Below are 72,089 nucleotides of genomic sequence, written 5' to 3'. Positions count from 1 at the left end.
GAAAGGTGACATGAATGAAGGAAGTGGTTCTAACATGGTAGTGAATTGTGGAAAGTGATATTTTTATTCTGTCCACCATGCACATTTTCCTATGCATCCACAATACTGACAAAGTAGGCACATGCCATTGTGTTGGATACAGTTTATAAAACATAGGTATGGATGTGTTCCTATGTATGTGCTAGGTCAGTGTTTAATTATACTACCTGTGGATCTTTCAAAATGTGTCACTCAGTAATGAATACACCTGTGCAAAACGTCAATTTCCGGACATTTTTTTTACAAAGAGATATGGAAAACATTCACTGTTAGGGGTCCCTGAGGACTGGGTTTGGTAAACATTGTGCTAAGTGAACAAATATGTGTATTTCCATAAACCGAAACATGCTGCGCATCCACTTCATTAGCAGTCAGTAAATGGCCCTTCTCTAAAAAATGCATACTAAAGAAAAAAGCTAGTTTTATGTTTCAAGTAAATACAAATCACTGTGTTTGAATAGTTTACAATTTTATAAAGCAATTATTTATTTAAGTCCCACACCAAGCAAAGTTATCATATGAACCTAAAAACACATCTACATTTTGTTCATATGCATAGTGTACAAACCAGAACACAAAAATCACCTGGCGAATATAAGAGTTTATTGTTATGTTTGCCAAGACTTTTGTCATTCATTACCTGCAAATTAGTTAAAGTTTGTGAAGAGAAGCTTCTATGGAATGTATGCTGATACATACTTTCTTTCTAGCTATTTAGCTTTTGAGCATGTCCACCAAATATGAACAAATTAATCACTTTTATGACATTTTCTAAAACATAGAAATAGACATCATGTATTTTGTAGCCTTTTTTTAAATCTCTTTATATAAATCAACAGGTATGTCGACAAAAGCATTGACAACAATTTCTAATAAACTTAAAAAGATAAGCAGAATCATATACATATTAGAGATAAGCGGTTCAACATCATGACTTTCACGAGCCAATTTCATATCTCAAAATAAGACAAAACATCATTCCTGGGACATTTTGTTTTCAAAGTTAAATATATGTATATGTGTATATAGTCAAGTCCATAAATATTGGCACATCGACACAATTCTCATATTTTGGACTCTATACACCACCACAATGGATTTGAAATGAAACTAACAAGATGTACTTTAACTGCAGACTTTCAGCTTTAATTTGAGGGTATTTACATCCAAATCAGGTCTAAGGTGTAGGAATTACATTGGTTCCTATATGTGCCTCCCACTTTTTAATGGACCAAAAGTAATGGGACAATCGACTCAAAAGCTATTTCATGGACACGTGTGGGCTATTCCCTTGTTATTTCATTAGACCTTTTACCTGCTTAATTGATGGAGTTGATTCTAGGTGTGACATTTGCATTTGGAATCTGTTGCTGTGGACTGTCGATATGAGATCCAAAGAGCTGCCACTATCAGTGAAGCAAGCCATCATTAGGTTCAAAAATCAAAACAAGAGAGATAGCAAAAACATTAGGTGTGATCAAATCAACTGTTTGGAACATCTTAAAAAGAAAGAATGCACCGGAGAGCTCAGCAGCACCAAAAGAACCGGAAGACCACAGAAAATAACTGTGGTGGATGACAGAAGAATTTTTTCCCTGGTGAAGAAAAACCCCTTCACAACAGTTGGCCAAATCAAGAACACTCTCCAGAAGGTAGGTGTATATGTGTCAAGGTCAACAATCAAGAGAAGACTTCACAAGAGTGAATATAGAGGGTTCACCACAAGATGTAAACCATTTGTGAGCCACAAAAACAGGAAGACCAGATTAGAGTTTGGCAAACAACATCTAAAAAAGCCATTACAGTTCTGGAACAACATCCTATGGACAGATGAGACAAAGATCAACTTGTACCAGAGTGATGGGAAGAGAAGAGTAAGGAGAATGAAAGGAACTGTTCATGATCCAAAACATACCACCTCATCAGTGAAGCATGGTGGTGGTAGTGTCATGGCGTGGGCATGTATGGCTGCCAATGGAACTGGTTCCCTTGTATTTATTGATGATGTGACTGCTGACAAAAGCAGCAGGATGAATTCTGAAGTGTTTCGGGCAATATTACCTGCTCATATTCAGTCAAATTCTTCATAACTCATTACACAGCGTTTCACAGTGCAGATGGACAAGCATACTGCAAAAGCAACCAAAGAGTTTTCTAAGACTAACAAGTGCAATGTTATGCAATGGTCAAGTCAATCACCTGACCTGAATCCGATTGAGCATGCATTTCACTTGATAAAGACAAAACTGAAGGGAAAATGCCCCAAGAACAAGCAGGAACTGAAGACATTTGCAGTAGAAGCCTGGCAGAGCATCACCAGGGATGAAACTCAGCGTCTGGTGATGTCAATCGTTCCAGACTTCAGGCTGTTATTGACTGCAAAGGATTTGCAACAAAGTATTAAAAAATTTAAGTTTGATGTAGGATTGTTTAGTTTGTCCCATTACTTTTGGTCCCTTAAAAAGTGGGAGGCACATATAGAAACAGTTGTAATTCCCACACTGTTCACCTGATTTGGATGTAAATTCCCTTAAATTAAAGCTGAAAGTCTGCAGTTAAAGCACATCTTGTTTGCTTCATTTCAAATCCATTGTGGTGGTGTATAGAGCCCAAAATATGAGAATTGTGTCGATGTCCCAATATTTATAGACTTGACTGTATATATATATATATCTATATATTAATATATATATATATATATATATATATATATATATATATATACATACATATATGTGTGTTTGTGTGTGTAGGAAGGAGGTTGGCTGCGGTGCTCTGCTCTGAAAATAGAGCTCAGGTTGAAAAAGGGACATAGGAAGCAATAAAGTCATTTGATTATTGTAAAGCTGTTCTTTAGAGATTAGTCAGCTAGAATAGTTTGCTAATGAATTGCTTTTAACTTAACTGATCTTTCAGAGAGTTTAGAGTAGATAGACTAGTGGGTACTGGTTGTTGTTAATGCATATATAATAGTACTAGTGCTGGACTGAGTTAGATATCATTCTGAACTAAGTAGTATATTTAGTAGAAGTTTTCTGAAAACCGAGCCCATCCGAACTTAGGGGATCCGAGTAGGCTTGCGAGCCAGCTCGGTACTTTCGTGCTTCCTCGGTTACGAGTCGAGGCAAAACATCATCGTTAAGTTGTTGGATCTCGCAGGTTTTGGATTCCATAAGTACCTCCCTCCCCAGGAGATCCAGCGCCAATGCTCACACACAAACAGGGGTAGCAGTGTTCTTGCCACTCTCTATTCTCCAGTGACATTGCTTAGTGCCACTGCTCACACAGAAACAGAAGGGATGGCAATGTTCTTGTCACTCTCCAGTCTCTAGTGCCATTGCTCATACATAAACAGAAGGGGTAGCAGTGTTCTTATCACTTGACAAAAATTATCTGGAAATGACTGGAAATTAATGTTATTGAGGTTAATAATAATGTAGGAACAAAAAAATAGCCAAATTATGTGATTTTAGAAAAAAAAATAGGGATTTCAGAAAAAATATAGGGCTCCAAAACCAAAACACATGAGTGCGGTTTTGCCAAAACCAAAAACTAAAACCAAAACACAAAAGGTAATCCAGATCCAAAACCAAAACACGGGGGTCAGAGAACATCGCTAATATTTAGTGGAGAAAAAAGTGAGCTTTTGCTGTCAGACTATTAGCAGCAGAATCCAAAAACCAAAAAGATCTATTTCTTTTAAAATTTTAAGGTTTTCTAGTGAAAGTAATTTTGTATGGGGCAGTGACATCTGAAAGAATTTTGAAAAAAACAGGATATTTGCATATGAGGTTCAGTAGTAAGTAGCTGCACACCCCAGAAAAACGCTATTCTAAACTTTTCTATTTTCCAATACTTGTCAATTTGCAAAAGATCACTCAGTGACATCTTGTCATGAACATAGATAACTTACAGTTATTTATAAGGGTTAACTCATGACATAATTGTTGGGGATAAGGCCTAAATCATAACTGCAGTGTAAATATGGGATATTAATTGAATCCATTGATAAGTTGAGCTACTAAAGTGTAAAATGCGAAGACAGAAAGTCTGTTGTATGTATATTTGATGGCTCTGCACATTCCAGTGTGAGAAGATAGGAGTGTCACCTGGGGCAGCTTCAAAGAGCCTCTGCTGTGAGATATATCCTGGCCTGGGATGGAGTTTTGACACCTGAATAGACTTTTAGGAACTGCTCAGCATGGTGTCTGGCTCAAAGAGCCCATGTGCTGACTTAGCTATATGTGATATAGACAAAAATAATTCAGTTTTAAAATATGCCACTTAAAATCAATAAATTCCACAATACCATGATGAAGGGCAGCTCATATGTCAAATTAAGAAATCTGCCCCACAGAGAAGTTAAGGAAATGAGTCCAAGATCTACGAATACACTGTATTTAGGCGTGTTTGGTATCAAAAGATGGACAAATTCATAGGGGATTTTTAAATAATAAAATTGGGTCTGTGTGATGCTCCACAGAAAACTTAGCTCACATAGTAGAATTGGGTAGTAAATCAGACAACATGCAAATGGTGATTGGAAAAAGTATCACAGACCACAACCCCCAGGAGGTGTAAAGGTGTTTTTAAAAAGCTGAGACCAGTTACAACAAACTGTCAGTCTTTTTGGGAAAATCAATCCACATTGATAAGCTGTCCATCTTCCTAGCCAATTTCCCATGGCACAGGTTATACAACTCATGTAAGTTATACTCTGAATGTAACCCTTTTTATTTTAAACTGTTTTGCTTCTGTATGTTATATCGATTGTTTATTAATTATTTTTTTTATATCTGAATGCCCTGTACTTTTGTATATTAAATCTATAAATTTAGTAAGTTGCGTTCTTAATACTCTAACAAATCCATTAGCCTGTTCAGAAGAATAACGCTCGACCAAGTTAACCCTTTGTCCACACACCTGTGTTATACTCAACTGACAGCCTTCACTGTTAATGAATCGCTGCTCTATCAGCTTGGACTCTTTCTTAGCTTATACAATAAGCACATATCAGATAAGCATATACGTATTACATGTCAGGATGAAAACAGAAAACTAAAATAAAAAACTGAATAACTGTAAATAAAAAATAAAAACACAAATCCACTATAATTTAATCTTGCTGATTGACCAGGTCATATCTCAAAGCATCTATGTTTCCATCAATCCATTTAACCTGAGACACTCATAGATACACAGATAAAGAAGTTGTTCAAAACAGAATACAAAAATCCCCATCTTACACACGGTTCACCTCGCAGGGTTCACTATGATTGACACTAAAATTGTCTGAACCAGCAATTGGCTACATTGTTCACTCAATGGTAAATCTATAGCTATTTACATTAAACTGCAACATTATTGCTGAATAAAATCAAACAATCATCTGATCATAAATCCATTGAAGCACTGTTTCTACACAAATCAACATAAAATGAAAGAAATAATTTGAAAATATCTTTAAAATGTTTCTGCATCCAGAAATCCTAACTTAAAGTATCTGTATTTCTCCAGGCTGATAGACACCACTGTGAAAGGATCAATGCTCTAGTGCTGTCAGCTCAAACACTCTCATAGTCTTCACATTCACACGTCGGATAATCATTATACTAATGAGAGCAACAATGGAGGATTAAATAAGGAACAGATAATTGATATATGTCGGATGACCTTAAATCAAATCAGACTCACATTAGACTTAGTTTGAAAACCGGGTCACATCTCAGATGCAAACGTTTATGCCTGAGGCACTCAAAGTTCCATAAATAAGGATATTGTCCCAATCCTGATCAACGCTCAGTCCCCTCTGCCCCTGAATTCATAGGGTGTAGTAAGGGTCCTTTGCGCTATAAAATGAATTGGACATTACTGCGTTCACTAGGTATGGTCCAGTTCTGGGCATGCATAGTGAGATTCTACGCTAAATATGGCACTTATCCGCAATTACTTTCCTAAACGATTCAGCCCTAAGGAGTTTAAACGCGTTGGTGTGGAGCAAGGAAGGGATTTGTGACTGTGAAAACTGTGAGAGACTTTTATGAAGTCTGGGACGGTTAAAGTGAGCAATATTCTGGGTGTCCGCTCATTATACTATTAACGCGTATTTGACTGTGTAAGTACTGGTACCAGTCACTATCTCACTGTGAACTCAGCGGACATTGTTTTTATCATTTTTTTTATATATGTATATATATATATATGTAAACACAATTTTAATCAAGTATTTATATTCTATTAAAAATGGTATCACACTATATGCCTTCTTTATCATTTTTTCACATAAATATCAAATGGAGAGGTTTTTAAGTCTGCAGAATGGAGAATCGAGATTTCCCATTCTTGAGTCTGGAGCGATTGAATGAGGTGTTTGCCGTATGCCGTATTATGACTGATCTCAGGAGCTGAATATTGCTGATCTCCTACAACTTTCCTGTGAGTAGAAACATATTGTCAGGCACTGTTCCTGCACTTCCCCTTGGTGCTGGGGACGACGGATATCTACATTCTTTCAATGCTTGCGTAACATTGCTGGGCAACGGGACAATCATGCTAGTTCTGGGCGGCCACGCTGCACGTGCATGCTCAGTACTGCTCGTGTCCCATTGCTAGGCAACGTGGCGCTTTCTCCTTGCTTCTGCCGGTGAATCTACTTCCCTCCAATCAGGGGTCACTTCCCTTTATTTAAGGCACCTCCTGTCTTTGTTCTGGTGCCAGAGTATTGGTTCACACCAGCTCCAGCGTTCCTGTTACCTATTTACTGCACCTGTGTTTTGGCTCCTGACCTTTGACTTGATTCTTGGACTTTTCTCTCTCTTGTTTATCCCTGGTACCACATTGGCCCTTCTGGTTTTGACCTTTGCCTTCCCTCTGACCATCCTCTGGATCATCCTTGTGTACTTCGCTATTGGTTGGATTTGACCTGGACCGTTCGACCATTCCTGTTCACCACGCTACTGCACTGGTGACTAATTCGGAGAACTGCGACCTGTGCATCTCACACAGTCAAGTCCATACCTCCTTGCGGGGGTTCCCAGTGAACACCAGGGGGGTGTTAGACTCTGCGCCTTCCTGTTTAGTAGTGCCAATACCAGTCGGTGGTGAATCCAGCATCAATAACGTGACACACATCTGGACGGGAAGAAGGTGTAATAACCTCGAATAGAGTTAAATGAGATTTATTGGACAGTCTATGTTTATTTAATAACATATTAATTCAATATTTTGAACAATATTGTATTATGAACACATTGGGCCTGATTCATTAAGGAAAGTAAAGCAAAAAAGGGGTGACTTTGCATCTTGGTAAAAACATGTTGCATTGGAATGACAGGTAAATTTAAAATTTGATGGCAGATTAATAGTTGGGGTAGGCAATGTCCTAGATCAACTTTAAATTTCAATGTAAACATAAAACTATCAAGTATTTGTATGATATATGAAAAAATAGTCAGTATTTAACTTATGTGCAAAATTATATACTGATTTGTACCCTGTGAAGATACGTGGTTCCCAAATCACTCAGACACAGTATTAGAGGAGAAATAGAAGGATGATTTATTCTGCAGAACAGGATTAAATACAGCACGGCCCCTTAACGATAGCAGGTCCAACAAGTGAGGAAATCAGTTCAAATAAATCCAGTGGGATAGGTACATCACAGTCCCTTTAACAATAGCAGGTCCAACGAGTAAGGAAATCAATTAAAATAAATCCAGTTAGATAGGTTCCACAGCAACTCTCTGGCAGAGCATGACCTCTTGGCCAAAGTCAGTCACATTCGCCCTCAGCTCCCAGGGTAGCCTCTTTTATCACTTCATAATCCCCCCTAGGGAACTCCAGCCCAGGGGAGTTGCAAAAGATCTTGATTGGTGGGCTTCTCACACTATCCAGGGCCCTCCTCTACCTTCCCCAGGTGTCTTCCCTCAGGTGACCCCAACTGTTTCCAGCTCCTGGCTGTCTGTAAAGCTCACTAGTGGACAATAGGGAGCAAACAGAAGGAACAATGGTAGCTTAATTCACTTAACTCCTGAGTGTTCCTTGTGGATGAGGAATTTAATGCCTGATGTGCTTCTCCATGGAGATGTTACATTTTGATACAATATCCTTTATATTGAGACATTGTTCTGATTACAAACCAAATCTACGCCACACCTCATAACAATGGACATTTGAGACAAATGGTAATTACCTTAGCTAACACAAGCAAAATTACATCTGCTGTCCAGTTATTTTCACACAATATGGCAATATTATTTATATTTCTAATACATACAATAGTGCAGGTGATAGCAAGGCCAAAATGTACCTGATAACATGAAATAATAATAATACACATAATACAACGATGCTCTGGTGTATATACTTAGACTTGGCCAAGGATTAAAAAGTACATTAAACTGTAAGAAACGGGTGATGAATTAAAAGTCCTCAGTCCAGTAGCACCCCGTTTCGTGATACACCCCTTACATTGTAACATGGTTGTCCAGGAGAAAACATACTAATTTTTTATGCCTCACTTTCCTTAATGAATCAGGCCACTATTTTTATGCATTTATTAGGTATTTTTAATATTCATCAGTTCCTTAGTATAGATCGTAGGCAACTGATTCATCCTCTATTCTAAGTTTTTTTTTATTTTGTATTGCAGTTGGGTGTTACTGTTGAGGGTTAGTACGGGCTGCACCTGATCAGTGCACCGGTTGTGTCGGTAAACCAGTCGTTTTACTATTCATCACCACAAGTGTGAAATCCCTTCTTTCCCTCTGTTTTAAATACATTTCACTTTTTTCCCAATACTTTTATTCACATTATTTAAACTCAATATTTTGTTTGGGAAGGAACTAATATTTGCTAAAGATTACAAACAATTTTTGCTATTGTTAAAGTACCAGTAATGGATTAAGAGTGCTTCAGTAACAGACCTTCTTTTTCTCTTTTCTTCTAGTAAAAGTGACAACTGTTCTTGGATAGCAACCCCACTGAAAATATTTTTGGAATATGAAGTAAAATTAGAAACATAAGCATAAAAAACAATAGTGATAATCCACTGCTATAGATTATAACATATACAATATATCTATCTGGTGGGGATAATAATGTAATGATCTTTTTGAAAAATATGTAAGGTAAGTTTCTACAATAGCACTGTGTTTCTGTCTTTTATTTTGAAAGAGAGCGATTTGACAATCACATCCCTGGGTGGTTTTTAATCTTTTGCCTTGCTTGATTGCAGTTTGGTGATTGTGATAGTTTGGAATCTGTTAAAGAAGCACTTGTGGAATGGTTATCAGTTGTCTAAAGGCATTCTTTCTGATATATTACTGGGCTATTCGTTGAGTTATTAAAACTCCATATCAAGGTAATCAATATCACGGTCAACCTCAGTTTGGAATTATTGGGCTGATACCACCTTCTGTTTTAATTGTGTGGTGCGACTGGTGAAGATGGTTAAATCATTTTTTAGATCAACAGCATTTCGTTGTAGTGCAGACTGAAAGCAGTTTTTTGAGTCCAGAATCAATTCTTGTAAGTGAAGCATGGAGTTATTTCAGGGATAATCTCCAAATCTGAAGCAGATTGTTATGAGCAGGGAATGTTAGTAGTGGAAGCATATTTGTGATGTTGAGTGAAATAATATGAAACCTGAGCTGGTTCTTTTTGATTTTTCCTTGTAGATTTAGCATATTGTTTTAGAGCAGTAATCCCACATAGAATATTATTTTCTTCATTAAATAGCAAGCATGCATCATTTTTCTTAGTTGCCCTCCTACAAAACATTATCTCCTTTTCAAAATCTCTATGGAGGGCAGATAAGTATGGCTGCCAGTAACACAAACAGACACAGCTCTAAGCATGTCAAATCCTTTGCTTAGGGTAAGTACGGATGTTTTCAGCCATATCATTTTCACCTGCTACAGGGCAGGTGTACATGCCGGGTGACAGTGATGCCAACATGGCATTGTGTTTGTTTACTGCCTTTCACACACGCGTCTCAGTAGCTAGCACAGAAGAACTGAACGCAATAAAGATTTATTTAGTTATTTTAAAATAATAGATGAAATTAATATAAATATATGGATTACATTAAAAAAATAATATTTTAATTTGTTCTTGCTATTTTTTAGTTGTTTTGTTATTATATTGTTTCCAGTTGTTATTTTAGTTTATGAATATATATATAATACTATATGAATTCATTGTAATTATGCATGTAGTAAACATAGTACAATGGCACCTATAAAATATGTTAGCCTGTATGTGTGTCTAAAGTTACAGAAAGTATGCACTATTTATAAGGAGTGTTTTTCCACACCTATTCAAATCAAAACATAGCTTAAGAAATGCTTTGATTTAAATACCAGCGCACTATTTTTAAACCAAGATATTACGTCCATTTGTGCTCGGATTTAAATCAGGCCCAGAGTCTCATTAATCCTTTTTGAAGATCGCAATAGAGAGGGTAGAGTTGTCCTTGTGCATCAGGTGTTAAAATAACTTATTCATAAACAATGCTCACAGGTGGAAAAGCATCAGCCTAACTTAAAGAGATTAGATTGTATGTATGCATTCAGTGATGAATAAACTCAGAAGTGAAGATTGGTCCCAAAAATAGATGCACTTGTAGCTACTATGCCATTCAGAATTGCTATCCTTATTGAAGATGAGATCCCTGATGGATTCCATGGGTAGAAAGAAGAAGAGTTATCTAAAGAAGCTTCATAATTTGTTTCGAACCACTTTGGTATTAGACATGGCTATGGACATCTTTGGAAACTGTTGCCTTTTCAGCATAGACAATGAAACCAGATGTGGTGGCTAGGAGAGCTCATAGGCAGCAGATGCTCATTTAAAAAATAGTGAAGCAAATCTCCCATTCGAAGGGTCCCTGTTCTTTGGAGACAAATTTGGACCAGTCCATATTACCACTAACAGGGTAGAATTGGACAGTACACAGAAATATGGACAGAAATTAATAGAAAATAGACTTTCATCAGTATTCCAGGAGGATATTCTTTGTCCACTGCAAGACACAGTTTGCACAGTACTGGGTTTGAAGAGGCTCAACAAGTTTATCCATACCAGCATTTCAGTTCACATACTTGCCCTCTGTGTTTTAGTGACATCCCCGAAAACTTTTACCAAGGTGCTAGTTATGTTGGTGTCAGCATTAAAAAAGCAAAGCGTCATGATATGCACTATATGGATAACATCCTTGTAGATAGGGGTTCAGAGTACATTATCAACTTCAGAACAGTCCAAGTGATGGTGTTTCTGTAAGAATATGGCTGAATTGTGAACTGGACAAAAGGTCATCTCATCCTATCACAACAAATAAAGATTCTGGGGATGCAGATAACTATACAGAGAAAATAATCTTTCAGAGGAGATGTGTGCCAAGATCTAGTCCCTGGCACACAGACTGCAGACTCATCATTAAAAATTATTAGGGAAGGGACTTGAGAATGTTTTCAGCCACCATAGGCATCATTCACTGGGCAAGGTGGCATATGAGGAATCTCAAATTATAACATCTAACGTAATGGGAACACAAGAAAGGCTGGTTGAGTCCAAAATTAAGGACAAGAGGAGTATCACTTTTAGAACCCAAATGATTAATACTTATGACAGCCTCCAGTGTTGCAGGCTTGGGACTTCATCTTCAGAAGAGTTGCATGTAGCAGGCAAGCAGAACATAATTAACAAAAGTCATTTACGTCAGTCAAGAACAGATTAATCCAGGAGAATGATCTCTACACTGGGAAGTATTTCAGGTACTGATAGGAACATGTGGTCTTCCTCAAGTGAACATAATGGCAACAAGCTAAAATACCAAGGTAACCAGATTCTTCTCAGGACAGAGGGAAGAGATGTTCTGACAGTTCATTGGACATTTCGGACAGGTTATGTCTTCTCTCCATTTCCACTCACTGCTCAAATTCTAAAAAAGATCAGAAAAGAAAAGGCAGAACTAATAGCTATCCTTCCATTTTCGCCACAGTGTCCATGGATTCCTGTAGCCTAGAAGATGCTCCAGGAGCAGCCATGGCCTATACCATTTCGGCCACACACTTGCACCAAGGTCCAATTCTTCATCCAACATCTTGGGCAAGAAAGGCTCAGATTTAAGCAACAGAACTTAACAAAGCAGCGGAATTAATATCTATCCACCAGGATATCTTATTTTCCATTGTCTCACAGTTTGGGAGACATGTCCTCCACATAGCCACTAAATAAATTCATGGTTTTGCAACATATGTGGCTGATTTGATAGTTATGGTGTTCCCCACTGTATTGCTTGGGTACATCTTATTGTGATGGCTGCCAAGGGCAACTGAAGAGGAAACATGTGAATTATACTTACAGTTAGTTACTTTTCTCCTAAATACTCCATGCAGCCCAGTTTCTCACCCAAGCTTGTTATGTTTTTCAGAGTAAGCTTGGGAAGTCAAACAAAGACATAAGGGAAGAGAAGGAGAACTGTCTTATATAGTGTTTCGGGCGTTTTTATTCTACCTGTGTCACGAGCCGCGGCGGTACTCACAGCCGCCGCGGCTCGCTTCCTGCCTGCCCCATCGCCCCGGCCGTCACCATGACGACCAGGACGTCACTTCCCTCCAACTCCCGACCGTTGCCAAGGCAACGGCCGGACACTACTCCAGCGCGGCGTCCCGGCAGCCGGGGGGCGCGCACGCGCATACTGTGATTATTAGATTCAGCTTGTAGGACTGAATTAGCAGACATTAGCCTGCAGGCGTGTATGACAGGGCTAAGCCCTGATTGGTCTCTAGTGTAGCAGTCAATTAGCCTGCAGGTGTGCACTGTCCAGGGGCAAGCTCTGATTGGTCCATCTAGGTATTTAAGGCAATGAGGTCTGCTGCCTCATTGCCGGTTATAGCTTCTGTGCTCCAGTCTGCTGACCTGTTTGTTCCTGTATTCTGATACTGCTTCTGATTTCCCGTGTATGACCCTTGGCTTTGAATTGGACTTCGCTTGTGTTTTCTGTGACCCTGATCTCTGGCCTGTTTATCGTTTCTGCTATCCGCCTGTGACCCCCTGACCTCAGCTTGTTTACCAATACTGTTGTCTGCTGCCGGCCCTTGACCTCTGCATGGACCTCACTCCGCTTGCCTGGGTTCTCTCCAGCCGGTACACACTTCACGACCCTCTGTCAGTCTGCGGCCCAGTCTGTCCCCACCATCAGGGGCTCCAGTGAACACCTGATTGGCAGAGTAGATTCCGGCTTGTGTTGTGCTGGCTGGAGGGGTTCCTAACAACCTGTCCCTAAACTGGAAAGGGAGTCAACCCCTTGTGATGACTGTCATGGCATACTTAGAAAAAAAGGAATTAACAATAAGCACATTATGCATTTTTTTTAATGGATTAACTTTTATTTAACTAGTTAAGTCAATCAGATTTGTTCGACAAGGATTTCTTTTGTTTCATTAAATACAGATGACAGGCAAAAATTAGAAACAAAAATGTAGCTTTCAAAGATTTTTCCCAGAGTTGCTTTAATTTAATTGATTCAAACCTAACAGTTGGCTAGTTCTCCAGCAGAGCAATATTGAATATGTGTAATTTACCAAAGGTCTGTAGTATCCATCTTAGACATTAACACTCAGCTTTCACATTTCTAATATCATCTCAATTGTGCAGAGAAGTGGGCAAAGCTTTTAACGTGAGTGGGAGCTCCTATACTGATGGTTCTCCTATGTTTAATATCATCCATAAACTCTTATGTAAAAGTGGTCAAATGAATGTGAAGCAAAATAAAATAATTAAAGGGTTGCATGGCATTACTAGCCAATAGCAAATGAAAGATACATCCACTTTTATTGATTTGACACCACCATTTTGATGACAGGGTTAAATGGGCAATAGAACAATATTAAAAAAAAAGCCAATAAAATATATGATAATGACATATGATTTCGAAGACAGTACCGATGTGGCCTCACTCCTATGGCTAAAGTTACGTACCCACTTATGCTAAAATGATGTGTTAAACATAGAATACATAGAAGTCCACTTTTGATGATTTTTTTGTGGTTAAAAATGCAAAATAGACCAAAATTTAAACTCATATTTAAACTTTAAACTAAAGGTCACATTAACTATTTAGATATGGGCTTAACTTTAAAATGATTTTGGAAAGATGGGAGTGCAATTGTTAAACTCAGGAAGAAAAGTCAGGTAAAACATATTGAGTCTGATGCAGCTTTTGTATCATAAATTGCTTAATTTTGCACTGCGCATGCACACAACAGAATGGATTCATATGTGCCAATGCAGTCTTTCTGGCACTTGTGTCTCCTTGCAACTGGAGAGGAGGAACTAGGGAGGGAAGCGGAATGCAAATGCAGGCCGAGAACAATAAAAGTGTGCTTATGCAAACGCAGCTCTTGCAGACCTTCAAATACATGCATATACACCTATTAGGAGGTACGAGGACCGCACATCCTAGTGGGTTCTTTAAAATCACCTAGCCAGATTGTTGCAACCAAAATGCATTTTATTCTGTAGATAGCAATACAGACATGCAGATATACAATCACCAGACAAATTAAATTCTTTGCAGGTACAGCATACAAATGTGATGGAAGCGCTGTCTCTAGCCAACAATCCAATTTACTCCAAATGTTTCCCACATGGTTTGCATGAACTCACCATGGAACTGCGTTCCTTGATAATTGACAACCTCATGCAGAAATCCCACCCGGCTGAAAATGTCTATCAGGGCCTGAGCTATGTGTTCTCTGTCAGTAAATGTTGGAGCCACCACTTCAAGATACCGGGTCGGGTATTCAACTATTATTAGACTAAATCGCATCCTGAAATGGCTAGGTTTTGAAAGTGGACCTACAATGTCCATGGCTAATCTCTGGAATGGCACCCCAATGATACACATAGACATTAACAGGGCTGTGCTTGGGGCTCCACCAAGTCATTGACATACTTTGCAGGAGTTGCGATATTTAAGTACATCATGTGACAAGCCTGGTGAATAAAAACTGTGTAATAAATGTGCTCTGATTTTCTTAACCCCTAGATGTCCATGTACTGCAATGTCATGAGCTGGCGCCAGTAACTGGGATCTGTACTCTCAGGGTACCGCTAACTGCTTGTGAGCCTGACCTACCACTGATGCCGTGACTACTCGATACAACAAATTGCTCGCTCATACTACCTGAGTCTGTTGCTCTTCATTAAGGGGTTGGTCTACTCAGCTGCATAATCCTGCTAAAGAAGGGTTTCTCCCTTGGGCACGTCAAAATTGTATCTGGTCCACCTCCCCCAAGTCCCCTTGCATCAAGGTCAGGTTCACATCAGGCATACTTATTGGCAACATTTCAGGGGCTGTGGTGAGTTACAAATCCAAGACTTCAGATGCCGGTCTGAAGATCTGGCTGGGGCTTAACTGGCCAGCTCTAATTTGACTGTGGGACAATGCATTGGCAAAGTGGCTTGTTAATCCATGGGCTAAATCAATTCCTAAAACAACATCCGCTGGGAGTCCATTCATAAGTCCCACTTCGACTTGGCGCCTACTGTGTTCCCAATCCAACCAAATCCCAGCCATAGGCATGTCCTTTAAGTCACAACCAATAGCTGAAATTGAAATTCTTTCTAAGCAAGCCGGGGGGACGCCATGCCGGAGATGTGCTTCCCCCGCCTGCCTTCCCCACTGTCCAACGACCTAGGAAATAAATAATGAATAAAAAACACCTACTGCAGCGCTCCCCCCCCCCCCCCCCCCGGCACCCCCCTCACCGCTCCCTGCTCACTGACAGTGTCAGGCGTAACGAGATGACACCCCGACACTGTCAGTGAGGAGCCACACTGGGAGCAGCACCGAAGACAAAAAGACAGAAGATGAATAGAAGAGGACAGAAGTAGAGAAGATCTTAGAGATGTAAGTAAAGAACGGAGGGAACATTGTAATGAAGGGTAAACAGCGTGATGAAGGATGGCAAAGTGTAATTATGAAGGAGGGCACATAATTTTTTTAAATCATGGTTATGTAAATGTTTACATGAAAATGTCTTTTTAAAAGTCTGTTTTATGCAGTTATTGATATTTATTCTAAGCTGCATTATTCAGGAAACAAATATCTCTTTTCTGTATATATAGATTACATATTTGAGAGATAAATAATGTCTTAAAGATTACATGCCATTCAAATATAACATGATATTGGTGTTTTTTAGGCTTGATGTAAAATAAGGTTTTGGCCAATAATATGCAAACATTGCTACAGGACCATTTTAAGTGGGCATTCTGGGCCCACTTGTACAGGGGTGACAACATTAGTCTGAACTTCTTTGTCAGCCTCTTAAGTCACAGGTAGACAAGAGATGTGTCATTTTAAAGATGGTAATCTCCATTTTCAATTAAATGTGATCACAAGGTGTCCCAGAGTATAAAATAGGTAAAAACAAAGGTACACTAACAAATTTTTGTAGTCTCGTGAAAAAAATATTGATACCCACTCGTGTCTTGTGTGCAGATAAAAATGGGGGCCCATAGATATAATCTGTCTTCTGGGATCACTAATGTCTTAAAACAGCCTTACATTGTTATTTAATTTTCTGATGTCTTATTGTTCAAAAACAAAGTCTATTGTAGTGAGTAGGAGAGGGGTTTGAGAGCTCAGACTACCATCGTTTCAATCTCATTTTATACATGTTGGTTGAAATCTCCAGCACACAGGTACATAGGTTAAAGATTATTTTAAAATCATTATTCAATGGGTAATATTATTCAATATGAATTCATATTAATAAAACAATGTAAAGTTACCTAATAACTTTGAATGTTATGTTTAATTCCTTTTCCATGGCCTACATTTATATTTAGGAATACAGGATTTTGGTAGTGAAAGATCCCCTTAAAATGTTTGAACAAACACCAGACATATGCAAAACTTAGGGGTCTATTTGTGAAGCTGTGTTAAGCCTAAACTTCACCAAAACCATCTGTTTTTACTTGAGAAAGGCCCAGTTAACTCTTCTGTATTTATCAAAGGGTTAATGCTGGAGAAATCAGATTCTGCAATGCTAACATAGTTTTTGCTGTTTCTCGCCATCCCCAGCTCTATGGGGAAGGTGGAGGGCACAGTGTGATGAAAGAGGGAGATACAGTGTGAACAAGGGGGATACAGTGTGATGAAGGAGGAGGCATTTTTTGTCTTCTATACTTCTCACCAAATAAATTTGCCAAAAATGTAAAATTTGATTACAAAGAATACAAATTAACTTATATTATGCATATAGAAATACGTTTGCTGTTTAATGTACTTATTTGTATTGCTCTTTTTATTAAAGTTTATTATATGATTTGTATTAAAAAAAGAAAAGCATTATTGAATGAACAAAATAATTTATGCAGGGGAGGCGCCAAGCACCGGCCCTGAAGGGGGCATTTAATGTTTACTGGCGGGCTGCAAAATCTGTTTCTCCCGGAAAAATTACCTAAAGTCCTCATAACGGGGTTTAGCCTATACTTTCAAGAAAGTACTGCCCATTGCAGCTTTCAGGCATACTTTATACAGATACTATAGATATATTTTGAGAAATGAAAACAATCATATATACGATAATGACACATTTTATCAAAGTCACCTCGCTCTTATGACTAAAGCAGACTGGCGTTAACATTATTAGTTAAATAACGTAAGTTAAGTATCTGTAAATGGATTTGAGAATAGGAACAATTGTACCAAATGAGAACATGTGCATTTTTACGTGTGTTTAACTTGCATCGTTTTAAACGCTTTTTGTTCCATTTCAGTGTCTAATATTGGGTAAAAATTTACATATAAAAAGATGTATGGGAATTTCCAATGTTATAAACAGACTTAGCGCTATTTATTTTTTCATTATGCGGTGGCAGCTCCTGACTGCAGGAGCTCGTATTTGTCATCTGTTAAGGGTTAAGCATGATTAAAGCTTACAAGATTGGATCCATTACAGATGAAGAACCTGGATGCTAGTAAGTATTACAAGGGTGGGTGCGTTTTATTTATTTTTAATAAAAACAATTTTACAACAAGGTGTGTGGTTTATTTACATTTGTGTTGGTGCATTACAGGTCACAGCGGGCCCTTGTGCTGGCACTAGTGGTTCCCCAAATGCCATGATATTTCTTTCCAATCTACTAATAGCTTTGGAGTGCATTTGCTCAGAGCCTATGAATTTGAGTGTAGTTTTTCTCTTTTGCCTCTCGAGTTGGTTCCGTTTGGATCTCCTGGTTCTGAATTCTGCTACCCAGACTACTCTTCTGAACAACTCTAGGTACTTCACTGCTCACTCTGCTTCTGAACCAGCTTGTCAAGTCCACTTTACTAGTGGCTCTAGCTACCTCTCTAGCAGATGGCTCTGAGGGCTGCAACCTGCAAGTCCCACGCAGCTAAGACCAAGTGTTATTGCAGTAGTGATGGGTAGTTCACGAATGATTAGTTCAAATGAACTAATCTTCAAAGTGAACTAAATCATTTAGTTCACAGCTCTGGCAAAGATTAGTTCACCAGGAACTAAAACAAGTGGGAGGAGTTAGAGATAAAGCCGAGTAGCTCCAGCAGCCTCACTCACTGTCTCATTCACACTGGCTCTTTTGTTTCTATTCAGCTCTCTCATTTAATACTCATGAGTCAGTACCTCTAAACTACCAAAGGTGGCACTGCTGTGCTCAGACATTGTGTGAGACTCTGCAGCTGATCACTGAGCTATGAGTCATTCTCCTCACTCAGGACTTCAATAGGTCATCTAGTTCATTTCACTCTTCGAATCTTTTAAATCATTCCACTCTTCAAATCTTTCCACTCACCGAATCATTTCACTCATTTAGATCATGAGTCACAGGATACATACCCTTCCGTCAGCTCAAGACACACTGCACTGCTGAGTGCTGCATGTTATATTTACTGCACCATATATACAGGGGAGATGTATTAAACCTTCAAGAGAGATAAAGTGGAAGCGTTGCCCATAGCAACTAATCAGTTTCTGTCATTTTATAGACTCTGCTAGATAAATGACAGAAGCTGATTAGTCATAATTGATACTGGTATAGAAGGAGTCGTTGCAGCGCTACTGGGTTTTCTGTTAACCAAAAATACAGAGAAAGAGATTTTAAACTGTTATCCTAAAGATAACATTCTATTCCATTCACAAAAAATACATACAAACAATAAAGAATCAGATAAAATGCAGAAGACTTGACTGGGCATTTAAGCAACCACTGACTTTCAAATGGTAGTCGTATTCTTCACACTCTAATTGAGATTTTTCAAGTTGCAGGCTATAAGAAATGAACTTACAGTCAAGTAGTAATTGATGTTGACGTAGCAGTTACTTGTATAAGATGATAGACTGCAGTTTTCTCTGAAGAGTTCAGTGTCAATCCTCCACGATACAGCTGATTCCCGTATTCGAATTAGCAGCAGCTGATGAAGTTTAGACGTCTTTTCAATCTTCACCTCTCCACATAATTATAAATGTAATATAAAGAAAAAAGAAAGACATGCTTGTGTAGTACGTAAAACACAATTTAATAAAACATATTAAAAATCCATTGGACCGGGATTCAATTGCCCGTACCAGAAGGTGAGCGGGTCACAAACTCAATGAAATCAAGTGTAAAATAAAAGACTTCAGCGGTTGGGATCACGATGTTATAATCACCAAACACATGTAGCAGGCAATCAGAGCTCCCCAGTCTGTATTACACCGACGCGTTTCAACTTTAAAAAGTCTTTTTCAAGGTGATACTCCAGTTCGGAAATAGTCGCTTTATATAGTGCAGCGGACCGTTCGTAATAAAAAGCATGTCTAAAACAAATATATTATATCATATCCTGACGGAGACAACATCTACAAGATATGCAAATACATAAATAAACAAAAAATCTAAAGAATAGTTATAATAAGGTACGAGTGTGTGCCGGCCGTCGGTGATACACAGCAGAGACCGTCCACACACTTAGCGTATTCTTCTCAAAACTTCTAAACGAAATTAATTCACAAAATAAATTATAAATGAAATCCATCTCCTCTTATCAGTTGGAATAATAATAATTTCTGCAATATAATCGAAAATGTTTAAAAGTAGCTTAAAAACAGCTTAAAAACAGCTAGACGCGGAAGGTTGTCAACCCCGTGGGGTAGAATGGGAATTAGAAACAGAAAACCGCTGTTTCTATAGCTGTTATTTTGCTATTATTGTATATAATCGTGAGGATACAATCTCCGCTAAATATATAGTTCAAAAAGGATTTGACTATAGGATAAGTGCTGTACCGATGTGTTATACATAAACTTCATAAATTCTACAGTAATTTGAATCCCCTAAAAAGCTATTAAGCACATACATCCAAAGTGGATTTCATTAATTCAATCCTCTTAGAAAGATGCCCATAGGCTAAATGGATTTATACAGGATTATTATCCGAAGTAAAAAAAGGAAAGCTTAGAACCTTCTCCGTGGAAATAACTAATACATTAAACGAACTAACATATTACATTTCCAGTGTTAATATGTACATTTACAGCTTGGGTTCTTTTTGTATATATCGACCAGTATCCCAAACAGGGAATTTTACACGGCGCAAATGATTATTCTGGATATATATAATCCTCTGCTATAATATCATAAATAGAGATATTTCTTAAATCCAATTTTGGCCCTGCCCCCAGTGATGTGATGCCTATTTGGGGGTCTTTTTACTGCTGTAAAAATGATACATCTCCCCTATATCCTGATTGCACTGATCTCAATTTTAAAAGCAAAAAAGTGACACTTTTTTTATAATACTCTGTCTGAATTTGGGTCTTTTTCATTTGCATATTATGGAAATAAAAAATAAAAATTAAAATGTAATTAACTTTGCAGAGCTCAACATGTCACTACTAGTTTTTGTATAAGTGATTGCCCTTTTTAAAATATTAAAAATGATCTGACATATTAAACTTATCTGATCATTTTAACAGGACTATAACTCATCTAATGAGATGTAGTATATATGCCTACAGTATGTGTAATAGACTAGATCTATGGGGCACATTTATCATTATTCACATAAAGTGAAAAGTAGTTTTCAATCCTTATCGCAATGATAAGGATTGAACTACTTCTCACATTTATGTACAGCCGTGCAGAGAAACAGCAGTTCCGAAAAACTGCTGTTTCAGTGATAAAAAAAAACATACTTACCCCCCTCGTCGGAAGCGCTGTCTTCAGGTCTTCTCCTCACTCTTCAAGTGCGCATATCCAGTTCCAAGAACTGGACATGCGCACACAGATCCCCTCTCTGTCTCTGCAACTATCGTTGCAGAGAGAGAGCTGTGAGTGACAGGGAGGGATCATGTGATTCCTCCACACATGCGCTGTCCAGCTCTTCTCTCCGGAGCAGAGCTGACAGCATTAGATTTCCTCATGTACGCCAGCTTCAGCTGGCGTACATTAACATGACAAGTTCCCGAAAAAAAATGTTTTTTCGGGACTTGTTAGATTGCGGCCAGGAGCAGTCACCATTCTGTTGAATGGTGACTGTTAGAAAAAACGAACTGCAGCGAAAATTAGTGGTTTTGAAGATTGAACAGTCGAACGGAGCTGTCATAAATATCAATTGCAGACTTCCTTCACCTATTTTCACGGTAAGTGCACGATAGTGCAATACCGTCATTTGTTAAATATGCCCCTATGTCTCCAATCACTTCTCTCAGCAGTGTTCCAGAGCCAGTGATCTAACTGAACTAACTGAGCTAAATGAACTACTGAGTGAAATGAACTACTGAGTGAAATGAACTACTGAGTCAAATGAGTGAAATGAACTAATCTTTTGTGTGAACTAGATCAGAATGAACTAATCTTCAAAATGAACTAGATTTCACTACATTGCAGGGGTCCTTGGTGAAGACCAGAGGCGTGTTAAACTCTGCTCTACTGTGTCCAGTAGCGTCAAATTCCAGCAGGTAATAAGTCCATTTGTTTCAGTGGTTCACAACATCAGCTCTGTGTGCACAGCTGTATCATTGACCACAAAACTGATATCACTGCAGATAGTACAACCCCCTGCCCTGCTCCTGCGTATACTGTCCTACCATGCACTAGCTTCCATACCCCCATTCTGTGTAGAGCAAAGATAACAGATATGATAACAGATGAACCCAACAGAAATAGATAAGTTATATATTTTTTTTTATATTATCTGAAGCACAGGGTGGCTTTTCTGGGACTTAGCAAATATCCGATCCAGTCCAATCCAAATCATAGACCACCTAATCAAATGGATTTAATGGATTTTGCTAATAAATTAATTTTATATTGAAAACACAAATGATATAGATCAGAGCTATTCAACATGCACCTCTCCAGTTGTCCCAGAAACCCTGTCAACCTGATCTAAACAGACATTAATAATTGCAGGGCTACGAAATTGCTGGGGAAAGTAAAGTGCAATAGACACTATGAAGCCACTCACATGTAAAAAATGAGTATAAATAAATGGAACCGTGTGATTTGTAGCAGTAGCACCTGTACAGACCACACAATGACACATCCCATCCTGCCTCAACAGGACACTCTCGCTGTCAATAGGTGATGACTGGATGGAGGTCTCGCGATATCACACGGGACTCTCGCTCACACCCTGACATCTGCCTACGTCATGAAATCACGGGACCGGATCCAGGAAGTGAGCCGGGTCTGTGTCCATCGGATCCGCAGCCCATCACCATAGCGGCTTCTGCCATCTCCTGTCCCCGCCATATATCGCTCCGGCCTGGTGACGTCACTCGGGGCCTGCACCAGCTGGAGCTGGGCTCTTGTGCGCTGAGGTTCCGGCTGTCAGGGGTCGGTGTAAGCTGGCCTGCAGCCGCCCTATCTGGCATGGAGCAGTGACAGCCCGGTACACAGTGTCACCAGGACACCACCGAGCCCTTGGACGCTGACATGGGAGGTCACTGAGCACAGCACCACAGGTAAGAGCAGTATATTGTATGAGTCCCTATTCCCCAGGTCTGGCAACAGCTGCACATCTGGAAAGGGGGCAGTAACACTGGGGGGGCCGATACTGAGACAGATGTGCTGTGTGTAACCAGATGACAGTGTCCCTGACAGAGAGATGTGCATGATGTCACTGTATTCATTAGCTCCACTGCTTTGATTTCTCATAATGTTTGACTTTGTTTATCCCCAAATATTATAGACAGTGATAGACAATGTTTATGTATGTGATTCTGGTAACCATTACGTTTAAATTCATTCATTATTCCAACACTGCACAGTAACTCAGGTTCATATTATCTATGTTTATTATTATGATGATTTATCACTCTAAACTTAGTGTCCCAAGTTTAAAGCACTGGGGAGTATGCTGTTGCTATACAAATGTTTGTATTCAATTATTTTGCATGAGATTAATTACAGAATATTGTCAAATACCTTTCCAAAAAGCTGGCATACATTTCTTTAGTATATTTCCCCTTACACGTGCCTCTTCTTTAAGCTCCACAATGCATAATTATGTCACCGTTCACTTATATAGCTCCCTAGGAAGAAATAAATAGACTATTGTGATCTGGTTAAAGGAATTTGTACTTTGTGCTCTAAATTTAGTAAGCATATAACAACTTTAGAGACCTGTGTTACAAAACTAACTTTTTATTTGTATAGCAGTCTACTGTTGTGGGGAGGGATTGTTTATTTGTTTTGTTTTTTTATATATGTAATCCAAGCATTTGCCCATTGTGATAAATGCACTTGGTAAAGATTGTTTACATATTTTAGTAATGTAATATAAAGGGGTCTATTTAACAAGCTCTTAATCCCCTGAAAACGGCACCACTATTCTAAGTATCCCCTCTATTCAGGGCCGGTGCTAGGGTCCTTGGCGCCCTAGGCACATTATCAAAATCGGCGCCCCACGCCCCCCGCCCCCCGCCCCATTTTCAAAATCAGCGCCCCCCGTCTTTTCTTACCTTAACTTGCCTTGATGATGGTGTCACGTCCCGACAGTCAGTGAGTGGAGGGGAGGAGACGGAGCAGAGAGGCAGCTGTGGTGATGATCAATAGTCCCTCCCCCCTCCTCCCTGTGGATGTATCTGAAGCTGTGCGGCGGCCGTGAAAGGTATGGTCAGCGGTCGCCGCACAGTTTTAAAGAAATTTTTAATCTGTGGCGCCCTCCAGAGCCCGGCGCCCTAGGCAAGTGCCTAACCTTACCTAATGGGAGCGCCGGGCCTGCCTCTATTTATAATTAGGGAAGTGCAGTAGATCTCGGAGATATCTGTTGTGGTCCCACTGTTATTGTTCGCAATAGCAGTCCCTTAGGTTTCTACTGGGACTGCTATTTTTCATGATTTAACAAGTTCTGAATCCTATGAGCAGAGCATTGTGGTAGAGGGATCTTCGGATTTCTCACCTCATCTCTCCTCCGGTTGCTATCACAAAGGTGTAAGTGACCACTTTGCGATAGTGACCAATGAAAAGATAGTATATAAGTACTTTTGTGTGTTCGATGGAATAGCAGTTTATCGTGACTGCTGTTCCTGCAGAACACTTACAATCTTTAATTTCTTATTATTGCTATAAGGAATGAAAATAAACGTTTCAAAAATGTGCGTGCTAATAAATATGCCCCTTAGGCTGGGCACACACTACAGTGTTTCCAGACAATTATCGGACCTCTTACCTGATAAACGACTGTTCAGCCCAATATCGCATTTGTGTGTACTCTTAGACAATGAATGATAGTCGTTTCAAAGCACAGATCACCGTTTGAATTGATTGATCAGCAGAACTATAAATCTTGTTCAGCTATTGAACGACATCCTTACGCTCCTGTAGTGTGTATGTACTCACGATCAGGATCTTCATAGCGTTTACAGAGTCCTGATCTTTTCAGCCGACGGTTATGACAGTTGAAGAGCACAGATCTGAGGGTAAATATTTTAAAACATGTATAGTGTGTACACATGAATCAGCATGCTGATTGGGACTTTTTTTTTTTTTTCTTTCCCAGTCATTAGTAAAATCGTTGTAAATAACACATTGGATGGCAGGTTCTGTAGTGTGCACCCGGCCTTAAGCTGGGTACACACTACAGAATTTTCCACCAACTTTTTATGCCGATCGATGGTCCGATCGCACGGTCCATGGACTGCATACACACTAACCTTGTTTAGGACGATAAAGGGAAGAGCAGCTGTCCTGTTAGCAACTTTTTACAGCTATGTTGTCGTGAGCAATGACTAATTTCGTACTCACTGTTGTGGATCAGTCGGAAGTTTATACACACTACACAGCGGAAACGAGATTGGAACGAAAATATTTATCAGTACGACCAACCAAATGAGGCGACAATCGTCCATTTGGGCAGACTTTCGACCATCGTGTCACTACACACACTGACCCGACTTTTGAACGAGCGGTCGTATGTCGGCTGTTTGAGCCGATTATTGGACGAAAACGTGTAGTGTGTACCTTGCTTTAGTGAGAGATTGTATTTATCTCCTCTAGACATTACATATAGATTACATAGTTTGTTTTGTAGACATTGATCTGTAACTGGCATAAAAAAGAAAATTTAAATATAATTTTACTTGCATTATGTTATAATTTGAAATTATAATATAAAGGGAGAAGCTGATTAACTGCTTTGACCTTTCCTGGCTAGTCATACTAGCTAGGCTCTTTCACATATTTGCACTGGCAAAATGGCTAAGAAAATTATGAAATCTAAAGTCCTTTTCATGTGCTACGGTTTTACCAGTGCAGTACATTTTCATGTAATTTTTATGAGTTATAGCAATACAATTTATTTACTGGTAGACCATATAAACACATAAGAAATAGGTTGTGCTGATTTCAAACATTTTTAAAGACATTATTAAAATTTTAGAACACAGTGGTGGGAGCAGCCACAGTAATAACTCTTATTTGAACTATTTTGAATGCACTTTTCATGTGTTTATTAATATGTGCAAGGCATGGAAAAAGTGGAGAGGTTTGATGAGCTCTTGGTTTTCACTGTGCTGTCATGTAAATGTTTTGTTTCCATTTCTTCAGTTTCCAATTTTAAGCAGGTGCATATGCTAACAAGCAATTGCTTCAATAGTGACGGTCATTGATTGACAGTTAACATTGTTATGTCAGTCATGCTTGAATGTGGTTCTGTTATTCTCTACATGGCATGTATGTTACATTTTTAAATAATGGTTTTTTTTTTACAAGTACATCTTGTACTATTTCATTTCTGAAATATATTAAACATCAAATACAAAGTTTTTTGTGTTTTTTGGGTTCATATTTTCTTTCTGTTGGCTAGGGAGGAGTAGTGTAAAGCATGTGCTGTTTTAAGTTAGCATTGTAAAGCTATGTAATACTACAGTACATGGTGAAATGGCAGGTATTACTTTATATAGCGGTATTCATTATATGAGCACATATACTCCAGGTTATGCTATGAAAACAATTATGTATTGACAACTTTATAGTCGCCAGGTACTACTCTATATTAATGTTTTTTATTGTAGGGTTTATGGACAAATGCCTCTTACATACAAAACAGGACATGTGTATATATGCATAAAGAGTCCACATGTTTTATAATGTAGTACTGATATAGGTAACCTAGTTATACTTGATGCATTGAATAGCAGGGTACTAATTCTAAGCTCTGAAGTGCCATAATGTTTTCTCAGTTTGTTTCTAATTTTTGGAGAGCTCCCTAAGCAACATATTTGTTGGAACAACTACAAGTGCTTATATGCAAGGTTCATTGCCCATAGTTATGACTGGTGACTTGCTTGCATTAGACACTGACAGCCTCTGATGAATTGCTGTTATTTCGAGAAGGTATAAATGTGTGCTTCTTGGTATTTTGGGTTCTTCAGTGTCTTCTACAGTTGCTGGAAGGCATTCCGAAAGAGAGGTGAATCCTGTAAAAGCCATTGTTATTTGCTGTTCTTGCATGATTTATTCTAGACATTTAAATGCTGGGGTCAATTTCACCCAACTGTGCAAATGTAGATTTATTAGTCTGACTCATTTCTAATTATATTGCTCCCCTTCAAAATGAGACGGAGAGGCCACACAAATTGTTACGGTACATCTGATGTGTAGAACATATGCTTAGAACTTTTTACATTTCTGTCTGCTACTACATATTTCTCAAATTTATTATAAATGACTACAGCATAAATAAAAGGTTCAAAGAATGCAGTCTGTGTAGCAACAAACTTTTATGCTTAGAACCTTAAATAAACCTTTGCAGTATTTCTGTCAGTTACATTATTTTTACATATTCTGTATAGTGCTGTCATTTTTTTTTTTTATATCCTAAATTGTAGGTTTAAGGGATGCTGTTGATGCATTAATATTTTGTTATATTTTGGGGTGAGGCTATGCAGACAGGCTATTAATTTTATATATATATATATATATATATATATATATATATATATATATATATATATATATATATATATATATATATATATATATATAATTTTGTTAACAAGCATGTCAATTTTTCACTGCTTAAAAGAGAAAATTCATACAGTGCATATTTAGTACATGTAACTAACTGAAATCGCATTAGTGGATTTCTTTTTGCAACTTTTTTGGTTGCATCAGGAAAATAGTGAATTAAAGTCAACTATCTATCATGAATGTGACATACTTGATTTTATCTTAGGGCAAAGCCATCATGACATGTTAGAATTGTCCTTGCCATTTTGTATTTCTGTTTAAATATTACTCTTGATTTGTACTAGGCAAAATGTTACCATTAATCTTTTTGGGCAGATTATTTATTACTAATGTTGTCGTGATTGTAGGATTATGTATCTACATACTTATATTGTTTGTGGGGTGGGAGGCAATGGTCAGGAAAGCGAGGAACCTGTGGTTCAGACCGCATCCCTATTCAAACATCAGAAAAAGGATATAGACATATCAGAATTGAGCCTTACTGTTACATGGTAGTTAGTTTCAGATACAACTTGTAACACGTCTGAGAATGGCAAGGTAACAGGTAGTCTTTAGAACAATGTGGACGTTTAAAGTGCAAGCAGCAAAATGGTTTTTTTTGTTTGAGTTAGTTATGAAACTGGTATAAATAAATATTCCTTTCTATTGCTCTGAAGTGAATCCACTTGCGTTTTTAAATATTTCTAGTTTCGTATTTTTTATTTTTAAATAGAAATATATTGCTGAGGCACGTTTTGGTGAGTAATTATGTCACTTGTGGTCAAGTGTAATTTCTTTATGATTAAAACATTTAAAAAATATATTGCGATTCAGAATAAAAAAATTGTAAACTACTTTTTACATTGGTTTCCCCCTTTTTTTTCTTTCTGTGTGTAACAAAAAGCACCAATTGATAATTGCAAAGTATTAACTTTTCTGCTGTCTGGTGATAGAAAAATACGTATCCCTGTAATACAGCTTTGCTGCCAGACATAACTATTGTTTGATTTTTAACTTTGTTGAAATAATGTTTCTGGAATTTGTATAGCAGTTACCCTTAGGCCTCATACCTGCTGGCATCAAATATGTGTGCTGTTGCCCATTTGTTGTGTGGATGTTTTTACATCTATCTATTTAAAGCTGGAATCTCATGGAAAAATTATGTTAATTTTATTGCATAAATGCTTTGGTTTACTGTAAGAAGATATATGGTGGCATTGTTTGTCTCTTGCTTTTTGTTTCTAAAAGCTGCTGTTAATGTTTACCAAGTGTCATGCAACCATAGTCACATGACCTGTAATGAGAGGGAAGGCTGTGGAATGCCCTTCTTGTCAGCATACATGTTCACTGCATAATCTCCCAACTCCTTCAGGTATATTGATGATGGGTTCTAACATCAATTTTCATTGGGAGAAAAGGATTTCTGAAATGCAAATGGTTTCCTGCTGAGACACTGTACAGCCACAAATAGATTTTGCTATGGCAACACTGTGCTACAGGAGGACATCCTGGAAAAATCAGATTAATGTTACAGACACAAAACTTGCTGTTGTATATCATACTGCAGTTTTAAACTGAAACAATGTCAAAAAATTCACTTTCATGTTATGCTGAATGAGTGTAATTTATCATAATTTTACAAAGCAGTGGTTACCTGGTTAGTAAATCACAGTGATCTAAAATACCCATCTGTTACTGGCGTTACATTAGTTCTACAATCATGGCCTCACCTGATTTAAGAGCTATAAAGATAAGATCTCTGAAAGTATACTGAAAACAAAGAAAACTGTAAAATAGTGGAAATACTTTGTTGTGATTATTTGTATAAATGTGTAATATGTACAGGATGTTTAAAGTAGTAAATGTATTACCTTATGGGCCCACAAACATTACTTTTCTTATGGCTATAGCTTTTCTGACATAGAGGGAAAAGAGAGACTGTAAAGTATACCTTCCTTTTGAGCAGTCGTGAGCAACGTGTGGCTTGACTATTTTCACCTTTTGCCACCCAGCCTGTGCCCTAGATCAAACTTATTCTTTACCTGTTATAGCAGTAAATAATACTGAACTGGATCAGCCAACTTACATGCCATGGGCCCTCTGCAAACTCAGGGAAGTTTCAGCATAATTGATTAGGAGGAGGGAGTGCAGTGGGCTCTTCCTTGTTCCTCAGTGGGCTCAGCTGTAAAATGAGTGAGAAAGCATGTGGAGGGATGTGATGAGGTCTGAGTTGTATGTTTGGAGCTTGTGGGGAAGAGTTAGTGGCATGTAGGATAGTTTTGGAGTACATCTTGGATCTGAGGGCTTGTAGATGCATTTTATGGCAAGTATGAGATATGAGTGTGATCATTGACATTTATTTCTCTAGTGCTTTACAATTGGGAACAAACACAGTAATTAAACAATACTGGGTCATGTGGTTGAATTCTGGAGTGGGGGGGCATGTGGGGGTATTTTGGGATGAGTGATACAGGCATTCCAAGGTCACTTACAACCTTTTTTTTCACTCTTCATATTACATGTAATGTGTGTCCATTTTGAATATTGGAGGAACGTGTATAAGGCCCTTGAAATAGATACAGTGTATACATACTTTGTTTGCTTTTACTTTCAATTTAGCCTACATACCCACTGTTGTATGAATTGTTTTATAATAATTTTCAATGAATGTGATGCTAGAAATCATTCTTCCAAGTGAATCCTTAACCATTTGCATTTTTACCTGCGTTGTTTTTTTTACAAATGCTACTTGTTACATTTTCATCCATGTTCCATTTTTCAACACATTTGCAAATATACAAATCATCTTCCAAACGCTAATAAAAACAATATGATCGTTCTGAGTATATGATGAGGAATTTAAAGCTGCTGTCCACCTCTTCTTTTTTTTTTTTCTTCTGCCTGCCTGCATTGCTTATATCAATATTGCATCTCGCAGTGCTCACTTCTTCCAGTCCCATTCTATAGATAGAATATAGCTCTCTAGTCCCTTATATGAAATCCTGCTAAGCATATGGGACGTGCTTGACCATAGCTAATTTCTTACTTATGTAGCCATACTTGAAATCAAGTATGATGGTAGTAGAGGTGAATGCGTATGGGCTTAGAATATATGTAGGGAAAAGATGCATAAAATATATATGTGCATATATTGAGTTGAATGTATCTTATGATGTGCCCTGCTTATAGACGGTAGCATCCATACTATGAGCACTTCAAATGTAACAAGTCTATATATTTATGCCGCAGAGAGTAGAGATGTGGCTTGACAGGGTTAGTGATACATGCAAAATTCGCATTACCCTGTATATACGCTGTATAATAATTATATGAATGTGCTCTTTCTGCCCAACCCTGTTCCTTGTCTCCTAGTGTAAGGAGGCACAAGTCAATGAAATGTATGCATGCACATTATAGGTGCACATGCACAGTACAGAAAGACATATCAAGCGCCACAAAACACAAATGCGTCCAACTCTAAATGAACCCCTGTGTGTGTGTGTGTTTAGGTGCTTTGCACATTTACTGCTTTGCACCAAAATTCCAACCTCATTGATGCAACATGTTTATTTTTGGATAGCCCATCATAAAAGTCACACATTTAGCAAAATGATGTTGCAAGTTATCTATTTGTAGGGTTTAATTTGCCAGATTTTGTTTAATATATGCGTTTTCTTTAAAAAAGTGTACCAAGCCTGAACATAAGCTACGTATCTATTTGTTTAATGATTAGAAACTGTCGTCCTGCTTACCACACTGAAAATATGTACCTGTGCTATATTGCCAAACATAATTATTGGGTTGGGTACTGTTCAACTGTGCGGAAAGCTCCAACACCGAGTAGTACTACACTTAAATTCCGAATGATGTAAAAAACGATTTTAATATAAGCAGACTTACCTTCAAACCGATACTGTAGATCTCCGATCGCAGCAGGATGGTGACATGAAGTTATTGCGACTACTCAGGTGTCAGTCACTAGATTTTGAGGTGATCGCGACCTGTATCACTTTTATTTTAAAGCGGCAATGTCGGGTTAAGTGTTTAAACACTTAACCTGCGGGGTCCTGACATTCTGCTTTAAATTAGAAGTGATACAGGTCGCGATGACGTCAAAATCTAGTCATGGACACCTGAGTAGTTGCAATAACTTCATGTCACCATCCTGCTGCGATCGGAGATCTACATTGTGGATTTTAAGTATAGTACTCCTCTGTGTCGGAATGGTGGTAATCGTTTTCATGATTACCACCGTAATTATCAACCGAAACATATCTTATACACAGGATTGCCATGTTTGAAACACATTATTTTACAAATAAATATGTAAACTGCCTTGTTATTTTATTTTAGCAGGAGTAGCTTGGTGCATAGGGAAATTGCTTTCAATAATGCTGGTTTTAAAGTGGGGTTGCACCTTCAGATGAGTCTAATTTGTTGCCATGTGCATATCCTCCTGCTACTTTGCCTAAGTACATAGCATGGTTGTGACTGGATCACTTACAAATAACTTATGGTATAAATTTTACTTATTTTTAAGATTGTGTATATTTTGATGTAGGAAATCGTTGTTTTTGAGACCAGGGCAGAATTTGTTTTTTTTTGTTTTAACCTTTCTAGAGGAAATGCCATATATATATATATATATATATATATATATATATATATATATATATATATATATCTGATACAATAAGCCTTTGCTTTGAAAGCCTTTTGTATATTTTGGTGTGAGGAAATATCTTGTTTGGGGTTTACAACTTTTCCTGGGGAATTCTTTTCTTTGGAGGAAATGTGTGTTCTGCAACTGTTGGAAGAAGGACTCATGCTAATTAGACCTTTTGATGTGTGAGGGTCATAGGAAGATGTAATTAGACTTGCTGTCCACTGTAAGATGCAAGATATCACAGCAAGGTTAAGATATCACAGATAAGCGTAAATATTGTTAGCTTTGCAATGCATGTAAATCTATGTTTGTGTAAACACATTGCATTCTGATTCTAAAAATAGCCTGTGTTCAAATCAGTATAAAAAGCACTATCTTGTACACTGAAATGTATCACTGATGTTCCATCTGACCTGATCACCTGGTACCTTCAACCAGTGTGAGAACAAATAAACACCAAGACCCTGCTTGACAACTTCTTCAATATTACTGTAATCCTGTGACCTGCAGATTAGACCCTAAATCTAATCCGTTCTCCGGCTGTTTCTGAGGTTGAATCCAGCTTTTCCGGTACCACTGCTTTGCCTGCTGCCCTGCAGCTCTGTTCAGTATGATAGGCCAGGGGGGATCCATCCACAGCAACCCTGATCCATAGTAAGAGTCCGGAGTACCAGCCCAGGTACACCAGCAAGGGGGTACCACAGCAGTGACAGTTACCCAGAAGGAACGTGGTTCTGAGCGCCATAAAGACTCCTCCTACTGCGGCAGGAGGGGGCGTATTCGGAATAACGAAAGGGGACGGTGGCAAAGTAAGCCCAGCCGGTTCCCAGAAACAACAGACAGGGTGGCATAGGCGGTCCATCCTGTCACAATGGTCTTTCTGGCTTCTTAGCATTACAGCCATGTCTTTATATTGGCTCTAGGATATAACGCAGAGCTGGTCTCTGGGTACAATTTTTCCTATGTAGAGAAGCCAACAAAGCTATGTGATATCTGAGGGCAATGGAAATAATCAACTATATAAATCAATGGCTGAAAAGCACACAAAGACATAGCAATGCATTTAACAACCATTACCAAAAAAGGCCTTTCTTAAAAGCATGCAGATGTGATTTTTCCATCACCAGGAATGTGTGTGGATTGTGTGTAAGTGGGAAGGGCAGTGAAATATTTGTGAGATTTCCCAGCTATTGAAACAATCATTGTGACCTATTTTTAGATGTACATCTGGGTGTGTCTTAAATTCCTCTTCTACTATTATACCAGTTTAATTTTCTGGTGGGTTACTTCTGGTATGTAAATTCTTCATTAATCAATAAATACACTAGCATACTGTATTTCTGCTTCAGATTGCAAACATGATGTTTTCTTTTGCTAGTACATGGTGTCTAAAGGTTTGTCTAATTCATCTAGGTATCTGGCTGTGTTGTGAGTACATTATCTTGAAACCTTGTCTGAGAGGTGCTGTATTCAAAATTCAAAAATGTTACTTTGTAAAATGAAGCAAGTTCTATATAATATCTCTTAATTGGCCACTACCTGTGCTATTACATTTGGTCTATAGAAGATAATTCATTAATCTGCGGATGTGCCCACAATTTCACAGCTGCTGTTAAATACAGATATGCAGAAATAGTGGTTCCTTCTGTAGAGTTAATTCTGGATATTTTTAGTTAAGCAACCAATGATTATGGAATTGTGTTTTTATAATTAAAACTTCAAGAACGTGTTTAGTCCTGTTTATGGATTTTATTCATCTTATTCACACATTGTGCTGTAAAGAGAACCGTTGTCTCAAATATTTCAAAACAAGAAACACATTTTGAAGTTGTTGCTAATTTTATGAACTTACATTATAGTTCTAGCCACTGCTATTATCTTCATAAACATCTTTTTATGTGTCCTTTTTAAGGGAGAACCATTCCATGAACATTTTGATTTTATTTTTTCTTATATGTGACCATTTTTTTTGTCACTTTTCTTGTTTACAAATTTGTAATTTTTTTTTTTGCATAAGTCTCATTACAAATGACTTGGTTTCTAAAAGGGATCTGAAATAAGACAAGCGCTAAAATAATAAATACAGAATTTATGCTTTTTCATTACACCACTTGCAGGGCCCCTGTATTAATACAGTTACCAATGTGTGATTGTCAATAGATACAGATGGGTCTGTCTTTCAGGCTATATTGAGCCAATGTTTGTTATAGTAGCACTGCTAAGACCGAAAATGTCTGCAGACCATTTTCTCCTCACCCTCCTAGTAGTAACATGTATGTTTACACCAACAGAAAGAGACAACTAACATGGTAAATCGATTTAGGCATATTAACAGCTATATTAAGCATATCATTTATAGGAGCTCTGTCACAACCTTTGGTTTGCCCTAATCAATACCATTTTTTCCTTGGTGTTCTACCGTAAATCAAAAGCTGTAGCCCACATTTGGTATCTGTTTTCTTGACTGCATGTAGATCTAAGCTCTGTTAGAGGTGGTGGACTGAACTTTTCCTAGCTATTCATGTAGCTATGTCTGGGATGTGTATCGTGCCACAGCTGATTTGGACACAAGCTTTGGCCAACCCCATTTAACCTATACATACAGTGTATTTCCACAATCTCTGGGATATCCATCTTGATACGGTAGATGGTCTTGTGTGTTTTTGGGAACCAAACAACAATGATAGGGACACCCATGTCGGCAAGGTAGGAGGAGAAAAACGAACCAAAGTTTCACCCAGCAAATTTCTCTAATACAGAAAGTTGTGGCTTTAGAACTACGTTGTCCTTTTTAGTGCTTGTAAACGCGGATAAAGGTTGCATCAGAGGGAAGATCAACAATTGTTGGGGACCTCATACCTTTTTGATCTCTGGGGTTTTCCCTGTCAAGAGTCATATGTTAGTTGTTGCTGACTACCCGCGTTAAAACATTTAACATGCAGGCATTCTCCTGGTAGTTTTAAGCATCAACTGTATGCTTTAACTGCAAAGTCTGAGTAGGGTAGTGGGATCTGGGAGCTCCTAGTCATAAACTTAGGCAGCGGATGTTTGATTGAATAGACAGGTCTGTGTTCGTTAGGGAATTTAGACTGTAAGCTCCAATGGGGCAGGGACTGATGTGAGTGAGTTTTGTACAGTGCTGCAGAATTCGTGGCGCTATATAAAGAGATGATGATAATGATAAGAAAAAAGCACCTAATTTTCATTGGTTTGCTGACAAAAAAATTTCATGTGTTTTGTGTCATTGGTAATTATGCTAAACTGTGTGCTTAGTCTGAAGGTCTTCTATGGGTGTATGTCTCTCATTCTCTGTAAGCATTACATTTAAAGGACTATGTGCCCTAAAAACTTATCTTACAACACTTAACCTAAAAAAACCTCATCTTATTGACCATCTTGAGCTCTGGCTTATCATTCCATAGTGTCTTGCCAACATTGCTTGTACAGTAGTCTGCTGCAATACATGCAGTAGTAAATAAGCATACACATGAATGAAATGCACAACTTGTGCTTTTGACAAGTAGTTTGGATTGACATGGCAACATAGGCATCTATTACATTATTTTCCAGTAATCGTGTGACATCTATGCTGTGAATATGTGCATATTGCAGCAAGGGAGGGCTGGCAAATTTCAGCCATGGGGGGGCAAGATTCGACTCTGCAGCCTATTTGAAAGAAAAAATATGCAGGTGACCCAGCCCAAGGTAGCCCAATATGCTACCGGCCCGGGGGACAAATGCCCCCCAGGCCCCCAGCCCAGCCTGCCCCTGTATTGGAGTATGTCTTGACTCTATGGATGCAAATGCTCTTGTCCACTATTGGTGCATCTTTACTAATGGATATGTCCAAGTCACACTGGACTTGAACAGTCGTATAAATGCTACTTTAGTCTTAATTGTATATAGACTCTTGTTTTCGCTGTCTGCCCAGCACTAATGTGCAAATTGCACCCACAATAGTTGGTAGTTGGTATTTTGTTACGTGGCATAACGATGCAGTCTAAACATAAGTCCAAAAAAGGGAGAGGAGCAGAGAAAGTTGTAGCTCAAAGAGCAAGGGCACTCTGGTTTCCAAAATTTAAATAGTCAGTATATCATATGTAACAGGGCAAATGCCTTTATTATAACACATGTAAATACTTGGCAAAATATAGAGATAAAAACACATAGAAGGATAGAAAAATAGATTTAAAATAAGTTAACCCTTCAGTAACCACCGCTGGATAGGTTAGTAGTACATCAAGATGTGGTGGGTAATGGGCAAAAATAGAGCTTATGAACTGTAGCCTAGATTATAAATAAGCTATATGATCATAAAGTGAGATATATATATTATTCTCCAATTTGGTATACATATGGAGATGCTCTAAATCAGTGCAGATTAATAGTGAGCACCTGTCCTAGCGTCCCTGATAATGGTCTGGTATAGATTCGCAAGCTGAAAGGAGAATAATATGAGAGATTTAGACATGTGATAATCTCTCAATCCTTTATCAAGACTGCATGGAGCTCTGCTGCACAGTATACAATGTGGCGATAGACTAATGTCTCAACAGGTTAATATTCATGTTGTGTCATAGAGATCTAAGAAGTAACAGTAGCAGTTCGATTGTTCACCTAATATGTGATGTCTGTGCGCTACTGCGAATAGACTCATACAGGATTTATGAGTAACACACTATAGAATAATCATATATAACAGCCTTTCAGGAGTATTGTGCTTTGCATAAGAATCTTATTTAAATGTATCTGATCTCAGAGCGCACACTCAGTGGGTTGTAATATACCCCCTGCCAGTAAGATGCGCTGGGTTCGTATGCATGAGATCTCTCTTAATTATTACTTTACATGAATGAGTTAAAACCTGTATTAGAGATTATACAGCGTTGCTATCATGAGAACGGTAATATCAGAAGCAGGGAAAGCTAGGAAACCCAAAACGGACTATATGTCCGTGGTGGTGGTTACTTCCGGGTGTGACATCAGAGATGATGTCACCTTCCCGACGTACGTTTCGCCTGTAAGCTTTGATGTTTCTGATGTTGTATTTCTTGACTATTTTACTATTACGTTAGTATGGATGTACCAGCTTGCAGTTATTCATCAGGGTTAACTTGAGAACACATCAGTAAGGGTAATCCCTATGTTTATTTAAAATGCTGCGTTTCCACCACACAAGGCTTTCTGTCCAGTGGATAAAACTAGTTTTATTATGGAGGTGAAGGAAGCAGTATAGGGTAAAATATGTGCAGTAACGAGAAAACTGTTTAGGACACCATCACAATTAACTTTATTTGTGTAATCAGGATGCATGTACAAGTTGGATATTGATCTTGTCACCTGTCAGTCGAGTTGAGCTGTGGGATCAGTCCAAACAGCCAACTTAAGTATAAATTAGAATGAGAAGTTGAGTCTCTGTCCTATCTTGCCTTCCACATTTGTGGCTAAATCTGAAAGATCACACGACTGGACAGCGAGGTCTGATATGGCACCATTAGTGTGGTTGGAAGTGAGCACATACATAGTGTGACATAATCAGGGAAATATGTACAATCACCTGGGATAGATGGCTTTGAACAGCAGCAATAAATCACGAAAATGCAGGGTTTCTGGTACAACTGACCTCAGTCAGTTTTACTGAGCATCTGAAAATAAACACAACACAAACAAAAGCCTTGCCTGTCCAGCACTATTTAAACATCCCTTAGAGGCCCTCTCTCAAGTCTGAGACCTTGTGTTCAAGCCTCAAACGCCAAACAAAAGTTATTTGCTCACCCTTAGCAGGTTTCTTTGAGACAACCAGCCGCCTCCTCCCCAGGTCTGAGACAGAGTGATCAGGGCTGCAACCTTTTACAGACCCCACACAGGTGCAACTCTTAATTAGTCTGCTGTAAAATATACTCTGGGAAGCTTTTCCCCACAGAGCTAAACAATATCCCTGCTGTTAGCATATATAAGACAGGAGACCTGGGACAAATATCTCTGTGATTTAACATTAATCCAGGGACTTTGTCACAAAAGTCAGATGTGGTCTATCCTCTATTCTGTTTACTGAGATGGATTGCATTTTGAAGTATTTGTCGATTTGGGCTTATACAGTCTGAGATTGACAGCTAACTAGGTCTAAGGATATAATAAGTCATCAAAATAGGTGCTCATACAAGCTGTTTCTTATTTTCTTTCTGTATTGTATTATTTATTGAAAATTATTTTTAGTTGGGCCATGCTTTTTATGAATTATGGATATAATTTAATCTTAACTGAAAAATACTGTGTAGGTGGATGGACTTTAGTACCCCTTTTCCAGTCCCAACTTTCTTTTTTTCCTGCATCCGTGGCAGCATAGTGGTATGTCGAAAAAACTGCCAAACCTCCTGTGCTACCAGCAATTCACAATGCTCCAGTACTTAATTTGCTAGCCTGACCTATGCCTCTAATTGTAGCAAAATTGTGCATACAATTAACATCCCATAATCTGGTTTCAAAAAGGGAGGGAAATTTAAATGCTGCAACACCTTTCTGCACCTTGGCAATACAGTTTGTAAGACTAGGTTGATAACCTTAAAAATTGTCTTTGCCTAATTGTACCTCCATCAGAGGAAATTATATATTGGATATAGTTGCTAACTATAATGTTTTCATTCCTTGTGAACATGACACTCCACCAGTTGTCATACGATGCTCCTAATTATTTATAAACATCAATTGCCAGCTTAGCCGTACTTCCAAACTATGTTATTGCTGCAGGTTTATCACACATGAACAATATTAATCCTGATTGCCCAATTAACTTGACATATTGGGTCAGTACAGCAATATTGCAGCTATTGATCTGAACTTACAGATACTTTGGCAGCCAGGTCAGTATTAACTTTTTTCCCTCATCTACAGCCCTTTCCCATGGTGATCTCCATTACACCCACAACACCAGGCTTGGAGCAGATACAGAGGTAGGGTAGACTCCTCCTTCCCACACACTGTACTAGTTATCTCACCTGTTCCTTCAATAATGTATATATTATGCAGATTTTTCACGCCCTCTTTCTGCATGCTGATATAATGTTTTGCCTCCCTGTCACACCAACACTTCACTTAATGTAATTGTAAAATTTTAAAATGCTTAATGTAAAGGCAGCTACTTTGTTTGAATCCATTTTGATCTCACTGTCTCGTTTGACACTTTCAACCACTCACTTCTCATACAAACACTGCATTGCCTAAGTCTTCAGGACACTATCCTATTGTGGTTCTCATTCTCATTATACCTACCAAACCACTCTTTCATTCTTTGTCTCTATACTGGAGACACCTCCTCTCTGTATCTTCCATCATTTTGGGTACATCATGGTTTGCCCTCTACGCTATTTATGTATGTGTATGTATGTTTGTGTGTGTGTGTGTGTGTGTGTGTGTGTGTGTGTGTGTATATGTATATGTGTATATATATATATATATATATATATATATATATATATATATATATATATATATATATGCATGCTACAGGAAGTGAAATTCTAAGTATCATAACAGTACATTAAATCAGTCTGTGCACACTTTGCTGAAATATATTCTAAGAATACCATTTGATCTGTTACTGCCTTGAGATCACTTTGTCCCTTTAAGCCCTCCTGTTCCTCTGCCCACATCTTATATTTCAGAAGGCTTTTTACAGTGTAATGGAATGTGTCTCCACTCTAACTAGGAAACCTCAAACAAGTAACACATTCCTTATTCTACAAATAGAGTGGCACCATTTCAGCCAGGGAAATATATAGAGGAAAAGTTCAAGTGATAAAGAGATAAGTCAGTAATATTCATACTGAGCATATTTCAAATGACTAGAATTGGGTCATGTACAGCAGCCATTCATTTTCTTAATATGTATTAATTGCAGTTTGATGGTGTTTGTCGCAGATATAATATAAGTGGATGGACCTGTACACACAGTTTCTGACCAACGTTAACTTTGCAACTGTGTTGACAAAATACAATTGAATTCTAAGGGAACATTTGATAGATATACACTATATGCATCAGGGAAGCTTTAATGAAGTTGCTTCTGTCTCTTATCTAGAGTAGGTTTTTCAACACCCTTGTTTATTAGCCATTTAGTACTACACATTAAGGCTAAATTGTTATTAAATTGGGTACAGGTTAGAGAAGTGATCCTCAGCACACTCGCCTTCAGCTGCTCTGACCATTGTGATGTTTGGCTAATAGTTCACACGACAAGTAGAGGAGACAAATATTAAATACACGGAGGTGTTCAGACCATTGTCGACTACAATTTTAACTAGCTGTTTAAATATTAGATAAAGTATAATTTTCTGATTCAAGGGGCTATTAAGGCATAAGGGAACACCTGATCAGAAAGAGATTGGGAACAGCGCTGTAATTCAGACGTCTTGAAATGTCCATTTTATCACGTATAACAGCTGCTGTTTGAGAGGGGTCAGCCTAGAACACAAAGTACTGTTGTTATGAATATGGACTCCTACATTTTCTTTACTATCAAGCTAATGTTCACACAAGCTAAGTATATGTTGCTTAAGTAACAGAAAAATATACTATTCCTTGGATAGCTGCTTTCTCAGAGCATCTCAGATAGGTACAATTCATTAACTCACTGCTTAAATATCAGTGTTTCTCACTATTAAAGAACTCCATATTACAGCTACTAGTCAGCATATGATCATGTTATAGAATGTCATTCATATAGATTTACTTACCAATGTAAAAGACCTATAATTCCCTTAAGAGTTAATAGAAACTTTCATTTTTGTGTAGTTAAACTCACTGTAACCTTAAATGGAGTAAAACTCCAATTACAAAATAAAAATGACTCTTCAATTGTGATTTAGTGCTCATTTTACACAAGCATGTTTGAATGGGAAACACAGTGACGAAACTGCAGAAAATATTTTGTAGCCTTAGTTGGCATTGATCCATATGGTAATACACGTGTTCTGTTTACACAGGTATCTGCAGAAAAAAGGAGCTGCATCGAAACACACATTTGATCATGTAGTACATTAAATAGCAATTGTGTTTTTGTCTGTTATTTGCATTTATTAATATGTGGAAGATTGCATAGCACTGCCTTGTAGAAGGTAAAACACCAGTGGGAAAGTGCCAATAGTCACATTTTCAAGAAAATTAATAGAATATTTGTTAGAAGAACAAATTTAGATATGTTTCTAAAATATGTTAAATAGTTTTTTTTAAATACATGATTCCTCGAGAAATTAATAACTGACATTAAATATACAAATGAAGTAGCCAAACGTCAGACAAAGAAAATCACGGTAGATTCACAACCTTGTACAAAAAAACAAAACGATTAGAATTATTTCATATATGCGGTGAGTTTGGCTAAAATTAACATTATTTATTGAACAATTATTCATAAACTTTCACAAAAATCTGTATAAAATAGTGCTCCAGAAAAGAAGACAACTATTTCTTGTGGGACATATTACCAGATCCTTTTACGTGACAAATAAATTAAATAAGTCAATTGACATCGCTTTATGCACTGACTTTATGGTGATAACAAGTGGGGATACTACAATTATATACACTAACATCTCCTCTCAACTTGAATGTATATATTTGATTGCGATTTGCATTGTTTATTGTCTTTTTCTGGAGCACACTATTATGTTTTTTTTATGAAGGTTAATGAATAATTGTTCAATAAATAATGTTGCTTTTGCACTGACTCACCGGATATGAGCTAATTCTAATCATTTTTTTTACAATGTTGTGAATTTACAGACCTGTAACCTTTGTTTACAGGTTTTTTTTAAAGCTTTGTTAAAATTCTTACGGTGTGTTTAATTGAAGGATCTCAGAACCTTGGTCAAGCAATGTGTTTTCACATAAAGAGCGCCACAAATAGGGTTAAAATCTCTTTTCCGCTTTGAGCCAAAGAAAAACTCATAAGTGCTGTTACATCGTATTTCAAAATATAAAACTGACATGATGAGTGTCTAAATATGTTAGTTATACAAAATCATCTGTAATTGAATTGTTAATAGTCATAAAAACAATTATCATTTATTTATATTAACAATGCAACTATTAAAAGCAAGTTATAAATATGGACCCTTATAACAGCTAGAACCAATCTATATTATGGTCATTAAAATTGCATAAAGGCACCCCATCGTAAACTCGCTTCTTGAGACTAATAATTAGGGGCATCCCAAGGTAAATCAGAGCAGCCTCAGTCATCCACTGTCTGTCATGCACTCGGTGAGATGCTTAAAGTATCCTTCGCCAGAAGAGCAATGGGAGATTTAGCTTGATTAATTGGAGGACCAAACCTATGCAAAATTACCTACTTTTAGTGTACCTCGTTTCTCTCTCTTAATCAGATGTCTATTGTTGAATTGTATTATATTTGTAAGGTTTGTTATCATTCATTCTAGTTCTATTGAGACATTGGGTTCTCATTTTCATTTTATACAGTAGTGTCCTATATATCTGTGTGACTGGAACACTTATAAATAACTTATGGTATAAATTTATTTAAAGGAAATAGCGCAGGGCGCTTACTTATAATAATTGTAAATGTACTTATTTTTGATATTGTGTATATTTTGGTAAAGGAAATATCTTTATTTCTGAGACCTGGGCAACAATTTTTTTTTATTTATTTAACTTTGCTAGAGGAAATGCATTATTTCTGAGGTACATACCCAACGCAATAAACCTTTGTTGAGGAAGTCTTTTGTGTAGTTTGGTAGGGAAATTACTTGTTTGGGGTTTTGTAACTTTTATTTGGGAATGTGTATTCTGCAACTGTCTGAAGAAAGGACCCATGTTAATCAGACCTTTTAATGTGTGAGGGTCCAGCACCTGAAAACACAGGAACGTTTAATTAGACTTGGTGTTAGATTTCCTGTGTCTAAAACAAGATGCAGGAAATTACAGCAAGTTTTAGGATATCACAGATAAGTGTAAATGGATTTGCATTACATGTAAATCCATGTTTAGGTAAACAAATTGCATCCTGATTCTAAAAACAGCTCAGACATCAGGGGGCTGGCATACCCTGTGTCCAAAACTGTTTAAAAAGCACTGTTTTGTATTGAAAATTGTTCTTGTTTCATCTGACCTGTTCACTGGTGCCTTCAACCAGGGTGAGCAAATAAACATCACTTGCTTCAAAGACCTGCTTGGAAATTTGTCTATCCCTGTGACCTACATATTAGACCCAACTCTAATCCATTCCCGGCTGTTCTGAGATTTGGACCCAGTTTTCCGGTATCGCCGCTGTGCCCGCTACCCAGCAGCTCTAGCCAGTGTGATATACCAGGGGGGATCCATCCATAGGAGGAGGTCAGGGGTGCCAGAATATTAGAATATTTTACGAACATCATAATAAACTGAACATCTGTTGAAAATGGTCTAATTGTGACTGATCATGTACTTTTTTTTTTATCTTTGTAATTTTCGCAGAAAATGCCAGAAGGGTCTGAAGACCATAACCACTGGTGGGCATTTTGAGTCCCAGTCTATCCCATCTTAGTCCAGCATCAATCCAGTGATGGCACAGAAGATGGCACATAGTCAGCAGCTTGATATCCAGGTATTAAATGATCTTCAACAACGCTACCCTGAGATTCCACTGGAAGTGGTGTCTCAGTGCATGATGCAGGTATGTGCTAGTGTGATGGAAGTTGTCACAGAGCCTTTGTATTTTGTATAGTATCTGGCTTGTCCACTTTTGGGCATACTCTACTATCTAGGCATACCCTCCAGTATGACTTTTTGTTGGGGCCCCCCCACGAGGTTGCTACCACACACTGGCAGTGTTGACAGGAGACTGTTGTCAGCACTGACAGTGAAACTGTGTGGAAGAAAGTATTGATTGGTGTGTATATTGCCGCATTCACTGCACATCCCTCCTCTCCTTTAGCTTGAACAGCCACGTTGGGTTAAATTTGCTCTGTCCTCTTCCTCTGGTCAGCACTGTCGGACGTGCAGCTTCATTCATGTAAGTGCATGGAGGGGTGACTGACCACAACAAAGGGGGGCATAAGTGTTGTCAACATGAGGATCTTTAATAGGCTATAAGCATTAAAAAAATAATTTTCATGATACATGTGTGAATTCTGTCATTTTGTACAGTAATTTATTTAGAAGACTAATTGGGTCTATTGGTAATACATGTGCCTGTCTAACTTGCATGCTTGGTTAGATATTCTCTGACAGTGTATCTAATGGTATCTGAGTGTGCTGAATCTGAAGAGTCTTTTCTCTTCAGGAGGAGGATATAGTACAGTATGTAGACAAGCCTATTTGCGTGTCCTGACCATGAGTGGCCTTAAAATCACAAATGCGAAAAGTTACTGGCCAGGAGATATTTCAATAAACTACATACAAGTTATCCCTATAAACAGTTGTAGCACCTTTCTGTGCTCACTGTATTTATGTGGTTACACTAATTGCATGAAATCAACAACGAAAGTCCTACAAAAGTGTATTTTTAATTTATTTTTTTTGCTGATGCCTTTCCTCTTACTTCATCTCCATAAAATACATTTTCGTTTATGTTGCAGTCTGTTAGCGTTTGCCTTTTCTATTGTGCATCTCCTTAAAAAAATAATACATTGAAAATTACAGTGACTAGTGTCTAGTACAGGTATTCAAATACATATTTTTGATAACGGTAGCCTTTTTCACATTGTTGTGCTATTGTTGGATCTTGCTTTAGAAACATGGTCTTAGTGATGTGATATTAAGAGTGATACATTGTGAATGTTGATACAATGTATATTATAACCTATTATTGAGTGGTTTGTTTTTTTATATTATTTGTAATTGTGCAATACTTTTCAGTGTGGCTTTTATTTTTTTTTGCTAGTGCATTTGACATTAATATAACAAAGGTTCTATATTACTGCACTGAATAACATATATGAAATAACTGGAGTGTTCGTACTTAACTAAATATGTAAACCATGCTCTTTCATCCTACTGCAGCGTGTTAGGAGAGAGGGCTTCCCTAATTAAACAGGCAGACAGTGACTGACAGCTTGGCAGACTTTCTTTTCAGAAATGCACTGTGTGGATTCATACACCGGGACAGCGGTGTCGCAGCAACTCAAATGAATGTAGTGTCAGCTTTTTGACCTGTATGAGATGCCATCAGGATATTGTCCTAAAGATGTAGGAGCTTCAGTTGTCTGTAGTGGAGTGGGATGGTAATAATTTACTTTTTAAATGAGCTTCAGTGGAACATCGGGTCACCACTCTAACTATGTATTTTGCATTCATGGTTCACATCTGAACGTATCTGGAGTTCAGCAGTCTTGTAACATATTAAGTATAACTTTTTCTGATTTGTTAGTAGATCTGTTATTATCGTTCTGGGTGATTGCATGTGCACAAAATACAAGCCCCGCTCACTCGCATGATATAGGCTATGTGAATCCTGGGTGCATCAGGGACCTCAGGCCATATATCACATTCCACGGGGGCCAGTATCCCACTGTATTTTCATGGGTTCTTGTTTTGCTATTGTAACATCAAATATTGAAAATTATATATGTAACCAAATAATTGTATTAGCAAGGTCACAGACTGGCATCCAAATAAGAATGATGACATGGTATAGCCTTGGACTTTTAACATTTTTCTCTGTGAAAATTCACTTCACGTCCTTTATTACTGAACTGAATCAATTTGTTGCTGGTATATAAATTGATGATGACTGTGAAGAATAGGCTGCGCTGTAAACAACAATGAACGCTGCTATCAGGACTTTCCTTACTATTAGCCACTCGGACAATTAGATCTGTTACTATGGGCTGTCTCATTGAGGGGTAGCTCTCCAGAGCTCCAGCCAATACTGCTGCTGTTGCTGTTGTTTAGATCTATATTATAAATGCTGTCTCAACTTGCTCTGTCTCCTCAGCAACATAGGGAGCTTCCCTCTCTCCCCTCCACCAGATCAGCCTTTCCCAGCACCAACCCATTGTCTTAGACAATAGGTGTGCTTTAGTCTTATTGATACTTGTATTAACTCATTGGTACATCCATCTATCTTTCCAATATTAAGTTATAAATAATATTGTTCTGTATGTATAGGTAACCACATATTATTACTCCACTTCACTGAGCTGTGTATATGTAACACATGAAAGCGAAAGCTAGTGCATGGGGTGGCACTTAAGGGTTTGTGCACACTAGCATTGGGAGAAACAAACATTTGCTAAAGGGCAGGCACAAACCTTGTATTTTGTCCTCGCTTTAACAGAGCGTTAGAAGTAAATTTGTTAAGGCGTCTCAAATTTGCAGCATAGTGTGCATCATATTTTACCGAGTGTTGCTGCTTATGAATGTTAGAGACAAAGCTATCACTGAACAGTGTTTATACTTAAAAATAAATATTTAGCTGTGCCGAGTAGCAATTACAGAAACATTTATAGGGGTATTTGGGAAATGGAAGTCTGCTTGCAATATTTTATGTTTTCATCATCAACATATATATAGCGCTACTAATTCCGCAGCGTTGTACAGAGAACTCACTCACATCAGTCCCTGCCCCATAGGAGCTTACAATCTAAATTCCCTAACATACACAAACACAGACAGACTAGGGTCAATTTGATAGAAGCCAATTAACTTACTAGTATGTTTTTGGAATGTGGGAGGAAACTGGAGCACCCGGAGGAAACCCACTTAAACACGGGGAAAACATACAAACTCCACATAGATAAGGCCATGGTCGGGAATCAAACTCATGACCCCAGTGCTGTGAGGCAGAAGTACTAACCACTAAGCCACCGTGCTGCCCAATGAGTCTTTTACTTTTACTTTTTTTACTTTTAAAAAGTATATATTAAATTTCCTGCGTTCCTCTGATCTGTACATTGTACAATAATATATTTATTTTAATATGGAGAACACATCAGTTGATGTAATATCACACTTGTTCCACTATCCGGGAATTCTAATGTCATTCCACATGACGGTCTAATTCAGGGTGATGCTGCATAGTGTAACATTTATGTCATGGGTCTATTCTAATCTGGCATAAGAAGAACCTTGTGTCACTAATTATTATTCAGACTAGCATCTTACTTGTAGCTAATTCATACATAAAGACAAGTTACTACAGTACCATGAATAGAAGAAGAAACGGCAATTAAGTAGAAGTAGCCTAGAAAAGACAACTGAGGTGCTGTAGGCACATAAATGGCCTCCCATACTTTGGAATAGAAAGAAATGTGAATAGATCAGAACTAATTAACCTATGGGATGAGACTTGCAAAGTTAACAAATTGTGGTTTGCCACTTTTTTCTTTTCTACAATTGTATCTTATAAAAGTGGTTGCAGGGAGAGAATACAGAGCCGTTTTTTTGGATCTGGGTGGTAAAATTATTGCTATAGAAAGTAGATCACGGAGTTGATGCAGAGTTGGACATACACCAGTTTGCGTAGCATATGTTACTTAAAGCTTTCTGCGCATGTGGGTGCTCGCACATGCACCTATGCAGACTTCTGTGTTTCTGGCACTTACGCCCACCTGCGCCTCTAGAGGTGGGGCAGGGGAATGAAGGGCGTTCTAACATTCTCCAAGTACATTGAAGGCACATTTGTGCAAGCGCAGCTAATGCACACCTGCATAAACACGCATATATGCCTGTTAGGAGACATATCTTTTTCACCTGCACTTAGACTGCCCAATAGAAATGTACATTGTGCACCAATATCTTGCAGCACATACTGACCTAGTTGCCCTGCTGCCTTTATGAATAAGAACTTGCTTGATTTCACTAGTATCAATTTATCGTTATCTGCATCCAAATAAATCTATTATATTTGCATTATTTTAACCCATTTGGGATTACGTTTGCAATGCATGCATTTCAGGATTGCATACTTTTGAAAAAAATAATAAAAAAACACAGGCTATTTATTCGGCACTTCTAATTTTGCTGGTTTTTTTTGTTTTTTTTTTATTGAAGAACAATAGTAACATCGAGGCTTGCTGCAGAGCTCTGACCCAAGAAAGCTGCAAGTACCTTTATATGGAGGGTCACAACCCAGAGGACAGTAGAGCAAACAGTAATCTTTTGCACATTAACCTTGGTATCCATCCAGGCACCAATTTCCAGGGAGGAGAAGGAACACAGATGAATGGACGACCCCTAGTTCATAGCTCAAGTGATGGTCACATCGATCCACAGCACGCGTCTGGCAAGCTTATATGTTTGGTTCAAGAGCCCCATTCTGCGCCTGCAGTTGTGCCACAGAATTACAATCCATTTTTCTTGAATGACCAGAGTCGAAATTCGCCAACTCCACCACCACAGCCCCTTCAGCAGCAAGGTGTTAACACATCAGCTATGCAAGCTTCTCTGCCAACGTATATGCACATACCTCGCTATAGTGCAAGTCCTATAACTGTAACAGTGTCACAAAATATACCTTCTCCTCACAATGTGCCGCGAGCATTACAGATTCTTCCTCAAGTTCAGGGCAATCCCTATGGGACTCCAAATTCTATTTACATTAGACAGTCATCACAAAATTCTCCCGGCAGGCAGACCCCACAGAACCCACCTTGGCCTCAATCTTCTCCAGTTCCACTCACTGGCTATAATCCTTGTCCCCTTCCTGTATATCCTCCAAGTTACCAACCTCCACCATATTCTCCAAAGCAGCCTCAGCTTCCACAGTCTGCTTTTCGTTCCCCTCCTGCATCTCAGTGCACTTCTCCTTATAGCTCACCACAGCATCAAGTACAGCCTAATCAACTAAGCCACCAGACTTCTCATGTGTTTATGCAACCCAGTCCCTCAACAGCTTCACCTCATACTTATCAGCAAGCTCCACCCCCTTATCCAAAGCCAAGCAGCCATTCTGTATCCTATCTTCCCTATGGATCTAGCATGAGCAAGGCTTCTATGAACAAGATAGAAATTACAGTTGAATCGCCACAAAGACCAGGAACTGCTATGAATAGAAGTCCTTCACCAATAAATAATCAATCTTCCCAACGGAGTCAGCATTCTGCATATGCCTCAAATGCACGGTCAGGTTCTCCTTCAAGGGTGATACCTGGCCAGCCAAAGACTCCATATGGTGTTAACCCATTATATATAACATACACACAACCACAGGCCAACCCTGGCTCTCCATCCCCATCTCCTCGTGTATTGATGTCCCCATCTAACCCAACAGTTTTTAAAATTACTGTTGCACGGGCCCCTACTGAAAATCTTTTAAATATTGTGGACCAAGAGCAGCATCCTGGAGCTCCAGAACCCATACAACCTATTTCATTGATGCCAATATCAGGTGTGGAGAAGGGTGTTCACAAATTCCATCGAAGTTCCAGTTCGGGCTCGGATGATTACGCGTATACCCAAGGTACTTCATTTTAGGGGGTTCTGCAATCTATTATTTAATATAAATTAGCGGTTGTGTTCTTCCTGATTGTGTGTTACAAAAAAAACCTGATAATTTTGTGTTGTATTCTGTATCTTTAAATCTTTTTAATCAAATGTGCAGAAATTAATGACTGTTTTTTTATTTTCTCTATAACCTATATGTGTATAGCTAAGTATTTCTGAAACAAAGTATTACAACACTAGAATTGTGCTTGCTTACCAAATAGTATTTTATTCCTTTTAAATAAAGGAGTTCAGATTCTAAACTGAAAAACAAGAATGTACACCAGCTGAGAAATGTGATTGTTGCTTTGGAAATGTCACAAAGCATGTAAAAATAAAAACCAAACCATAGTAGTAATGGTTCTAATTCATATTGGCACAACAAGCAGTACTGGCCTTAATGTTTCTATGGTGTTTGTGTAGTGTATCTCTACTGTGAAATGTTTCCTATGAGTCAGAAGTATGTACTCTGCTTAATCCATAATCCATGTGGGATTATGCTTGTAATGCAAGTATGCACATACTGAAAATAAATATGATTTACATTATGTAAGAAAGGAGTATCTTAATTGGATTTAAAAGGTATGTATTATTGCAGTTTCTTTGAAACAAATGTCTTTGTTGCTTATTGTATTGAAAGTTGTAGAAAATGCTACTGGTTTCTGCTTGCATAGACATAGATGTGCACAGTGAAGAAGTGAAAGTGCATTTCAGCAAATTCAAATAGGTTTAATCAGATTGTCAAAGGGAGTCGGACATTCATCAAGCATTGCTCAGATACTGGTCTCAGCAGGTGAAAACTGAACAATGGATGCTATATGTTTAGAGCCTTTATTCTTAAGTTTGTGGCAAGACTTTTTTAATTTTAAAGCATATCTTATACTTATCATTTTAAGTATAATGTCTTTCTGTGGGTAGTCTGCTCTATTGCCTTTGTTGGGATTTAGTCGGGGACTAAAAGATCTTCATGAACAGCGGTACCAGAAGTGACACCTGTAGGCTATAAGAAGGTATTGCATAATGCTGAAAGGAGGCAATTTATAATATACCTGTTTAAAACTAGTTTTTCTTCTGTTGAAATATATTGATAGATTAAAGTTAATATTAAACAAAGTTTCAATAATCGTGTTTTTATATTGGCTCTCCTACAAAGTGAACGCTTTGACAAAATGATTTTTGCTGCACAATACGCCTTGTTCTCCTTAATATTACTGTACACTGATACATGATGATATTGAGTGATAGGAAATCATATTTTTAGTGTCTAAAAAGGTTTAGCTAGAATTATGGCATGTTTGACCATGTTCACTTCACTCTCTCTTTCTTTCTGTCAAATGTTTAAAGCAGTAGCCAATTTAAAGCTTTGTAAATGAAGATCACAATTCCTTTTTTTTGCAATGGCGTGTAGATTACAGTGCCATCCTTGAATAAATACATTATTTCTAGCCTTACTACTGCACCAGCGTGCAAGAATGGAAAGACTTGCAAAAGAGCTTACGTTTGAAAAAGAGGGGCTGGAGAAGCTGAAGGCAGAAGTAAATGGAATGGAACATGATCTGATGCAAAGACGTCTCAGAAGAGTGAACTGTACAACATCAATTCCAACTGTAAGTTACCTGCTAGGTCTCATTCACTCTTTCCATCTATGTCTGAATTACACTAAAGTAAGAGTAAAAATCCCGAACTGTCCTGTTTTCCCCTTGCATAAAACTCCCAAAACACATATAACGAAAGTAAAGTCTTTATAGCAGTATAATGTTTTGTATTTTCAGTTTACAGACAGCATTGCCTATTGGTGCTCTCTCAATTAACTAGAGATGGGCAGAAATCAGGAATAAAATAAATCAGCACAATAACTGAGCATATTGTGCCAGTAGATCGCTTCCTGTATGCACAGCAAATCCTTTCTTTTCAGTTATTATAGGTTTCTTAAACGATTTGATAGTAAATATATGAAAGTTGATCATAATCCTTTTCTAGTAAGTAACTACATATGATTCATTTGTAGAGGTCCTGTAATTTAACTTTTGTTGCTGCATTTTTTCATTTTTATCTGTCTTCTCAGCCAGAAGAGATGACCAGATTGAGGAGCCTAAATAGGCAGCTCCAAATAAATATAGATTGTACACTGAAAGAAGTTGACCTGCTTCAGTCAAGAGGTAGAGATTGAAGATCTTACATGGCATTGAACATTTAACAGCAATTAATAACGTTGACAAATACAAATCAGAGTAATTGGTGGAGATATGAAACATTTTACTATAAGAAGGTCCTTTTCAATGCTTATATTATGTTCATTACTTTTTTTTAACCATAACTTATCATTTCCATGAAATTCTAAAGTGCTATTTGTTTATATGGCCATTTTCCACTATAGTGACATCCTTGCCAATTTGCTCATACACATGGAAGACATGCAGAAAGGACTGCATGTCATGAATATTGATCTCTATGGAAGGTTTTTGTAATTGACACCTGTCTGTGCAAAAACAGACCTTAGATTTGTATCTTCTTTTTTTCCTCACTTGCAGTTTCCCATGTTTCTCATCAGTGCATAATGTTGGAGCATATGGGTAGGGAGCATCTATTTTCAACGGCAGATTGAAAGTGTCTCCATTGCTTAATGCCTCAATAGTGTCATCAATTTCAAGTGATTTGATATTCCACAAATATAGGTTCACTTTAGAGAATGGTTGCCTCCATTGTGCTCAGGTGACTAGTACATGTTAAAACTGTTTAGGTGTTTTCACTTAAAGTGCAAATTGGTCATGTCCAAAAAATGGCTTTTAATTGTTTAGATGGCGACATATGAACTCTTATTTTGGATATAAATATTAATCTTTTGCATAATAAATAAGTTTTATCACACAATTTAATGTAAAGATTATCCTTCTTTATTGGCACTAGCCCTTACATACGCGTTGCAACAGAAATGATCCAGCTGCTTGGCCTTTGTTGTACCTCGTGTACACCCATGTTTGTGGCCAAATTGGATAGTGCGCCTACAGCTTGACACTGCATCGCAGCATTTGTGGCCAGCGAACATCTCTCTGTGGTGCTCGCTGCCATGAAGACTCCTATGTTATTAAAATGTAATTATATAATTGGACTTGGCATGGATTTGTATGACGCCATAGTGCTCCGCAACCCCAGCCAGTAGGGGAAAACATAGCATACGTAAAGCAGGAACATACAAGCTAAACTAGATTAAAAGCAGGATATGGAGACCGTTTATAACGAGACCATTTATGACCTAGCGAGAATCATAAGACTGTATAATCTTGTGAGGAAAGGGCACATCTGAAATTAGAGATGTAAGTGTGGCTTAAAGTAGAGATTGGGACAGTTGTGAGAATGTTTACTTGTGTGAGCAGTATAGGTGAGAACATGGCAACGTTTCTGTCCACATGGACGCTTTTCAAGCAATGGCTTAATAAAAATCTGTAGACTTAAACATTGTCGTCTATGGATGATTAATTGTGTACATAAGCAGATCTTTTTTTTCTTTTTTTTTTATGTCAACATTTATTCTTTTGTTGTTTTCTTTGTGTCCGTGATAGTCTGACTAGCAGCCACGTTTTATCACATGCATTGTAATTGATGTCCTTAATGCTAAAAGACAATAAATGGTAGGCACTTCTTATTTGTTATATGGGGAGCACAAAAGTGTCAAAGTAAAAAAAAAAAGAAAAACGGACACAATAAAGGAATGCAACGCATTAAATAAAAACTGCACATCCCAAAAAGTATTTAGGATAGAAATGTACAATCCTATTAGAAAAACTGTATTAATGTACATGCAAATCTATAAATACAGAACAATCAATGGATGAAAGATTAAGAATGATTAAAACTAATGCAGGAATGCATTTAAATAAACACACTACTTTTCATTCACAGTTAAGGGATTATCACATAGTATATTGTTAATTTGTTATTGTGGGTTAGGTTCTTACATTTTATATTGACTAATTATATAAACTTTTATAAATTTGATATACAGGTAGTTGACAAAAAAATGTAAGCACCTGGGGAAGCCAGGTCTTCCACACTAGTGTGAGCTCATCCATTAATTAAGCAAACAACGTCGCAGCATGATCAGGGTTATATATATATATATATATATATATATATATATATATATATATATATATATATATATATATATATATATATATATATATATATATATATATATATATTAGTGTGTGTGTAAATGGTAGACTGCCATAGATGCCTGTTATTATGACTATCATGCTTGCAAGAGGAGACCTCAGTGACTGAAGGAGGGTGATTGGTGGGCACTTGGCAGACTCTTCAGTGACCAAGGTGGCTCAATTTGCTAATGTTTCTTGAGCAGTGATGTCTACAGTGATGCCTGAAAGGAACTCTGAGGCAAAAAACTTTACCAAGTGGCAACAGTGAGCAGAAGTGCACACTCCAGGAGTGTGGTCCTTGCATTAAACTGAAATAAGACAAATCGGGCAAGCAACTCTAATTCAATTCACAGAAATTCAGCCTGTGGTGTGAGCAGCCATTTTTTATTAAATACGGCTTGATGAGAACTCAAAATTTCGTAGTCTGGTTACATGCATATAAACCGCTCTTCACACTTGGAAATGAATGTTTGCAAGTTTAATTATGCAGCGTGCACAGACGTGGTCTACCAAGCCGTGGAGTAAGGCGATATGGTCAGATTAATCATTCGTCGCCATGTTCTTGGCAAATGCATGAGTGCGCATGTGGCGCTCACCTTAACCACTCTACAGCCCTGAGTGCTTGTTTCAAACAGTGAATTGTTCCATTATTTGTGGGGCACATTCCTGGCATTGTTTGGGTTCAGTCCTTCCCTAAAAAAACAGATCAATGCTATTTGTTACCTAATAGTTTGGGGTGATCATTTTCACTCCATGAACAAAGAACAAATTGAAACACCAATATAAAGTCACTTAATAGGGCGTTGGACCACCATATGAGGCCACTACAGCCAGTATGGGCAGTAGCAGTAAATACATCAATGTCTGGAACTAGGCAGTATGGATGGAGCACCATTATTTCAGAAGTCACTAAGCTGATTGATGGTGGTAGCTTTTTTCCAGAGTAACCCATAAATGATCATGCTCATCAAACCACTGGGTGACAAAATATGCTCTGTTAACAGGAGCACTCCATCCAGGAAAGAAACATAGGGGTATATTTACTAAACTGCGGGTTTGAAAAAGTGAAGGTGTTGCCTATAGCAACCAATCAGATTTTAAGTATCATTTATCTATTGCTTTCTACAAAATGACAGCTAGAATATGATTGGTTGCTATAGGCAACATCTCCACTTTTTCAAACTCGCAGTTTAGTAAATATACCCCTATGTTTCTTTCCTGGATGGAGTGCTCCTGTTAACAGAGCATATTTTGTCACCCAGTGGTTTGATGAGCATGATCATTTATTGGTTACTCTGGAAAAAAGCTACCACCATCAATCAGCTTAGTGACTTCTGAAATAATGGTGCTCCATCCATACTGCCTAGTTCCAGACATTGATGTATTTACTGCTACTGCCCATACTGGCTGTAGTGGCCTCATATGGTGGTCCAACGCCCTATTAAGTGACTTTATATTGGTGTTTCAATTTGTTCTTTGTCCACTACCTGCATTTATTCATTTATGTCCATTTCATATCCATCTTCTTGTTGCTCTTTGTGGGAAATTCTATTTTATTTATTTAACCACATAGATACTTTACCGTTATATACTACTTTATATCCTATTTACAGACATTTTGTAGCTCCAACCTGGGACCTCGTGGGGGTTGTCCTGTGTTTATAGATTTTGATGTGCTTCAATAAATTTTGTATAAAATTACATATTCTCCTATTGTACTTCTTTGTGTTCACTTTATACTAGGATTTTCTTTTCTCTCTTTATTTCACTGCAAGGCTAGTGACGCAGGGACACAACCCCCTTGTTTGAGACCCACAAACCCTGACACTTACATGCTGTATTTGTTTGCAAGTAGCCATTAATGTTGGCGCTAAGTTTTTGTAACACAAGTGCTGATACACTCTATGAACACAGCATCTGTCTTGGGTTTTATTCCATTTCTTGAGATTTGATAAAAGCATCTTGCTGCATGATGAAGCTGTTTTGGGTCATGGCTTATGGGTACACATTTACACAACTTTCAAGTTCTTCTGTACCTTATTATTGTTATGAGGAATGTTGACTGTGGTAAAAATGTAAATTATTGTATTTCTTGTTACAAAATGCCATATAATCTACATCACCACAGTATTATTCTGTTTCTATATTTTTGACACATATCACCAACCATGGTGTACACAAATGCAATCAAAATACTTTTAATAGTGTATTTGGTGAATGATTACAAAACTGCTTTATGTTAAGTTGAGACTAAGGAAATTAATTTGCAAGTGAATTGCAAAATTCTAATCTTAAGTGTTCATTAAGATCAACTGGCCTCACATTAAACTTCGTACATCCTACATTAAACACAACCTGTATTTGGTGCGCAGCAGGTAATGGTTTCAGAAGCCCTTCAGCTGAAAGTCTGCAATTCTTGTGATAATAAATTGTCCACTTGCCTGCGTTTCTTTGGCTGGATGATTAACACTTTTACTTATTGCTGGATTTTAAACGTGCATAACCTGAGTCTATTTCACAACAAGGATTTCTTTTAGAATTACAAAAGGTAGTTTGGAACAGGGTGACTTCTCTATGTATGAGTGCCGGTGTGTTCTTAAAGAACAGTTTTGCTAAAGTAGGATTTTAATTATGTGAATTGAATGTTATTTTGTTAAATATAACTTTATCAGAAAAGTGTATAATGTTTGTTACATGGCATATTCTTTTTAAGATGCCTTTATCCATTTGCATTTTGTTGCATTGTTATCTATGAAGAAGTTTAGTCACTAAAGGAAAACTATGAATATTTCACCAATAGCATTTTTATATTTATTTATTAATACATTTTATTGTTTATTCCATTTTTAATTTCCATATAACACATTATAAAATATATTTGAAATAGTTTTATTTAAAATATGACCATTAAAGGTCTAGCAAACGCACCTTAAAATGAGTAAACAAAAATGATCATTTATTTAAACCCCACTCCTCCCCACCATCATAGGAGTCCTGCAGTGTTCGTTCCACTCCCCCCACCTTACCCCCTCTGCATTATCATACAGTAGTGTCAGCTGTGCAAGCTCTCCTGACACTAGCTAACAATGACTTGACTTGTTAGTAAGGGGGTAATGGTGTTTCCTCAACAAGGCTTCTCCGTCTTAAGACCTGCACAATGAGGACAAATGTTGAGTAATTTGGGGTTTAAATACTTTTCATTTTATTTCCACTCTCTCCTACAGCACATAACTATCATTTTTGATCAATTGCATTGATATCACAAATCGTTATTATTATTTTTTTGTTTTATGTAATTAACATTACACCAACCTACTATTTGTAGTTTCCATAAAATACAGAGCATAACATTCTAAATTTACATTTTCTATTCTTGTTGTAAGCATTGATTTCCAAATCTGAAATCTCAGTGTTTGTTTCCATAGGGGTGGGGAAGCTTGATGTGAAAGCAATGAGCAACTTCTACGATAACATAGCTCCTGGTCCTGCTGTGCCTCCCAACACATGTAAAAAAGGTAACTGACGTTATTTCACCGGCTGTAGTCCTCAAGGCCCTAGATACTTACATTTAAAGGCAATACACATTAAATATATTGTATCAGGAAAATATTTGCACATTATGACATGACACAATGCCCTCTATTCATCACTTCAATATGGGACCAATGGGCCAGTATTTGTTTTAGTACCATAGTCCTTCTTAACTGCTGTAATCCTTATCTGTTGATTTCATACCACAGTTGGCCTACAATACAGATTATACAGTTGTATTATTATGTCTCCGTGCAATCCATTTTTTTGCTTGGAATATAAAAATCTCCACCTATTTTTATATTCAAAGAAATGATGTAGGGGAGGTAATGCACGTAAGTAACATTTGTTGGAGAGTGGAAGGAACACAACCAAACCATACAAATAGGTATTTCTTATTGAGCATAACTACACTGGTCCCAAATTGCAAGGAAACCTGGCAAAGAGAATAGTGATTTTTGACAAATTATATTATGCATTTTAGTGGGATGGTATTTCTGTAGCCAATGGGACACAATTGCCCAATAAGCCACTAGTGTGGATGAAAAATGTTTTAAGCAAGTTGTTCAAAAAAGCTATTAAAAATTATGCTCATCGGAGAGATTCTGTAACCTTGCACAAATCCGGAGCCACACAGCACTCCCCTAATGTGTGCTTGTCCCAACATCTAAAACATAAAGATTGGAGTGTTCATTAATAAAATGTCACTGGTATTCTACTATTACACATTTGTTGTATCTGCCAACAACATGACAATATTGTTTTCTATTGTCAACAAGCAAGTTTGCTCAGTTGTATGAAAACACTTTCTTCAGGCAGAATGAACTACACGTGTTCCATGGTTTCATGAATCTAAATATTTATAATAATTTAAAAAAGTTAAATAAAATGTGGGATTATGTGAACATATAATTTGCATTTTTATGTTTTGGTCAGAGTCCTCCGATTCTTCGTCAGGAGAAAGAAAGGCCAGAAGAATAAGTGTGACCTCAAAAGTAAAAGCTGAGCCTCCTGACATCCCGAACCCCGGTGCGGCGGATATTGGTGGGTATTAATGTGCTCATTCCTACAAAACTGTTCTATGGAGCATTTGTTTCTGAATTAACATGTGCAGTACTTCAAATTCATAGATAATTCACTAGCTGTGCCCCATCCGTACCCTTGGGACCACCTCTTCCTGTTCTGCAGAGTGTCTTAAATAGCAATTCCACCTTTTGGGTGAAAAAAGTAGCCATTACTTGTACAGGTTTTTACTTCTTTCTGTTATTTGTATTTATTTGTTTTGCTTGTTTGTTTGATTGCCCCCTTTCCCCCACACTAATTTAAGGATAATTTTTGTTTTTAAAATCTGAAAAGTGCATAAAATAAGGTTAACTGCTGTAATTTAACACTTCAGTCAGATCATACCAAATGCTAAAATGCGACTGTATGAGAGGAAATTACAGTTAACAAGGAACAAGATGAGGCACATTGCTAAAACTGCTTTCTGCAATGTATAGTTCAACACTAACAAAACATAATTTTGTTACCTTGTGCATATGATCTAGTACAAAATTATACAATGTATAAACAATTGTACTTTGCTACTATACAATTCTAACATTAATAAGAATAAATCATGAGAGGACGTATCATTTATACTGCACAGTAAATAGATATTTGAACAGGAAATATATAATGACATCTGGACAGACATATATAAATGCATATGTAGTCATATGAATTGTTTAGCTTCTAATAAATTGACCTATTTACATGTCTACATTAAGTTGGCTGTCTTATATGCGGGTATTCATGATTCATTCATGTGTGGTGTTACAAAGACAATTGTAAAACTATAATATTTCTAGGTTCCATAGCGCTCATGCCTTATTTTATAGTCTTTTGATCACATCTGAAAACTGCAGTGCTTTTATAATCCAACATCGTATATGAAGCTCTTAAAACACTTTGTGTAACGGGGTCTGCTCGGACGTAATGTACTTCGATTGAACAGCATTTTTTATTGAGAGCATTGAACACTGTTAAAAACCACTCAAGCGTTTAAAACGCTCTTGCTCCCCCCTTTCCGTTATACTTGTGGAAGAGAATGAATGATTTCAGTTTGGAGAGATTACATACTGTGCTTTATATGTGAAGTGAAAAGCGCATGTGACTCCAGCCTTATTTACACTGAGACCATCCCACTTAATGGTAGATTAATGTTCTGGATGCTCCTGAAAATGTTTGCAACCTCTGCAAACTGTAGGAGATCTGTTACAACATCTACTTTAAATAAGGTGGCGTTAGAGCAGCTATTACAGGAATTCAGTGCTTTCAATGTACTTTGCATTCATTAATAAATGTAAGAAAAGCACACAGTCATTTATGTCATTCACACCATTGCACACTAAAATTGTAATACTGCATTTAAATTTTTAAAGCATACCACACCCCAGATTTTATTGGTAAAACACAACATGAAAAATGCATCGAAAGCTCCATTGTGTGTCATGGGTTTATCCATTTTCTAGCACATGTGTGAACCCTGAAAGTTAGATTTGCCAAAACTGCTGGCCATGTCCACTTTATAAGACCTAGGAGTAAACGTATCAAGCTGCGGGTTTGAAAAGTGGAGATGTTGCTTATAGTAGCTAATCGGATTCTAGCTGTCATTTTATAGAATGTACTAAATAAGCCGGGATTTATTAGTCTGCGTTTTTTTTGTTCGTGTATCACATGTGGTTTTTAAACACATACTATAGAAAGTATCAATTTGCAGATTACCTGAAATCGCATTCAGTGTGAGACAGGTTGAGAACCCAAACCAACTTTTGTTTAGTATGTGGTTCTGTTGGATTTCAGTTCAAGCCTTTAGTATTTTGTGCTCATTAGTTTATTTTTTTGGAGACTTCTATTTTGCTCATTCAACTTAATATTGATTACTATAATATACATAAACTGTGCTTGCTAGTAAAATAAAAGCTATGCTCCTGCAGAAATATTCTAAATTAATTTCTTTTCACGTGTGCCCAACGCCCAGTGTGCATGCCTACCATGATGTGAGCATTTTGCAAGCTATATATTGTTGGGCTGGCAGAAGTTACTCATTTACTAAAGCTTTTTGGTTTTAGCCTGGCCCTTTTGGCAATTACTAAAATAGACATACATTGTTACCAAAGCTGATATAAAACCACCTTTAAATTCCGAAGTTGCAAGCTCTTGTTATGGTGATGTTTGCAAATGTAATACAGCAGTTAGCCTACCATTAAAATCCACCAAATCTGTGTTTTCCAGCTCCTCGGCACAGATCCGGCCAGAGACCAGCAAGAGATGAAGATTTTGAAGGGTCTCCGTGGAACTGCAATAGTTGTACTTTTCTCAATCACCCGGCACTAAACCGATGTGAGCAGTGTGAGATGCCTCGGTTCACCTGAGTTCACTGCCAGCTGCCTCACTATGCTCGGTTTTTATACAGATACTATCTAGCATGCAAGAGAAAGTAAGGGACCTTACTCAACTCAAATGTATCCGCAAGCTGAGCCTAACTCCAGTGCTGCAGAAGGAAATGTGTTGGTCACAAATGAGACTAATCAATGACAGGACAGCCCTGTTGGTGATCTACAAAAAAACCCTCTCTTCAAGTTTGTGCCTGAATGATGGAGGTTTCAAAATGCTGGTCATTTGGTTTCTTCTCCAGAAGACAGATGTTGTGGAGGGGCAGGAGTGGTCACAGTTTTACCGACCAATTATTTGGGTTTATGAAGTGGAAGACAGTTTAAAATGAACAAAAATATTCTTTTCTGCTTCTCAGACGTATCCTACTGAATGAAGACTTTTTGGTGGGGAGCAGGTGTTGTAGTATAAAATGATCTTATGAAGCATATTCAGAGAGAAGTAATTGCTGCTTTCTTCAGGGTAATTAAGTCCATACGAAATGAAAAATGCTGTTATAAAATGTTGCTGGTGAAATATGGAGGTTTTAGCCTTACCTTTTTAGATAACATTATCGGATGTTTTTTGTTTGTGTTGTGCCCAGCAAGCTCTATCATCAAACTACTGTTTATGGTCACAATTCTAATATATAACAAGCAAGAAGATGGATATAATAGTGCATGTATTCAGCGGTATTCCTATTGAAGTGATTCCTAAAAGCTGTTAGGCACATTAAATGTGGCTATCCTATATGATTATTCAGTAAAGTTTCACGGCTCCTATGCCAAATACTGATTTACTTTGGTGCGCTCTTTGAAATGTATACACTAATATATATATTTATCACCAGTCAAGAGTAAAAACTATATAGTCCACCCAATCTTCTGTGTATAGGACAGCATTATTTATCTGTTCGCTTAATCGTGATTATTCACAATAAGTGGACTTGTCCAGCCCTGTATTGTGTGTGTGTGTGTAAACACACATTTGTGTTTCTTTTCCTCACTGTCCGTATATGTCCCTCTCTCTTTACCCCACCCTGCTGTGGAGCTTCCCATGTTGTGAAAAATGCTTGATGTTTACAGCACAGAAGGTACTTTGTGCCCTCAATGGACCCACTTGACTTCAATTAAAATAAAATGCCAGAGTCAAAATAGCTGTGTTATTTGCACATTGTTATCAATGATCCTGCTTATGAAAGTGAAGGCAGATTTAAAATGCTGTGCACTGCATATTTTTTAAGGTAATATTTTTAATGTTTTTGTTTTGTTTTTGTTTTTTGTTAGAACAAAATACATGAAAAAATTGAGAAGAATACTTGGTTGAAAAAAAAAAAAAAAATCATACTGGTACTTTAATGCATCTAAATTCCTGTATTGTAAAGGTGATTGGTTTGCATCCTGCAAGTGGCTGATAAAAAATAAAGCACCTAATTGTTTTGTGAAATCACCACATATGAGTTTTAACACTTGTATCAGTTTTGCTTTTTTTATTGTGTAAAGAACACAATATGCTGACCTATGTAAATGTGGTGTGGAGTAAAGTCTTAAAAGCACACTTAGGGGCATATTCAATTGTCGGCGGGATCGCCGAAAATCCCGCCGCGGAAAAACTAATACATGGAATACGGTAATTTGTAGCTGGATTTCAGCTCGCGGCTCAGGGAGCTTCGTGCTGAAATCCAGCGAGTAAATTACCGTATTACATGTTTTCTGCGCACGATTACTGTAATATCGGTAATCATGCACGGACCGCAGGATTTTCGGCAATCCTGCCGACAATTGAATACCCCCCTTAGGGTACATACACACTTACATCGGGGCTCTATATCCCCTCTTCCTGAGTCAATCTGTGTTCACCATGCAGTGACCACAGCATGGACGTATGTAACCATACAGAATGACCTATATGGTAACGCACAGTGAGCGTTGTTTGTTCCATTTTTCAATCCATTCATTGCATTCATCAGAGAGTTTAATCTCCATGATTAAAGCCGTCCACTGTTCCTTGACATCAATGTATAGGAACCCTTATAATGGTATATTTGTATGCATTGCATCTGCGTGTTATTTAGCAGCACCTTTAGAAACACAAACTTAAATCTAACACTGCAATGGGCAACTTTTTATTTTTAGGGACCTTACAAGTGGCCCTGTGTCATGTTACTGTAGCAGAAAAGCATCAGATCACTTACTTTATAACTGGATTAGGACAAGTCAACAATTGTCATTATACATAATATACATCAAAGGGTTTGTTTAAGGAGATAAAATAAAAGTAATGAACAGGCCTAGATAGTTCCCATTTTCATTATTTTAACAAACGGTCCAAAGTGAAAGCTCTTGTAGCAAATGATCCCAGAATAAAACTTTAGGTATTTATTAACAACAGTATGAACCATTTTTGAATTTTTGAAAAAATTAAAAAATATGGCTTTCTGAGAAATTAAAAATTTTGATTTTGAAAATTCTATTTTTATTGAAACATACTGTGGTGTTGTATATCATATGAAAGTCCATAAAAAGAGGTTTAGAATGAGACCTTGCCCAACTCTAGCTCAATCAGGTGAATTACAAATATGTTAACAGCAAGTTTTTCATAAAAAAATTGCAGTTTTAAAGGCATATAACTTCAAAACTAGAGCACATATCAGCTTAAGATTTGGGGGTTCTCTTTACACCAATGACAGCATTTATTATACCAAATTTAATTGAAATTAGACAATGTAAGTTAAAAAAAAATCTAAAATTGTGTTGATTTGATGTGGAATGACCCTGTTCTGAAGAATATTGGGACCATTTTGGAAAGCTTGTGCACAGGAAATGGTCTCTATCCCATAGCAACCAATCAGGCATTTTCTTCCATGTTTTTTTAATACTATGAAGAACCATTAGAATGTGGTTGCAGCACCCTTTTTTTCCTGTACAGCAGTTTTCATAATTGTAACTCATTGTGCACTACAGATGGCGGAGATTTGTGTTTCTAAAGGTGTGATTCAGTTCTGTTTAAATTGAGGAAGAGACACAGGAATATTCTGCACCAACCGTGTGCATTCTATAGCATTGCTCTGGTAGTGAAGCAGGGTCAGCCACCAGTGAGCAGGCTCTTGATCCCAGGTGCGTTTTTGGGTTGGTTTGTTTTTTTTGTTTTTGTCTATTTTTATTTTTTTATGCGAACTACAAGCAAAATTTGTACCACTTTTCTTGAATGCTGGTGGGTTACAGATACTGTAGTCTGGGAGCTATTTTTACCATAGCAGGATGAGGAATATGGAAGTTAACTCACAATAGTACATGTAAATATCAAATCCGATCCTGTACACAATGTGAACTTAGGGCTCTATTTAGCATCAAGAGCAGATCCAGCTAAAGGGTACATATTAAGTGCGCATACTGGATAGCTTTGTTTTTGTACTGCAATTTACAATTAAGCTAGAATGCGCCCTTCCCATCTCTAGATTGGTCTGCACATTTTCATTTTAAAAGTACTCCTACTCTGCACCCCCAAAACACCCTGATAGCAGATAATGGTTTTGCCAAAATTACCTCATAGCTGGATTTACTCTTTATTTTGAATTATGTCTTTATTATTCACAGAACATTTATAAAAATACATTCATATAAAATAACAATATTTTGAATGAGCATCATTCTATTTAAACTCATTGAGACTCCTGTGTTTAATATATTTTTTTGGATACTTTTATTCCCCCAGTTACGCCTACTCAATGATCATTGCTCACTGATGTAGCACTGTCCCTGAAGTAACTTAACATATCTACTGCTGTATTACACAAGAGATTACTTCAATATAAAGAACACCTACAAAGAAGTAATAATTGCTTAGCTACAAATATTAAGATCTAGAGTTTATTCATATTTCGCTATCATGGGCATATCATAAAAAACACTATCTCAGTTTACCATTTCAATATTGGAGCTATTATACTCTTTCTGAAATCAAGTACATGCTGCTTTTATTAGGCATACAAAGCAATTTATGGCATTTTGTATGTCTTGTAGTAGTTTTTGAGGTCTTTGTTGTTCAGGTGTAAAGTTTGAAATAATGCAGGGAATAAGTATAAACCAGAAACATAAACAGTGTTTTGGGGATGCAGTTTTTTTTTTTTTTTTTTGTAAAACTGCAAATATATAGCGCACACACACAACATGAAGTCTCCATAGTCAGGAATTTGCAATATAATGGGTTGTATAAAACTGGGTTTGGTGTGGAAGAACTTGATTGGCTTGCAGAGAACCCTGACCCTAACCCCATCAAACAGCTTGGGATGAATCAGTGTGTCGACTCAGAGCAAAACCTTTTCACCCAATTTCAGTGTCCGACTTCACTAATGCTCTTGTGGCTGAGTGGATGCAAATCCCAGCAGCCATGTTTCAAAATCTAGCATTCCGGGGGGGCGTGGCTAGGCAGCCATTTCAGGTGGTCGCTTTTCACATCAGCTCCTGCACTCAAATCAGGTACTTGGGGAATTACCTGCAAACTCGTGGCCCATTCTCCCTGAATCTGGCACCAGAGGATTGGGGCACTGCCCTGGATACCCCAGCTGCAGCTGGTCACTCACCTCCTCCTCCCGACGGCACCGCAACTGGTCCCCGCCACGCTGGGCCTCTCAGCTCTCAGCTCCTGACCGCCCATACAACTCCCTGGGGCTTCTTCAAGCGGAGCTCCGCTTCCTATAGAGCCCCCACGGCGCCCGGAGCCACAGACGCCGCCATCTGACGGGAATAGGTGAGCGGGACCCGGAGGCCTACTTCCGGAGAAGGCCTGGGGCTCAATTTCAGACCTACCCGGCGGACATCTCCACTTCCGGTTTTACCGCGGGGACTTCCGGTCGGGCGACTCGTCCCAGGGATTCCTGCGCTGGGCCTTCAGCTCAGCTTAGAGCTCAGGACTGGGCTCGGAGGTTCCCACCATTAGGGGTCCGCCAGCAGCTAACCACCAGGCGCACTCTCGGCCTGACAATTAGTGGCGCAGATATATCCCCCAGCAGCGCTGGACCAGAGGACACGGGCCAAGCCTGCAGATGAAAAAGCACCTGGACTGGCGAGGAGACTGGAGAAACCACCCACTGCCAGCGCCCAACCACAGGAGCCAGGTCAGTGTGAAAAAACCCAAAAAAAAAAAAAAAAACAAAAAAAAAAAAAACAAAAACCTGCTACACACGGGGCAATTACACTACCGCTGCCCATTCTGCCTGCCTCCTTCAAGTATTCTGAGATTCTTCTAAGACTTCAGGCTTCACACCTCCTGAATCACTATAGTCCTAACCCATATTGTATTTTACCTATTATTGGAGCCGACCCCAGAGCTCCAGGGGTGCGCAATGACCCTGTAACCCCCTAAAGTGCTGACAGGGGCGGGAAGTCTTTTCCATGCTATTTACACTCAGACCCATGTGAATTCTCTTCCCTATGTGGGCCCTCCCATTGTAATTTATTCTACTATCCGGTTTGCTCACACAGCCCCTCTTACTGCCTGACAGCCCTGCCTTTGAGGATCCTTCACAATGCCTAAAGGCAGTAAGAAATCCCACCCCAAAAGCCTCCCTCAATATTTCTCGAAGCAATCAACCTCAACCCCGCATCGGTCGAGGACGGGCTCCCCCCACACTTCTGCTGAATCTGACTCAGAGGAAGATGATACGTCCCCGATAACCAGACGGGACTTCCTAACGTTAATTAAAGAAATGAAAGAACTGAAATCTTCCGTGCACTCAGAAGTACAAGCTGCCCTCCACTCACTGCGGACAGAGGTGACTTCAATAGGAACCCGCACTGACCAAGTTGAACAAAGATTAGAGACGGTGGTGTCCTCTCAGACAGGCATGGAGGAAGACATTGTACGCCTACGAAGTGACTTGACATCTGTCCAGGAACATCAAGAGGATATGGACAATCGGGCGAGGCGGAACAATCTGCGCCTGAAAGGCATTCCAGAAACGGTCGAACCTTCGCATCTGGACCAATACTTGAAGAAGCTTTTCTCCCAATTGGCCCCTGAGGTCCCGGAGGACCACTTATTGCTGGACAGAGCCCATAGGGCCCTAAAGCCCAGATCTACCGACCAGAACCAGCCTAGAGATGTCATCTTACGACTTCACTTTTATACTACCAAAGAGATGGTCTTGCGCGGAGCCAGAAAATTACATACCTTAACATTCGAGGGTCACAACATACAGATCTTCCAGGACTTGTCACCAACCACCCTGGCCAGACGTCGGGAGCTTGCCCCGGTAACGCAAGTTCTACGAGATCATAATGTCCGTTATCGCTGGGGCTTCCCCTTCCGCCTGTTCCTCTGGCACCAGGAGAGACAGATTTCCGCCCGCACACTACCGGAGGCCCAGGCCCTCCTACACCGCTTAGGTCTTGCTCCTGAGCCCCCCACGGGCGCCTCTCATTCATCTACCTCGAGCAACCAGGATCTAAACCCGCGGCCCCAAAGAGCTCCGCGAGGCGAATGGTCTACAGTACAAAAGTCCTCCACTCCTCGCAAGACCTAGTAATTTATATCCCTGACTGTCTTTTAGGGATCAGAAACTCCCCACCCAGGGAAGGTCAATCCGATCCGATCCAGGGCTATTGTAAGCCGTTCCTGACCGCCTAATGGCCAATTCTACCGAAGGACATTTGAGGAACTATACTTACCCGGAGACGTGCCCTCCGAAATGTCCATATGTTACCTAACTTCTCAATATATTGTTCACACGCCTGAGGTCTGGGGTTCCTGTTTGCCCTGCCTTGTTTTTTGCTTGTTGTTTGTTTTGCTTCGTATACAGGTGGATTTCCATACCCATGGCCTTCTAGGAGCTACAGCGGAATGCCGCTATGGACCTCCCTCGGAAAAGCGGCATCTCCCCCATGACCATCGGCAGGCATGTTTATCTGTTTTTTTGGGGTCCATTTGGTCCCGTTATGTAATTGCTTTTTGTTTAACTGTTGAAATTCTCTATACGCTCACAGTGGTTCAAATTGGCATTTGTAAACATTTGTTTGTTATCTCTGTACCCTCTGGTTCGACAATGTTACATAGTTAATCCATATGTTTATATGTTTACATGATGTGGCCCCACCTTACTGATACAGCCCTCTCTGTCATCCCCTCTTCCCCCACACCCACACACATGGGCCCACTGGGTAGCAGATACCCGCCTCCCCCCCCCCACCCCTGTCAGCCATCTACCTTTCGCCTTCCCGATTGGTAAGCCCTAGCCACCTCCCCCATAGAGCTTGACTGCTCTCAGCTGGTCCCCGGGTACCTAAAGTACCGTTCCTTCTGCCCCACCAGCATCCTGGACGGGTTCCCTGCACCACTCCCGTCCTCCTTTCCCCACTCTCCCACCACACCTACAATGTCTCCCCAACCATGGTCGTCTCTGGCATCTATCCCTTCAGCAAGACAAAACTACAATTCACTACATATATTTTCACCTCCTGACTCTCCCACTTTGACTTTCTCATGACACTCCGTCTGATTTCTTTCAATGTTAAAGGTCTTAACTCTCCCCAAAAAAGAGGCAAACTCTACGCTTCTTTACAGGCCCTTAAAGGCGACCTAGTATTCCTACAGGAGACCCACTTTATCAAACACTTGCACCCGGAACTTAAATCCAAGAGATTCCCCCTTTCTTATCATGCTTGTGACTCTGCCAAGAAGAGATGCGGGGTGGCAATCCTCTTCTCACGTAATCTTGTCTTTGATCTCGCAGACTCACACAGGGATAAAGAAGGTAGATACATTATCCTAGTAGGTAAATTGAACAACCTCCCGTGCACACTAGTGAACATCTATGCCCCAAACCAAGACCAGCACAAATTCTTTAGGCGCCTGGGAGCTACACTCTCTCAGGTTCGCAAGGGAGAATTGATAGTGGGAGGAGACTTTAACGCGGTCCTCACCCCCCATTTGGATAGGTCTGCCCCTTCAACTGCTCCTTCCGACGGGAGGGACAGGAGGAACTCTAGAGCCCTGCAGGATTTCATGAAACTGCACAATCTGTATGATACTTGGAGAATCTCTGACCCCTTGGCCCGGGATTATTCTTTCTACTCCTCAGTCCATAACACTTATTCCCGAATCGACATGATCCTGCTCAGCCACGACCTGACCCTCAAACTCACTAATTCCACTATCCATTCAATTACATGGTCTGACCATGCCCCAATTTCGGCGGACCTCTCCTCCCTAGTATCTCGCTCCTCCACATTCTCCTGGAGACTCAACGAGTCCCTTCTCCACGACAAAAACACAGTAGCTCATATTAAATCCCTAATATCCGAATATTTTGAAACAAATGAATCTCCTGATATTTCCCCTTCTACTCTCTGGAATGCTCATAAGGCGGTCATTAGAGGCCATCTAATGGCTTCGGCAGCAAATGCTAAGAGGATTAGGGTGGCCGAGACCATGCGTCTCTCCACGACCCTCCACCAGTTGGAAGAACAACATAAATCTAACCCTGACCCTGCTTTATTTGAACAAATGGCCTCCGTGAGAGGTGAACTTAACCTACTTCTCTCCCACCGAGTGGCCAACAAGCTGAAATGGCTGAACCAGCGCTTTTACGAAAAAGGTGATAAGGCGGACAAGCTCTTGGCCACTCGGCTGCGGACCAAAGTCTCGGCCCGTAATCTTATGGCTATTAGGGATCCCTCCGGGACTCTGGTCTATGACCCAAAATTAATCCGCTCAGAATTCAAAAATTACTATTTAAAATTGTACAACCTCCCTCAGCCCCCCAACACTTCGGCCCACAGGGAACAGTCAGAGCGTATAGATAAGTTCCTGGAGGACGCTCGCCTTCCGAAGCTTACTCCCCAGGCTGCAGACCGCCTTAGTGAACCCATCTCCTTGGAGGAGGTAGTGCAGGTTATTAAGGCTCAGAAAACAGGAAAGGCACCTGGTCCTGATGGGTTTTCAGCAGCCTACTATAAGAAATTCGCTGCTCTTCTGGCCCCCCAACTCTCCACTCTTTTTAACTCTATCCTAAAGGGCAAACCCTGGCCTAAAGAATCTCTGGAGGCTCGGATAACCCTGATCCACAAGGAAGGCAAAGAAGTTCATAATTGTGCTAGTTATCGCCCAATATCCCTCCTTAATAATGACTTGAAACTTTACGCTAAGATCCTGGCCAATCGCCTAAACACTGTACTCCCCGGGCTAGTTCACTATGATCAGGTGGGGTTTGTCCCTGGTAGGCAGGCCAGGGATAACACAAGGAGAACTATCGATCTCATTCATATAATTAACACTAGGAAAACTCCATCCATCATTTTATCCTTGGATGCCGAAAAGGCCTTCGACAGGATCTCCTGGCAGTTCATGACTCATACCCTCAAGCATTTCGGTCTGTCTGGGGATTTCTTGTCGGGGGTCCAGGCCCTGTATTCTCACCCCTCTGCTAAGGTTATGGTCAATGGTTCTCCTTCTGATCCCGTCCCAATAAGTAATGGCACCCGCCAAGGATGCCCACTCTCCCCTTTAATTTTTGCCTTGGTCATTGAGCCTCTGGCAGCCACTATCCGAGCCTCCCCAGATATCAGAGGAGTGGAGACAGGGTCCCTGGAGAGTAAGCTCTCACTCTTTGCTGACGATATACTCCTCACGCTCCAGCAACCAAGAATATCTCTGCCCAACCTGTTCTGCCTCCTCTCGAGATATGGTGACCTATCCGGGTATAAAATCAACATAACAAAATCCGAAGCCCTATTTCTTAATGTGCCCTCACAGGACTGCTATGATCTCACCTCCCATTTTCACTTTAGATGGCAGAAGAAAAAATTAAAATACCTGGGAGTATATATAACCACCTCATATGAAACCCTATACCAGGAGAACTATCCAGCCCTCTTCCACAAACTCAAGTCAGACATCTTCTCCTGGTGAACCCTAATCATCTCGTGGCTGGGCAGGATCATTGCGGTAAAAATGACTGTTCTCCCTCAACTTCTTTACCTTTTCCAGACACTGCCTGTGAGAATACCCCTAACTGAAATTTACTCTATGCAACAACACCTTTCTAAATTTGTTTGGCGAGGCAGGTCTCCCAGGCTCCGATTGGCACTACTTAAAAAACCTAAGGGCTGCGGAGGCAGGGGCTTCCCCGACCTCAAGGCCTACTACTGGGCAGCTCAGCTTAGCTCAATAGCCTCCTCATTTGCTCCACCGGCATCTCATGCATGGGCAGACCTGGAGGCTGCCTACCTCTCCGTACCCGACTTGTCAGGCCTTTGGGGAGTCCCTTCTGATATTCGGAAGGTCCTAACCAAACGTTTTCCAACTCTGGAATTTGCAGCTCGGATCTGGGAGACCTGCAAGGGTCATCTCTCTATCTTTCCTAACCCTCTGCACATCATACCCCTGTGGCATAACCCCACCTTCCCTCCGGGAAAGTCCCGATCTTTCTCTCGGCTATGGACTAGGGCAGGATTCCGTTTTGCCGGGAGCCTTCTTGAGCGAGGAAGGCCCATATCCTATGACGCCCTCTGCTCCAGGGTCCCTAACTTTCACCCGCCGTTCTACCAATACCTGCAGGTTCGGCACTTCCTCCTGTCACTCCTGTCGGACAACTCACCTCACTCCCCCTCCCAATTTGAATCTCTCTGCCTCTCTTCCCCTCTGCGAAGGGGTATGATCTCGTCCTTGTATAGTCTACTACTAGGAAAACTGATTCCCTCCGGGAACCCACATGAGAGGGAGTGGGAGAGGGATCTGGGCCCTCCCCCGGAGGAGGACTGCTGGGAGACCATCAGGCTAAACGTGGCTTCTAGTTCCATCTCCACATTAATTAAGGAAAATGCGTACAAAGTCTACTACAGGTGGTATCTCACACCTGACAAGCTCGCAAAAATGTACCAGTCAGCCTCTCCCGATTGCTGGAGGAATTGTGGCCATCGAGGCACCTTCGTGCATATTTGGTGGTCATGCCCGGTTATCTCCTCCTTCTGGGACAGGGTCTCGAGACTTCTTTCCTCCCTCCTCCAATGCCCTATCAGAAAGGATCCATGGTCCTTCCTCCTCTGTTACCCTATACAAGACCTAGACACCCATTCCGCAAAACTTGCCTCGCATGTTCTGGCAGCCGCCAGATGTTTGATTGCTAAGCTCTGGAAGCAGGCGAACCCCCCCCGCATCTCTTCTCTTAAATCTTATATATGGTTTATTGCCAACATGGAAAAAATCACGTCGCTGCTGCGAGACAAAGAAGACAAATTTCATCAAATCTGGGCCCCCTGGCTTTATGCCTAAGATCCCCGTAGCTTTATCTTCCTCCAAATAGTCTCTCCCTCCACAACTCCAGAGAACATTGACCCCTTTACTCCTTTAAAAAACACTCCCATGCAGATATGACAGCACCCCCTTCTGAAGGTGAA

At 38.9% G+C, this 72,089-nt stretch overlaps 1 protein-coding gene across 5 annotated transcripts; it reads left to right on the top strand.

The window, feature by feature from the left end:
- Window positions 1-22,723: 22,723 nt before the first annotated feature.
- Window positions 22,724-62,162, top strand: TAB3 (TGF-beta activated kinase 1 (MAP3K7) binding protein 3). 5 transcript variants are annotated; one of them, XM_075200289.1, is made up of 9 exons: window positions 22,724-23,021; window positions 39,068-39,126; window positions 43,646-43,844; window positions 48,164-49,571; window positions 51,041-51,201; window positions 51,660-51,753; window positions 57,177-57,266; window positions 58,219-58,326; window positions 60,559-62,162. In XM_075200289.1, the coding sequence occupies exons 3-9, from the start codon at window positions 43,734-43,736 to the stop codon at window positions 60,696-60,698; spliced, it is 2,112 nt and encodes a 703-aa protein (XP_075056390.1). In that variant the 5' UTR covers window positions 22,724-23,021; window positions 39,068-39,126; window positions 43,646-43,733; the 3' UTR covers window positions 60,699-62,162. The 5 variants fall into 5 exon arrangements, 4 of the variants coding, with proteins under 4 accessions (XP_075056390.1, XP_075056391.1, XP_075056389.1 ...); XM_075200290.1 differs by lacking the exon at window positions 39,068-39,126 and having other exon boundaries at window positions 43,646-43,775; XM_075200288.1 differs by lacking the exon at window positions 39,068-39,126.
- Window positions 62,163-72,089: the final 9,927 nt, after the last annotated feature.

This window comes from Mixophyes fleayi, chromosome 2, assembly GCF_038048845.1.
Source record: "Mixophyes fleayi isolate aMixFle1 chromosome 2, aMixFle1.hap1, whole genome shotgun sequence".
In the NCBI taxonomy this organism is placed as follows: domain Eukaryota; kingdom Metazoa; phylum Chordata; class Amphibia; order Anura; family Limnodynastidae; genus Mixophyes; species Mixophyes fleayi.
Note: the sequence above shows the minus strand (reverse complement) of the source record. Positions and strands in the feature narration are given on the sequence as shown.

Coding starts and splice junctions, on each gene's coding strand:
- TAB3 (XM_075200288.1), top strand. CDS start 43,734: ATGGCACAGAAGATGGCACATAGTCAGCAGCTTGATATCCAGGTATTA. Junction 43,845..48,163: donor TGTCTCAGTGCATGATGCAG/GTATGTGCTAGT, acceptor TTTTTATTGAAG/AACAATAGTAACATCGAGGC. Junction 58,327..60,558: donor CCCCGGTGCGGCGGATATTG/GTGGGTATTAAT, acceptor TGTGTTTTCCAG/CTCCTCGGCACAGATCCGGC.